The sequence below is a fragment of the Danio aesculapii genome, chromosome 1, assembly GCF_903798145.1.
Source record: "Danio aesculapii chromosome 1, fDanAes4.1, whole genome shotgun sequence".
Classification (NCBI taxonomy): Eukaryota; Metazoa; Chordata; class Actinopteri; order Cypriniformes; family Danionidae; genus Danio; species Danio aesculapii.
The window spans coordinates 11,637,642-11,709,730 of record NC_079435.1 but is presented as its reverse complement, the minus strand read 5'-3'; the positions used below and the strand labels follow the sequence as shown (position 1 = coordinate 11,709,730).

The following is a 72,089-nucleotide window of genomic DNA, read 5'->3' as shown; positions in this document are numbered from 1 at the left end:
TACAGATCTCAAGCCCCGCCCATTTGTTGCACCCAGGAAAATTGAAACCTCCGGCTCCGCCCACAAACACTGTAGCTAGAAAAAGAGGAAGACTAACACTGTAGCAGATCCCGGCTAAAGTGTGAGGGAAAGTTAGTGTTATTTTTCCTGATGAGGCTGTGAAGAGTCAGTGGTTGAGGTTTATTTTTGCGAAAATACCACAGCATTATAGCCCCAGCCTTGTACTGTGTTCCCTTCATTTTTCTGATGAGTGCTTCAGCAATCTACAGGCTTACAACGGGGGATTTGTCGGTCGTTTGTTAAAGGAAGGATCAGAAAAGACTATTGATGTATGCGACTTTGTCAGAGCTCGACAAGAACTTTATCAGTAAATGGATCAGTGGATCATGGATCAGTTTCTTCTTCCATTTCACAATTGTGAGTAAGTGCGATTAAAATCGTTGCCTCCTTGTTTTCTCTAGCTTGCAAATTATGTATTTAATTGTGTTTTGTTACTTGTAACCGCTTGTACTGTATCTGGTTAACTCTTTATATTCTCATCATGTCTAAAGCCACGTTTAAAATGCGACGCGTGCCACTTTGTTTACGGACTTAAATGCGTTTGTGAGCTTGTGATCCACTGCCGTTTGTCATTTGCTATGGCCACCGTCAGCTGTTCCTACACACGTGCGGTGGTCAAATTTCTAAATAGTTCAGTTTTGCCACTGTGTGGATTAATACTGAATGTGTGTCACTGTTTTTACTTATGGTTAGGAATAGAGCAATATGCTGGTGTTAAACTCCATTGCTTTAATGCACTCCTGCATTGGGCTTAAACATATACTCTGTACACTGACTACATCAAAATTGTTTATAAGCCATGGTGGGCATTTCTTTCTGTCTCATGCTGAACGCAGTCGATCAATCACAATAGACTGGGTCATTGGACCAAGCAGCGCAGATTAGCATCGCGTTAAGGAGGGGTTTGGGAACAAATGAATTGCTGAACAAATCATATGTGAGTTGTTGGGATAATTAGGTAAAAATAAATGCATAAAGACAATAAAAGTGTTTTTTGACCTTGCATGCATATCATCCTTTTGTTGGAGACCCCAAAACCAAAAAATACTTAATACTTAATTAATGCATTATAGGTGCTCTTTAAGTAAAAAAAAAAATGTTGTAACTGAAAATATTAAGTTACAAAAACATGAAATATTAAATTAAAATAACTAGAAAAAATTAAGTTAGAAGAACTTGAAAAAAAATAAGTTGCATTAACTATTAACTTGAAAAATTATGCCAACTAAAAAAATTAAGTTATAGTAACTAGATAAAATAAGTAACTTAAAAAATGGGGAAAAATAAGTAACTTAAGTTAGGAGACCTTGAAAAATGTATTTGTGTTAACTATAAATATTAACTTGTAGTAACTAGAAAAATTAAGTTAGGAGAACTAGAAAAATAAGTTGCATTAAATAGAAAAAAACGAGTTGCAGTAACTGGAAAAAAAGAATATATATTATGAACAAAAGATTACAGCTTATATATTTGTACATATTTGTAAGTCCAATGGATGAAAAAATATGTAAATAGCCATTTTTGCATTTTTTAAATATATGATGCATACATGACATACAGTTAAAGTTCGAATTATTAGCCCCCTTGTTTATTTTTTCCCCAATTTCTGTTTAACAGAGAGACGATTTTTTCAACACATTTCTAAACCTAATAGTTTTAATAACTCATTTCTTTTAACTGATTTATTTTATCTTTGCCATGATGACAGTAAATAATATTTCACTAGATGTTTTTCAAGACACTTCTATACAGCTTAAAGTGACAGCTTAAGGCTTAACTACATTAATTAGGTTAACTAGGCAGGTTAGGGTAATTAGTCTATTTATTAAGTTATTGTATAATGACAGTTTGTTCTGTAGACTATCGAAAAAAATATAGCTTAAAGGGGCTAATAATTTTGACCTTAAAATGGTTCATAAAAAATTAAAAACTGTTTTTATTCTATCCGAAATAAAAAAAAATAAGACTTTCTTCAGAAGAATAAAAAAAATATTATCAAACATACTGTAAAAATTTTCTTGCTTTGTTAAACATAATTTGGGAAATTTTGGGAAATATTTAAAAAAGAAAAAAATTCAGAGGAGGGCTAATAATTCTGACTTCAACTCTACAGTATATTATATTTGTGACTTATTTGAGAATATAATGCAACATGATTACGTAGTGGTGCAAAACAATAGCTGTAATTGAAATATCATTTATCCACGTGTACAATATAATAATATTACCATATTTGTCTGCTACATAATAGTGAAATTTAAATATGATCTTATGTTATGAAATTTGCACGTATTGGCATATATCACACTTTTACTGTATATCAGACTGCATAAAAAACATATTAAATAAAATTTGCTGATTCATTTACAGTTCTTCCATCAATACCAATTATACACCAGACATAAAATCGTAATCATAAAGAAATTGTGAGGATGCATAAAAAGGCACACAGATGTGCCGCCCCACTGACTCCGTCTGAAGCCGCTCAGGACCGACAGCTGCAAACCTCACACACGGAGTCAGAGAGCAGGGCATGCTGGGAATCAGGAGTGAACACAGAATTGATGAGTGTCAGGTGGAGACGACTTCAGCCTGCTCTTGATAAATTGGACTGTTGTTTTTGTCTTGAGAGGGAGGCAACTGACATTCATCTACACATTACTGTATAGTACAGCCAGAGCCAGAATCGTTCATGATGCTTTAGAGTGTGTAAGCCTTTTGTGTTGTTTTAAAGAATCACCTGTGAATAACATGGAGTAATCTTATTTGAGAGTACAACATGATTACATAGTGGTGCAAAACAATGGCTGTAATTGATATATCGTTCATCTACATGTACAATATAGTAATATTGCCATATTTGTCTGCTACATAATAGTTTATGTACTTCATGTAAATTAATGTCAAGTCAGTCTACAAAGACTGTTATTACAGCTAAATCACAACTGGGATGAGCTGTAGAAGTAATGGAAAACACACACATATATATATATATGTACAGTTCTGTCTGGTTCTCAAATCTGATTAGCTGATAGCCTTGTGCCATTCTGCAATATCAGAACTCGTACAGCCTTCTCACCCTTGTGTATTACTCCACCCACATGGAGTGACCGCAGATCAATAAACTCACTACAGTTTAACCAATTTTGCAGCTGTTGGACAACATAATGTACTTTTGGGGCTTTTTTAGGCAGGAATGTAATTGTTTAGATTGCATCTTTGCAATTTATTTATAAGAACAGTCCTATTTTAAATTTTTGTCATTTCTGAGATACAGCGCGTCGGCCTCCATCAACCTGTTATTGAGCAAAGCAAAAACGGTTGCTGTTGTCCATCCACAAGATGGCTACAGAGACCACATTTGGACCATAGACTAAAAGATATGGATGTAGTATCCGTGACGCCACCCATAGGTTTTTGAAGACCCCAAAAGAAGCTATTTTGTCTGCGCGTCATCACACCGACTGACAATTAAGTGCACACAGCATGCCATATCATCTGATAACTCATTCATTCATTTTCTTTTCGGCTTAGTCCCTTTATTAATCTAGGTTGCCAAAGCAAAATGATCAGTCAACTTATTCAGCATATGTTTTATGCAGCGGATGCCCTTCCAGCCACAACCAATCACTGGGAAACATCCATACACACTCATTCACACACACACACTCTTACACTACGGTCACTTTTAGCATACCCAATTTACCTGTACCATATGTCTTTGGACTTGTGGGGGAAACTGGAGTACCCAGAGGAAACCTACGCCAACATGGAGAGAACATGCAAACTCCACACAGAAACGCCAACTGACCCAGGCAAGGCTTGAACCAGCGACCTTCTTGCTGTGAAGCGAACGTGCTACCCACTGCGCCACCGCGTCGCCCACATCATCTGATAGTTGTAAGAAATATTTCCAAAAGGTAACTGACTGTGTAAAGCCACATAAAACAAAACAAAAATACGATGTTTATGCCGAGTTCAGCGGCTAATCAGCCGGAATCAGCTGAGGTGAAGTGACGGCGACCAGCGAGACCTAGCTGTCACTCAAGTGGCCATGCCTTTAATTATGCAGACTTAATAAAAACTAATATATAGGAAACGGATACGTTATAAAAAAATTCACCCCCTTACAGTTGTCATGAAGGGTAATATTAGCTATAGAAACCAAAAATGTTTTTTTGTAGCTGGCTGGAAACACCTTTTTTCTGCTGTAAAGTTGGTCATTTTAACAGTTGGGTCAATAGAAATTTGCTCTATATGGAGCCCGGACTAGCGGATTATCAATGAATTGTGGTTTCAGTTACTTCCGTATTGGCTTCCTGAGGAAGAGCAGGAGGTTGCCGCTTGATTTGGACCGCATCCACACTTAGTTTATTAAACATTAGTCAGACATGCAATGGTCAAAACAGGGGCAAACAGAAGCATACAGGAAATCCAGGGCTGCAGTCAAATACAGGCAAATGGTCTGTACGGGAAAAGAATCAGTATAAACGGTAAAATAAGGCAAGAATCAAAACACGGAAAGTTTCTAGACAAAGAAACACTTCGTAATGTTGCAGCAAAGCAAGACTCAAGACTGTTGCTGACTGATTCCAGCCCAAAACCCGCCGAAACGCAAAAACAACCGCCCGTAAATCTGAAGGCTATCATAACTGGTCCTAAAGTTGAGGACCGGGGGAGAGGGGGTTGGGGTGTTGGTGGTGTTGGGGGGGATGGCATCTCTAGGGGGGGGGGGGGGGGGGGTGTTTCTGTAGATGTGAACAAAAGGCAGGTAATAAGTGAAGACCAGGGGTGGGGGGGTTTGGTCGGGGGGGTGCGATCTTGCAAAACCGGCCAAATTTTTTCTACCCGCCAATGTCATTTTTTTACCCGCACAATCAAATTCAAAACCGCCCAATTGGTCAATCTGCCAACACTGTGATTAATCATGAGTTTCAGCTGTGTGTCAGTGAGTGTCCAGATTATTGTCACCTGTAGTGGGTTCTGATTGGCACAAAGCATTTAGAGTAGTTGTAGTTCATGTGGTGGCAGATGTGTAGTTTTTTCAGCGATCTGCATAGGCTAGATTGCTGGTGATTGTGACAATAACCCAGCAATTTGGGTCAAAAATGACAGTAAAGTTAAAGTCTGTATGAAATCAAAACTTCTAATGTTTATTTTACTAGTTAGTTATTTTTTCGATTAAATGCAACATAATAAGCCCTTAGAGGAAAAAAGATCAGTGTATTACATTGTTACCTACTTTGTTGCCATGTAAATGTAGCCTGAAAGGAAACTGCCAATGAACAGACATTTCTTTAAAGTATAAATGCAAGGCAACTCAGCACATCCAGTGCAGTATGAAACCTGTAGAACTAAAACAAAATTGGATTTTAGTTTTGTTTTTCTTTGTTTTTTAATATGAGGTACTCTTCATTCTAATCGCATTAGCTCTACAAGCAGCGTGTACAACAAAAGCACAGTGGACTTCAGGAGAGCTTTCTTCATCTCATTTGCAACACCTGCAGAAGCTCATTTGCTCTTCAAGACGCCCACAAGTAATTCTGCGAGCACTGTAGTAACCTTTTTGTTTTCACTATATTTTTTTTTCCTAAAGTACACTTACAGCTAATTTCACAGTTGCATGGAGACAGGGGAATTTAATTTAAACAGGTAAATCAATTTTGAATCCATGATCCACTGTATTTAAAAGTAGGACACTGAAGGGAGAGAAAAAAAGGGGGTTTGATTTGACTCGTGTATTGGATAGTCTGTTGTGTTATTATAATTTTTTTTGGAGTTTGTTAGAAAGTGCTGCCTTAGGCTAAACAACACTTTTGCTCCAATTATTGCAAACATTTAAACTCACTGACTGATTAAAGAAAACTCATTTTATTTTATTTTGTCTGCTTATTAGGAGCCCTCGGTTTCGGCGTTAAATCTTTCAGTGGACGCACAGCAGGAGTGAGCACATTTCGCACGCGTGGAGAATTGAAAGCAGTCCAGCAGGTTGGAAACGATGAAGAAAAACTCAAACCAAAGCGGCTGTCACAATGTATTATAGACCCACCACACAACCAAAAAACAAAGGGCCAAATTAATAATCAAATCGCAAAACTACAGAGAAGACGTGAGGGATCAGAAGATGCTGCAATTATATTACTGTATACCGCAGGGTTTTTTAGAGACTTCTGCACTCCTGCTTTGCCAAGCGCTGCTGTGTTTTGAGTTTTCACACTGACTTTCACACTACAGCCAGAGATATTAAATTATCTTCTGCTGCAGTACACTTACTGTACTTATGTTCAACAGCAGAGGTTTGCAATCTTTTGATGGACCCCTAAATTTGAGGATCACCCTGAGGGACCCCATATTAAGTTATAAGAGCAGCAACAATGTTTTAAAAATGTTTTCACTCTTTAAATGCTGGATTTAAAAGTGTAGACTCTGAACCTTTTTCAAATTTCCATGTTTCTCGGTAGTGGAAGTCGTCATAATTGGATAAACTTTAAGCACAGGGAATGGGAGAGTACAACAAATGATTTCTTTTTTTCAATCTGATTTGCTGAAATAATAAAAGAAAAACTCCACAATGGTGTTATCAAGACTTTCAGAAAAGGAAAAAAATTGTGTGAGACTGATAACGGCAGCCGGAAGAGAAAACAACGTCAAATTTACTGTCCAGTCCCCATAGACCAGTGGTCACCAAACTTGTTCCTGGAGGGCCGGTGTCCTGTAGATTTTAGCTCCAACTCTAATCAAACACACCTAAACAAGCTAATCAAGGTCTTACTAGGTGTACTTGAAACATCCAGGCAGGTGTGTTGAGGCAAGTTGGAGCTAAACCCTGCAGGGACACCGGCCCTCCAGGACCGAGATTGGTGACCCCTGCCATAGACGCTGAATTACGAACGCAAGCTGTAATTCGTTTTTTGTCATTCGATGCAAAGATGATATAATACATACATTAAAAAATATAAATATACATATGTTTTTTAAAAAATCTAAATATTAAAAACTTTTAAGGATTTAGGATGCTCATGACTATTGAACGTCTTGTAAAAAGGGTCCATAACCTAGCAATGTGGGTTGAAAAATGACTAAAACTGTGAACTTGCAAAATGTTTTTAATGATTTTTAATGGGGATCTAAATAAACACATATTTTGCTCACATTCTTAGTTAAAGGGAATTTTTTAAAAAATATGTCTGTGTGATGATGTCATTTTGAAGGAAATATTTTTAGCCACGCCCCTCTAACTATTAGTTTGCTGCAAGTGAAAGACAAGAGGACAAAAACTAAACCTCGATCACCACCAATTAAAGCACTCAATATTCAGTTTCAGTTGGAAATACAGCATCATGGTGAAATAATATAAGCTCACAGCAACTTGATTATTATATATGATTATTTATAATTATTTTTATTTTTTTCCCTATAGTACACTCAGAGCTAATTTTAGTTGAATTGATACAGGGGAATTTAATTTAAACAGGTAAATCAATTTTGAATCCATGATCCACTTTATTTACAAGTAGGACACTGAAGGGAAAAAAGGCGGTTTTGATGGTCCTGCTTTGGATGGTCAAAAATTAAACCCCGCCCTCAGCTCAATATTCAGTTTCAGTTGGAAATACGGTGTCATTAGGAAATAATTTAAGCTCACAGCAATTTCTGGTTGGCAGAGACTTTAAAATATATGATTATTTACAATTATTTAGTTTTTAAAATGTAATATTTTAGGTTTCATTTTAGTTTTTAGCATTTTTTTTTATTTGCTAGTTCAATGAAACAGGAGCTAAGCATGCCAGGAAGAATCGCTGAAGATTAACAAGAAAAAACAGCAAGTAATTAAAGAGGTTTAAGAAGATCTTAGAGAAAAATGACTGAAAAATCATAAATATTATCTGTAATTAAATGATCTAATGGTTTACCACGTTCGGCCTATTGGTGGTGCTGTTACCAATTGATGTGGTGTGCTCATTGTGAGGTACTGTAAGGCCCAATACCAATTCTATTTTTGGTGGTAGGGTTTTTGGAACATTTTCTTACTGCTCACTAAAGATATTTGATGTAAAATACAGTAAAATATTGTAAAATATTATTAGAATTGGGAAAAAAAGTGCTTTTTATGTAATTTCACTGAATTTTCACCTCTTACTTCAAAGGATTAAATGGTTTTAATATGACGGTTTTAAGATTTTTTGATTGTTCATATAAACACTTTATGTTTGTGACAATATAATATATAAACATTTATATAACTATAATTCCACATTCATTTTCTTTTTGGCTTAGTACCTTTATTAATCTAGGCATATGTTTTACGCAGCCGATGCCCTTCCAGCTGCAACCCATCACTGGGAAACACCCATACACTCTCATTCACACACATACACTATGTACAATTTAGCTTACCCAATTCATCTATAGCGCATGCCTTTGGACTTGTGGGGGAAACCGAAGCACCTGGAGGTAACCCACACGAATTCGAGGAGAACATGCAAACTCCAAACAGAAATGCCAACTGACCCAGCCCAGGCTCAAACCAGTGACCTTCTTGCTGTGAGGTGACAGCACTACCCACTGCGCCACCACGCCACCCTAGTTCCACATTATATAACTTTCCACAGACCCCTTAAACTCTCATGTTCTACATTATGATCTGAAAAATAATGTTTGTTTTTGGCACCATGCTTCCTTGACAAAACTAACGTTTTTAATCCAACGTTTTTATTGCAAAGAAGATTCCTTATGGATGAATTTGTGGATGATTTCTTAAAGAACATTTCTCGCTAAAACCTAGAATGATTCTTCTGGGGCATAACTGCAAAAACAAACCCTCTTGAACTTTTATTTTTAAGAGTGTAGGAGACTTTATAATCAAAAAATGAGAGAGTGATGAGCTCATATTGCAAAATGTAAAAAAAAAGAAGAATCTCCATTTGAGTGATTGATCATTGTCACACTGCAGAATAATTTAAAGCAGCACAGGCCAGTATTTAAAACTAGGCCGCTTTCAGACAATCATCTCACAGATCCAGACAAGTCTGCGTGAAGTCTAATATCCTGTGTGAAGCAACAGCTGATCGCTACTCTCCTGGAGCTCCTCTGTCTCTGAACAATACTGCTGGAAAACTCTATTCAAACGCTAGACGTCTTACAAAGTCTCAGCATCAACAGTACTGAACAATACAGTGCTGAAGGAAACTAGACAGTGTGCATTTAAAGTGCTCTATTATGCTCTATTTTCAGATAATACCTTTCACGTCATGGGTAATATAAGCTGTTTGTGATTGTAAAAGGTCTGCAAAGTTTCAAATAACAAATGGAGTTATTGTCTGCTGAAAGTACACAGTGACTCTGAGTCTGAGCTGCCTGAAACGAATCATCGGTAATCTTCCTGCACAAACCTATGTAGGTGTATAGTAATTCTGCATTCAGTTTGTTGACATGTCTAGAAGACATTTTCTGCGCTGTGAAAGCAAATCCATTTTGCATGCACTTCCAAAGAATGAAGACTTCAACTCAAATGTATAAAATAAAAACCAACACCATTGTTACCGTTTGTACCAAAGCATTCTCCTGGAGTGTATTTTAGAAACCAAGGTTGAATTACGTCCCCAATAAGCCTGAACTCTTTGTTGATTAACTCTAAACTTGAGGTATGTCAGTTCCAGAATCACATATGAGTTCTATCAACCCAGAGTATGTTTACTGTTACGATCCCCTCGTTTGACAACAAAATAATCAAAATAATCTAATAAATAATACAAATTATTTATTATAAATAGAACTAATTGAACAACAAATCAAGCAAAACAAACAGATGTCTAGGGTTAAATAAAGAAGATAAAAAACTTTAACTACGTGAAGTTTATTTATAAACTAACTTCGAGAGGATCATGTGCTTATGATTGCTAGCGGCTGGATCCACATTATCCATTTCTCAATGCACAAATCAGACAACTCCTCAGCTACTATAAATACCCTGGGTTACGTGCCACCGCTATCTTCGATTTGAAGAATCCCCCCTTCCACCCCTACTCCTCCTCCTTCCTAGATGGGTGACACGGTGGCCCAGTGCTTAACAGTGTTGCCTCACAGCAAGAGCGTCTCTGGTTCCAAGCTTTACCAAACTTGCAGACGTTTCTGTGCTGAGTTTGCAGTTTCTCCCCGTGCTCATGTGTGTTTCCCCCAGGTTTACCGGTTTCCTCCCACCATCCAAAAACATGCAACTTAAGTTAATTTACTAATCCAAATCGGTACCATAAACATGCTCCTAGTAAGTAGTTATCTCTTGAGAGCAGTCACTATCTGTTCATTAGTTACTATAGCAGGGGAGTTCTCGAGATCTACCTAAGCTCAAACTCCCCTCTCGCCTTGCAACAGGAGGGAGCCCCGGACTCGAGGATCTTATGAGCTCAGGGCTCTCTCCCGGGTCAGCATGCCATACAAGCTTATAATTAATCATTAGCTAAGTGTGAACTCTTGAAATGATATAAATAATGCAAAACGAAACCTTAAGGTTACCGAGTGAAAGAGATGGTCTTGACACGAAGACGTCCAAGTAGCCACACTGCCTTCTAGAAGCTAGCACAACAGCTCTAATTTATATGCATTGAATCATTTGGTGAGCAAATAGGCATCCAATCAGGATCTGCCACATAATCCAAACTGGAACCTTGGAGTTGTCATATTACCTTGAACACAAAAGACATTTTCTACAAAAATAACACCACAAACCATGAAAACAGATGCCAAAATCCAGCATGCCACACCTCTTCTTACTTCTTTTTCTTCTGTTTAATGATGTTACGTACTTGAGCATATCTCCTCCTATTGGTAATTGAACTCAACTATTGGTTTGTTTCAGTGAAGGTGGTATTTTGGTCAGTCAATTTCAAGCTGATTTTTTTTATCACAATGACAAGATAATCAGTTTCTCTCATGGATGCGCAGGAGAAGGATGTTGAGATTGTCAGAAATGTACATTGTAACCTCTTGTGGATGTGTGATAACAAAAACTACTAGAAGATGTAATTCAGGGTACATATTATTTGGTTCTCAGAAATGTAGCCCTGGGCACATTTTTCCAGTATCTTGGGTTGGCATATTTGTATAATCTTGATCAAGTATGGACAACTTTTCTCCTGTGGTAAGTTTGCTTGGTGGGTCACCTTGTACAGTGCTGTACTTGTAACATGTTTCAAGTCAGGTTTCTAGAACCTGTCTCCAGAGAACAGGGTAAAATTGCAATGTAAAACCTTGGTAAAACTATTCAGCTGCGATCTGGTTTTCTCTTCTAGTTTGCTTTTATCAGTTGGGTTTAGGGAAGGTTGTGATTGGGTCAGTCAATATCAAGCTGATAATTAATCACAATGACAAGCCGACCAGCTTCTTTCATGGACGCATGCGAGAAGGAAGCTGAGATTGTCAGAAATGTAGTGATGACGAGACATGGCATGTATGAGAGAACTTGCCCCAGTAACGTATTTAAATTGTCAAAAATGTACACAGTGGAGAAACTGCAAGAAGACGTAGTCCATGGTACATATTTCTCAGTTCTCAAACATGTAGCCCTGGACACATTTTTTCAATTATCCTGAGTTGTCATATTTGTATTATCTTGATCTAGTATGGACCACTTTTCTCTTGTGGTCAGTTTGCTTGGTAGCTCACCTTGTACGGTGCTGTACTTGTAACCAGGTTTGAGCCCTGTGAGGTATGGTTGCAGAAAACTGGTTAAAATAGCAATGTAAACCTTGATAAAAATATGCAGCTGTGATTCGGTTTTCTCTTCTAGTCTTCTTTTATATACAATATCAGTTGGGATTAGGGAAGGTGGTGTTGGAGTCAGTCAATATTAGGCTGATAATTATTCACAATGACAAGCCTTCCAGTTTCTTTCATGGACGCATGCGAGAAGGACGTTGAGATTGTTATAAATGTACACGGTGGTGATGAGACATGGCACGTATGAGAAAACCTGCCCCAGTAACACATCTGAGACAGTCAAATATGTACACAGTGGAGAAACTGCAAGAAGACGTAGCCCAGGTCTTCTCAGGTTTCTCAGGTCTCAAAAATTTAGCCCTGGGCACATTTTTCCAATGAGCCTGGGTTGTCATATTTTTATCATCTTGATCTAGTATGGACAACTTTACTGCTGTGGTCAGTTTGCTTGATAACTCACCTTGTATGGCATTGTACTTGTAACACGGAGCAAACCAGGTTCAAGTCCCGTGAAGTATGCTTCCAGAAAACAGGTTAAAATATCCATGTAAAACCATGGTAAAAGTATACAGCTGGATTTGCTTTTAAAAACACTATCGGTTGGGTTTAGTGAAGGGTGTTGGTCAGTTGACGTCTGTGAGATGCCGGGGCTTGTCATGCATATATTACCCATATATGCATGACAAGCCCCGGCATCTCACAGACGTATACATTATTCGAAGAACGTTAACATTAACGTCTCACAGAACATCTTACATTAACGTATGTGAGATTCACAAAAATATAGACAGCACCCTCCATTGGACTTGCCATTCCAAGCTACAAGGAAATGTCACCAGAGTAACGTTTTTAATACACTGAAGGTGGAAATATGCTGAAGCTGCAGTAGAAATTATGAGAAAATGAAAGTCATATTTGATCTGGGAGGCATGTAAACGTATTGTAGGAGATGTTCAAAACTAAATCAACAATCATAAAAACACTTTGTTAAAACATAAAACCCTAAACACCCTGTTATCCTCAAGCAAAAGCATTCCCCATAAATGATATAATACATTCCTTGACTCAGTAGTTATGGTAAACAGCTAGAAAGTTTGATAATTCATTTTGTAATTAAAACTTGTTTTCTTTTATTTATAAAGACTGATCAGAACAGTCAACTAATTGATCTGCAAAGCTAATTGCCGCACTTGTAAAAGCAATTTCAGAGCACAAAAGAGACACATAAGAGGTCGAGCAGAACAACCTACTCACATGCAGTCACAACATGGGCACTTCATCCCTGCCTCTTTCCTCTTTTATTCGCCCCTACATGTATTTCGTCTCCTAATTCCCACCTCTCTGGTTTGAAATTTACATTTCCCCCTGCCCACAGGGCGACTGATGGATGCAAAATGGCATGTGAAGACACAGGCAGCTCAGCAACAAAGGCTGCAGAGAGAGCAGACAGCAAAGAGACCCTTGATGAAGAGAAACAGCTGAATGAGAACTTAATATTCATAATAACATTATCTATTCTTTATGCAATTGCCTTGAGTGGGGAACAAATTGAGTTTTTAATTATTATTTAGTATTTTATTGCATTTTTTTCAATTTGCTAGTTCAATAAAAAACATGAGCTAAGCATGCCAGGAAGAATCAGTGAGGATTAACAAAAACAACAGCAAGTAATTAAAGAGGTTTAAGAAGATTTTAGACAAAAAAATGACTGAAACATCATAACTATAGGGCTCTTTTTTAACAATCTATGTGCACTTTTGGTTTTTTTAAGGATGGAAAAATACACCCTGGCACATGGTCTTAGGGGTCTATCACACTAAACACTCACTTCCTTTTTTGTTGACAAAAAAATAAAGTTGCGTTAATAAAGCATTTATTAACATACATAGTGACCATTACTATATACCTGAATAATAAGCTATATAAATGTTAATTTCAATAGTTTATTAATCATTTACTAACTCATTCTTAATTATCTTAAAAACCTCCAACTACTCTTAAATATAAATCGTTTGCAATTAATGCAATACTTAAGTAATGAAAAATCAACCAGTCACAATTTATGAAAGTACAATTAAGCACAATATAAATGTGCTTTCAAGTCAAGAATAAAGCATTTGTTGTTGTATTTATAAACTGCTTATTAATGTCTATAAACATAGAGTTTATGCTTAACAAATAATGAAGTCACTAGATGCTAATGCTTAATTAATGGTTCATAGTGTATAGTTATTATAAAGTGTAACCGAAAAGAATAATTTTCGTAACATTTTAATCCTTTATTTTGTCATATGTGAAGATATTTGTGCATTACTTTACATCCTATGTGTATTAAGCAATGTGTCGCAATTTGTACCAGCATAGGGACATAACTAACGCAATCTGCACTGGACTTTAGTCTTGCTTTTATCTGGTCAATGCCAACAGTGCGCGTCAACGCACCTCCTTTCTAGACCGGAACACCCAACAGTTCACAAAATGGAGCAAATGGATTTGCTATTTCAACAATGGGGTGAAAAACATGAAAATTAGGGTTGCGCTGGTCTGAAAATAGCAACAAATCGCGCCAAACATGTCTTGCACTTTATTGCGCCGGGTGTATGATAGGGCCCATTACCTCTAATAATAATATTTTTATGATTTATCACATTCAACCTATTGGTGGTGGTGTTGCCAAATAATGTGGTGTGGTTATTGTGAGGTGGCTCGTTTATTGTAACAAAATCAATGGCAGCAAAATTTTCACAACAGTCACATTACACAATCTTTTTGGCATCACTCTGTGAGGACAGAATGAGGACGAGTGAGCCATTTTATTGGGGTATTATCACTCCGAGGGCTTTCGAACTGGGCACTTCAGAAGTTTATATGCGACGTTTTACATGCAGCAGTTTGAAAGTCCCTTGAGACATTTTTAAATGTCTTTAAAGCAAGGGATTGAGTGATGTCTGCAGTTTTCTTCTACCCCTTTCACTTTCTCCCCTCACTTAGCCAAAGTTTTCTCTGTTGTGTAGCATCTTTAGCAGAGCCTTTCATGCTGTCGTCAGTGGAGCGTTACGAGTCGACAGCAGCGTTCAGCCGAAGCGCTTTAAGGCCATTATACCATGATATCCATGAGAAAATAAGCAGAGCCTGCCCCACACTGCAGCAAAATGAACTCAATAGGGCCAGGCAATAAGCTACATCCCCCTTATTTTATGAAGATGGCGTTCTGTCAGTAGTGTTTTGTTGTAAAATGGAGATAAAAACCAAGCTGTGCTTACCAGCTGTATGCAGTTCTTGTTTTATGGCAGTTCGTACTGTCAGGAGGCATTTCACGATTCACCGCAAAGTCATCGGATATCTTTTTTCAGAAATAAACAGCAAATTTGTTTTATTTTGCTAATTTTTTATTTATTTGACATGCAAATAATGTGATAATATTTAGGTGACGCATAAAAGCCTACTCTGTAAAACATATCTGTTAATTATTTTGTGTTTTCCGTTTATTTACAGTTGTGAATTGCTTTATGGAATGTTGATCTCTGCTCTGTCGACTTTTGATGTTGAAACTTTATCTCTAGAGTTTAATAAAAGTGACTTTTACTGACATTTTAGTAGTTTTAAATAATAAATTGTATAAGAAATAAATCTGCAAAATAACTAACTATTAATAAACTGTACTGGTAGCTTATTAAACTATCAAATTAAACTAAACTAAACTAAACGATAGAGCAAGTCATGTTTTAGGTTAAAAGTTGTCAGAAGAAAGATCAAGATGCCAAAATGTAATTCAAAAACATGAATAAGTGGGAAAAAATAAGAACATGAGTCAGAAAACGGAAAACTACTAATTTACGTATATATTTTAGTGTACCTAAAGGATCCAGACAATCATAACTTTTTATTATATTTAAATTGAAATCACTAAATCTAATCAACATTTATTTTATGTTTATATTTATATATATATATATATTTATGAGTTGACAAATTTGCTCACATTTACTGATTTTTCTTTTTTCAAATTTAGTATAAATGTACATTTTCTTCGAATTTGTAACTCACAATTGTTCAAAACAGCTTAAATTTCTGAAAACTAAATGTATTTTCTAATAAATATCTAATATCAAATTCAATATCAAATCTACATTAATATATTCAGAAAAGCTTTCATACTAAATCAACTCATTTTAATTCATAGTATCATTTCAATTCATTTGACCCTAATAAATTCATACTACATTTGAATATATTTCACTTTTGATGTTGGTTAAAAAGTTGGTTATTCTACAGCCGGTCATATTCTTGTTCATCAACAAAATGTAGGATAAGAAGCATGTTAATTTAATTAATAACTTCAAGGATCAATTAAAAACGTTTATTATACTTGTACTTCATAAACATATCCATGCATCTCCTAAAATGACCCCTGTTTAAAAGTATCATCTCTTTGTAAATTATAAGGTAATAAACATTTTATTTATTTATTTATTACAATTTGTCCTACAGAAACGTCTGTAGGACAAATGTCTGAAATCGCAGGCAAATCGCTGCTCGTTTACGCGAGTAACACTCACACAGTATGAACTATCAAGGACGCAATATAAGAGAATCGCTGATGAGTCGCCGACGCCCGTGAGATATTTGGCATGCTATCTGGAGTTGTCAGCGATTCAAATCATGCCATGTGTTCTGATTGGAAATTAACATTGCTGACCACCTACAGCCTATGAGAGAGCAGCATCCACTAGTGTGTGTACCTGCAGGCCAGCGGGAGGTTGGAAGAGAAGTCAAAAGCGCTCATTTTAAGTTTATTTGGACTTAATAAATGGAGGCAAAAATAGTGTAAATTTGGCAGGAGCACCAGTGACTGTTTGACGTGTCACCTGAGCAATATCACAACCGGGTCAAAAAGTAAAAAAAAGTTGAGGAGAAATTGCTAAATTCTCTTCGAAAGTTATGTTGAGCAAAATAAGTACATTTTCTAAAGCTAAAGCCTTCTTTTTCTATTATGTAGTTAATAACAAAAGATATATTTTTTCGCGTTTGTTTGGTCGTAGTTTGGACAAAGTTGTCGGCGAGTGTGAAACCTCCTGTCGCCGATCCATCCTACAGTGTAAACACGGCACCAACGGAATGCTAACCCAGAGAGTCATGGAGTGTGAAAACATCCGTGACACGACTACTTTGAAAATTATGCAGTCTGAACTCATAATTCGTATGAATTCGTATGATCTCATTCGTTCAATTTAGAACGATTTGCTTATCCCTCAATGATAGTTGGGTTCAGGGCCGGAGCGGGACTCCTTTTCAGCCCTGGAGTTTTAAGCCTTAGACCGGCCCACCTCAGTTCACAACTGACTATATTACAATAATGTAATTTCCAATTCAGTTTCTAATGACACAATCACGTCTTTTTCAAGGAAACAGCTGCTTTAGAACTTCAAATGTTTTTCATAAATATAAGAACAAAATAATGAATAAAAAGAATGAGGCTATGGTCAAATAAATAAATAAATGAAAAAAGTGTGACTGCTGAGAGTGCAAGCAGCTAGGGACACCGGCCCTCGTGGCCAAAAAATGGACAGGCCTACCGGAATTCTCCTGGTCCTCCCGATTAGCCAATCCAGGCCTGGTTGGGTTTAGGTGTGTGGTTGGGTGCCACACCTCTTTTTAAAAATCATACATTTTCGTGCAATTGAATTCGACTGAATTAGCCACTAAATTGGCAAAACGTAAAATAGTTACCTTTCTTTGTGAGATCAGGCTGGTATTATTGGCAATTTTGGTTGCCAGTAATACTGTAAAACCTACAGCGTTTGTAAATTTTACAGTATTACTGGCAATTTTCACTGTATTACTTGCAAAATTTACAAGCCCACTGTAAATTTACTGTGCTGTGTAACTGTGCTGTAGTTTTGCACTAAATTTTACAGTATTACTGGCAACCAAAATTACCGTTAAATGTCAGTCTGGATTGAATTTGCCACTTCACTGAGATAAGAAAACACGTTGAGGCTAGTTATTTACTTGTGTGTGAAGTAGCAGTGTAATAAGTAGCATAATGTACATCAAACTGGTTGTTATTACAAAATTAACCCCTTTAGAGTAATCCAAAACCCTAATAGATCTTTCAGATAAAACAAAAAATGCAAAACACTGCTTTGCTGCTGTACTTTTGCATCTGCACTTTTGTTTCAGCTGTTAGAGCGTTACTATCTTTTATCCCAGCATAAGAGTCTTGTAAAAAGAAGTTGCCAGATACTGTAATCAAGTACTTCACAGTCTCTTTGACCGGGTCATTCACCAGATGCTGACAGTTTTCCACTCCAGAGCTTCCAGTGTTCGGGCCTTTCAGTCTTGCCTCATTGGACAGCAGATCAATATTGAGATTGTGGTCATTCAGTGGTGATCATCCTGAGAGTCAGGACAATCTGGACACGAGCCACTTGAGAAAACTTACCATTACAGGACTTCTATAAAATAACCTGCATATATGTAAAAAAATATTGGTCTTTCATTAACAACTACTCTCAAATACATAGATTAGCACTGGAGCTTTTAGTGCAAAAACATTGGGGAAGATATTACTGAGAAAAGTGCTATACAATTGAGCTTGACTTGAATTGAATTGAATTGAATTGAATTGAATTGAATTGAATTGAATAAACATTTTAAATCCTATGATAAGCAATATCAAAAACACTAAAATAGTGGTTCATTACATTTGTTGGTAGTCGTTACATACAGTATGTTGTTAAAATTGAATATTTTATACATTATATTGGCACAAAAAAACTATTTAAAAGTTGCTTTCATTTAATGTTTTTTTACTTTTTCTTTTTTTTATACAGTTGAAGTCAGAATTATTAGCCCCCCGAATTATTAGCCCCCCTGTTAATTTTTTTTCCCTAATTTCTGTTTAACGGAGAGAAGATTTCTTCAACACATTTCTAAACATAATAGTTTTAATAACTCATCTTATTAACTGATTTATTTGATCTTTGCCATGATGACAGTAAATAATATTTGACTAGATTTATCAAGACACTTCTATACAGCTTAAAGTGACATTTAAAGGCTTAACTAGGTTAATTAGGTTAACTAGGCAGGTTAGGGTAATTAAGCAAGTTATTGTATAACAGTGGTTTGTTCTGTAGACTATCAAAAAATATAGCTTAAAGGCTAATCATTTTGACCTTAAAATGGATTTTAAAAAATTAAAAACTGCTTTTATTCTAGCCGAAATAAAACAAATAAGACTTTCTCCAGAAAACAATAATATTATCAGACATTCTGTGAAAATTTCCTATCTAATAAATTGGCTAATAATTCTGACTTCAACTGTATATGCTGCAAAACTTGTTGCACAAGCTTTCATTTCCAGTCTGACGCATTCGGGTGCGTATGAATAGAAGTCTATGGGATGAAAAGTGCAGTGTGACCACAGCTTTAGTCCCATATTTATCAGGGGTCAGCAGAATGAACCACCCATTTTTAATACAAATTTTATTTTCATTCATTCATTCATTCATTCATTCATTCATTTTCTTTTTGGCTTAGTCCCTTTTTTATTCTGGGGTCACCACAGCGGAATGTACCGCCAACTTATCCAGCATATGTTTTATGCAGCAGATGCCCTTCCAGCTGCAACCCATCACTGGGAAACATCCACACACACTTATTTACACACTTACACTACGGCCAGTTTAGCTTACCCTATTCATCTATACCAAGTTTTTGAACTCTGGGTGAAACCGGAGCACCTGGAGAAAACCCATGCCAACACGGGAGAACATGCAAACTCCACACAGAAATGCCAACCGACCCAACCGGGGCTCGAAGCAGCGACCTTCTTGCTGTGAGGCGATTGTGCTACCCACTGTGCCACCGTGCTGCCATACTAATTTCATTCATTCATTTTTTTTTCGGCTCAGTCTCTTTAGTAATCTGGGGTCGCCACAGCGGAATGAACCGCCAACTTATCCAGCACATGTTTTACGCAGCAGATGCTCTTCCAGCTGCAACTCATCACTGAGAAAATACTAATTTCAGTCATTTCAAATGATAGATAGATAGATAGATAGATAGATAGATAGATAGATAGATAGATAGATAGATAGATAGATAGATAGATAGATAGATAGATAGATAGATAGATAGATAGATAGATAGATAGATAGATAGATAGATAGATAGATAGATACTGTAGATAGATAGATACTATAGATAGATAGATAGATAGATAGATAGATAGATAGATAGATAGATAGATAGATAGATAGATAGATAGATAGATAGATAGATAGATAGATAGATAGATAGATAGATAGATACTGTAGATAGGTAGATAGATAGATAGATAGATAGATAGATAGATAGATAGATAGATAGATAGATAGATAGATAGATAGATAGATAGATAGATAGATAGATAGATAGATAGATACTGTAGATAGATAGATAGATAGATAGATAGATAGATAGATAGATAGATAGATAGATAGATAGATAGATAGATAGATAGATAGATAGATAGATAGATAGATAGATAGATAGATAGATAGATAGATAGATAGATAGATAGATAGATACTGTAGATAGATAGATAGATAGATAGATAGATAGATAGATAGATAGATAGATAGATAGATAGATAGATAGATAGATAGATAGATAGATAGATAGATAGATAGATAGATAGATAGATAGATAGATAGATACTGTAGATAGATAGATAGATAGATAGATAGATAGATAGATAGATAGATAGATAGATAGATAGATAGATAGATAGATAGATAGATAGATAGATAGATAGATAGATAGATAGATAGATAGATAGATAGATACTGTAGATAGATAGATAGATAGATAGATAGATAGATAGATAGATAGATAGATAGATAGATAGATAGATAGATAGATAGATAGATAGATAGATAGATAGATAGATAGATACTGTAGATAGATAGATAGATAGATAGATAGATAGATAGATAGATAGATAGATAGATAGATAGATAGATAGATAGATAGATAGATAGATAGATAGATAGATAGATAGATAGATAGATAGATAGATAGATAGATAGATAGATAGATAGATAGATAGATAGATAGATAGATAGATAGATAGATAGATAGATAGATAGATAGATAGATTGTTTACATTTTAATTGGAAACAAGTTTGTGTACATAAGGAAACCTCAGATAAAAATACACTACTGTCATTGCCCTTTTAATACACTACTGTCATCGCCCATTTAAATGTTTTCAGCCATGTTGTTCTATTCATGGTGGGCAGAGAAGCGCCAACATTATTATTCAGACAAGAACCTCTAAAGGGTATTTTTCAGTCTCGGCATGACAAAAATCAGCACTGACGTCAAAGGCTGGTTGAACGTAGTGTTGAGCACCAGCAGGACATCAAAACACACCTGGAGCCACTCCAGCATTCCCTATTGACCCTGAACATCGCTGCTAACGTAGCTTTACCTTTAGGCTCCTCCAGAGAAGAAAAGATGAAAGCCGAACTGACGGTAAGCTGGTTAGTCCGGCGTTAAATGCATGGACTGACGTTTTTTCAGCAGCGTTCTGTAAATCCCCGAATGATGCACATTGAGCTTTTGGCCTGATGGCAGAACATTGGAGAGGTCCGTCCACTGACCTGAGCTCTGACAGACGGTGCACTGAGGTGGCTTTCGGTGTGGATTTACCCCAGGGTAGCAGAGGTGAGGACTAGGTCAGACTGAGGTCAATGTTGAATGAGGCATGAGACGACCACAAAAAAATCCACTGTCTGTAGAAGAGAGAAACGGCCGAACATCTGGATTGCTAGCTTAGCTGTCTGTTTAAATGCTGTGCTTTTCCACCAAAGTTTTTGTTATTGTTATTTGCATTTTACTAGTACCCGGTTGGACTCCCTTTTGCCTTCAGAACTGCCTTAATTCGTGGCATAGATTCAACAAGGTACTGTAAATATTCCTCAGAGATTTTGCTTCATATTGACATGACAGCATCACGCACTTGCTGCTAATTCGTGGGCTGCATATCCATGATGTGAATCTCACATTCCACCACATCCCAAAGGTACGTGCTCTATTGGATTGAGATCTGGTGACTGTGGAGATCATTTGAGTACAATGAACTCAATGTCATGTTCAAGAAACCAGTCTGAGATGATTTGCACTTTATGACATGGTGCATTATAGATCTGTTTTCCCGTTCAACAAAAGGAAAACAGAACTTTTGACACACGCATTCAAAGAGTAAATAAAGCAGCGTTCAGTACCATTATCACAGTTGGCTTAAGAAAGCCAACATACTGTTTTACTACTCTGTCCTCGAAAACAAGCGCATCTCCTCCTAGGCCGTTCATGCTACAAGGCCGAAATTTGGTCAAAATGTGCTTTCTGCATTTAAGATTGTTGATATATCTCCTCATGCCAATCAGACTTATCGTTTTTGAATAAAAAAATGTTTTAAATATTACATTTTAATAATCGGGGCATCTAAAAAATATATACAAGCCCCAAATTTGGCCAAAAGCTGTGTTCTGCATCAGATTTTGTTGCCATATCTTTTCAGCTTTATCAGACTTATGGTTTCCAATAAATAATTTTTAGCATTATTTTTCTCAAAATATGGCAAGCCATTTTTGCCATATTTTTTACTGATATGGCAAGCCACATGTATCACTTTCCCACTTATTAAGCATTGTGTTTTCAATAAAATATGGCAAGCCATTTTACATAAAGCCCAAGTCCATTTTTTGACTGTAATAGAGCCATTGGGGTTGATTTATATCACTCATATTGGCAATGCTAAATGCTAATAACGATTAGCTACATGCTGTAAATAATTATCTTAGTGCATTAACATAAGGATGGATTTGATCAAACATTAACATGAGGATTGCCATTTAGCAACCCAGTCATGTTAGCAACTGTTGAGCAACCACCTAGCAATGCCATAAACATTTTAGCAACTGCTGTGCTTCATGCCAACATCAAAGTTTGTCTACAAACTTTAGTTTCTAGTCTACATCTAACATTTATATTTATTGTTCCATCTTTTTTCTGCCATCTGCAACATTACATCTAGTATTCTATCACACCTTTTAGCATCCTATGTAGTGTTTGACTGTTTATTAATTATATATTTTCCCATGGTCTGTTGTTCCATCTATCGTTCTTTTGTTTGCTTTTTGTATTCATTTCTGTCTCTCCAATTCAGCTTGTAATCATTACAAATATCCTATGGTGTATCTGTAGAATATGCAGAGCGAGTTATATTACTCTTATCATTAGCGCTAATGGATGTACTGATAACTGTCCTGCAGGCCACATTTATGAAAGCTAAGTAGGTGTTGTTGATTTGTAAACGTTGATGATCATTTGCTCAGATGTGTTCACTATTTTACGTACTATCTATACATGCTCCCTTTGGGGAAGTTTGAGTTCCCAAAGTTACAGACTGTGTCCTTAGCACCCTTTTATTTGAAAAGATCAAGTCAAATTTGATTCCTCACTACGTGACCCCTTTAAGACACTAAAACCCAGAAGGTTAAGATCTACTATATAACTTTACACGAAGTTCCTCTCAGGTTGTTCCCTGACATTTCTCCACCGACGCTATTTAGCGCTCTCCAAGCACCCACCCTATATCTCAGCTCTCCTTATAAAAGTCGATTTCATTCTGTCTCTCTGTGACCATAAATCTCTGATCCAGCGCCTTGGGTCATGTAGGTACATTCTCATTTTCCCTGACCCCTTCTTTCGCTCTTCATCTGCCGTCCGCTGCTTCCTTCCTCATTAGGAGCTTTCCATCTGCTGAAACAGGGCTTTGAGATCTCCGCTCTCCTGCCTCCTAAACTTCTCTCTCTTCTCTATTCCCTGTCGTTATGTTCAATCTCTCCACATCTAGAGAGGGACTTTCTCTTTCTCCATTTCTGCCCTTTTAATTCTCCTTGATATACTTCCTTGTTAAATCTGTTTGATTTTTTTACACTTAAAATACATTTTAGTAGTCAAAAGGCATGCCTACGTAATTGAAACCAGGCCACATATTGAATTGAACCCCAATTTAGGTGCAATTTAAGTTTTTTGATAATTATTTAAGGAAATGTTAGACATTTTTCACAAATAAAAGGGAAAACTAAAATAAATTCACATTTTCATGTCCTCATACAGTAGCGTACTATATGCACGTCAAATTCTAGTAAATCAAACTGCACCGTTCATTCACAAAGATACTTGCAGACCTCATATATTTTGCTAATATAAATGTTATTGTGTGTGTTTTCTTGTCTCTAGTCCATCTTTCTAAAATGCAGCAGTTTTAACAATCCCATGATTCCAAAAAGCCTGCAGTGATCCGATTGGCCAGTTTTCTTGTGTGTTTTGATTGGCTGAATACTTCAAGTATTAGATTAGATTAGATTAGATTAGATTAGATTAGATTAGATTAGATTAGATTAGATTAGATTAGATTCAACTTTATTGTCATTCCACATGTACAAGTACAAGGCAACGAAATCCAGTTTCGGTCTAACCAGCAGTGCAAAAGCAGCAAGTGCAGGATACAGGTATAAGTTATAAAGTGCAGTTATAGAAAAACTATGGTAATATTTACAGATGGATGTACTATCAACATTATATACAGGTTGTATTAGCTATGAACAGATTTACAATAAATGAATATGTGTACAGGATGCTATTAATAATTAGGAGTGGCAGATAGATAAACAATTACAAATGTTCATGTGCAGTGGGTATGTACAGTTCAGATAAGTGAATCAGTGCAATGTAGTGCAATGAATATGTTGTAGTGCAATGAATATTTGAGGGACACTCAAAAAAGGATGTTTGCTGTTTGTTCAAACTGCTTATCCAATTTAATTTAAAATCCAATAAATTAACTTAATTACTTAAGGTTGTACCAATACAAATCGATTGTGTTGAACTCAGAATTAGTATATGATCCAGAAAATGCAGATGACCAAGTTTAATTTCACAAAGTATTTTTTCTTTTGAAACAATAATAATAATTTGCAATGTAGCAATGAATAACAATAATGATAATAATAAAAAGCAATGTAGTTTAATCAAAAAGCAAACTGATGTATCTCCGCATGTGTGCAGAAAACCACCTGCGCTGTGGGTCCCGGTTGTTTACATGACCGACGAAAAACGTACTTGCTGCTCTCGCACCGCTCATACGTTGTGAAACCGGCATAACAGCCTTTTATGCGGAGGTGACAGCACGCAGTAAGTTTTACAAGTGGACAAAACTAAAGTTTAAATAATTTGACAGTGATCCTACTAAGCATGCCAACTGATAGATTTTTTTGTATGAAGTAAAAAGGAGGGATGATTAGTCAGGTAGGTAAGAATTAATAGACTTTAAATAGTCTTTTTTGGTTCGATCTTCAAAAGCAACAGCCCATATTGTGATCTGTTTAGCTACACAGCACAACATTTGATTTATCCATCCATAATTTGTGAAATTCCCTTACATTATTCAGACAATTCTGTGTTTATGACTGGATTTTTGTGATTAGTTTGCATTTTCATCATAGCAGAAACCATTGGGCGCTATTAATCAGTCTCTTTCATGCAAACTTTGGAGTCATTTAGGAGTTATTCCACACTGGAGGGATAATGTCACGGTTTTAGCTTGTCATGTCGCCGTTTTTGTTTATGTCGCTTTTGTTGTGGTGGTTTTCTCGCGTCTTGTTTTCTCTATCTTCAGAGTGCTCTGGAATACTTTACGTTTGAAAAACTGGGGGATGTTTTCTGAAGGACGCATGTTGCAAACACTCACACGAACCCACAGCAAACTTAGTCTTCTTTGGTGTATTTTTGTGCCTGACAAAAAAGAAAAAAAAGGGGCGTCAAAAGTCTGTGCCCGACAAAAGATGTCAAACATCGCCGGCAACAAAGACGTCGCTTTTGAAATCTGAAACTCATTTGGGAATCAAAGCTTAACGCTCCAGGTTGAGATGGACTGGATGTTGTTTACAGTCTTGTGTTATGTCACAAATGTATTTTCAGTTCTGCCTGATTATGCAAGTTCCCTCTGCAGTTTTTTTTTTATTATTATTTAAATGCAAGTAATTCAAATACCAATAAGCAAATCAGCTGAACGTGATTTGTAGTTATCACAATGTAACAAGCAACAAGTATGAAACAATTATATCAAAAATTCTGGTAACACTTTAGGTCGCAATTCACGGTATAACTACTGGCGTATTACCTGCATATTATTAAGATATTAACTGTTAATTTATAAAGTATGATTTTATTCTGCATCCCTAATCCTACTTCTACGTTACTAACTATTAATAAACAGCTAATTAGTAGTTTATTAAGCTAGTAGTGTTCATTTATGATTTGTTAATACCATGAGTTGTGACCTGAACTATAGTGCTACCTAAATTCTTTATTATTAATTCCTTCATTCACTCATTTTCCTTTGGCGACAGCGGAATGAACCGCCAACTATGCTGGGATATGTTTTTCATAGCGGATTTCCTTACAGCTGCAACCTAGTACTGAGAAACACCCATACACGCTGTCATTCACACTTGTACACTATGGTCAATTTAGCTTACCCAATTCACCTATAACGCATTTCTTTGGACTGTGGGGGATACCGGAGCACCCGGAGGAAACCCATGCCAACACTGTGAGGCAACAGTGCTAACCACTTTAAAATGTGCTTCAATATTTAGTTATTAAAAATGCTAATAATGGCATACTTTACAATAAGGTTTCATTTGTTAGTTAATGTTTTTACTAACATAAAAAAGTATTAATACTTGTAAAGTATCATTGATCATTGTTCAACATCTACTAATGCATTATTAAAATCCAAATTTATACTTGTTAACATTAGGTTGTTCGTTTAACATGAACTCACAATTAACTCATTTATTTTTCACAACTACATTAACAAATTTTAGCTAATTCAACCCTATTGTAAAGTGTTACCAATAATAATACTAATTCAAAAATATGCCTAAGTACTAAGTATAGAAAGAAAGTAATTCCAATTATTATTATTATTAGTCATTTTTTTTAAGTTGAAAAGATAGTATTTTAAAATATACTTTATTATTTAAGGATCAATAAATCACAATACTAATATATGTTTTTAAATAAAATAATAAAATTAAATTATTATTATAGGGCTACTCGGTATTGCAGTGGATAGCGCTGGCACCTCACAACAAGAAGGTCTCTGGTTCGAGCCTCAGCTGGGTCAGTTGGCATTTCTGTGTGGAGTTAGCATGTTCTCCCCGTGTTGGCATGGGTTTTCTCCGGGTGCTCCGGTTTCCCCCACGAGTCCAATGACATGCGCTATAGATGAATTGGGTAAGCAAAATTGTCCATAGTGTATGTGTGCGTATGAGAGTGTATGGGTGTTTCCCAGTGATGAGTTGTAGCTGGAAGGGCATCTGCTGCATAAAACATATGCTGGATAAGTTGGGGGTTCATTCCGTTATGGTGGCCCCGGATTAATAAAGGGACTAAGCCGAAAAGAAAATGAATGAATGAATAATAATAATAATAAAAATAATAATGATATGCTTTAAAAATCTTTGCAAAAAACTACAATTTATATAAAATCCCTCAAAATATTTCCTTTAACCAAAACAGTTAAACCAAACAACATTTTTTATTTTTTTTTTGTTTTATGATTATTATTATTATTATTATTATTATTATAGTATTATTATTATTATTATTATAGTATTGTTATTATTATTGTTATTATTATTATAGTATTATTATTAATATTATTATTATTATTATAGTATTGTTATTATTATTATATTATTATTATTATTATTATTATTATTATTATTATTATTATTATTATTATTTTTATTATGCATCAGTCATAATGTATGTTGTCATTTTAAGAGTTAATAAATATTAATTAAATATTTTTTAATCTATTTTATTATTTAATGATCAACAAACCACAATACTAATATATAATTTTAAATAACAATAATAATAATATTCATAATATAATAATATGCCTAAAAAATGTTTGCAAAATGTATAATTTATATAAAATCCCTCGAAATGTTTTCATAAATCAAAACCGTTTTGGATCAAATAAAACATTTTTCTTTATTATTTACTCTATTATTTTTATTATTTTATTATTATGAATGCAAATGATTTCAAACTGATATGTATTATTATTATTATTTTATTATAATTGTTATTATTATTATTATATTATTATTATTATATTATTTTAGTATTATTATTATTATTATTATTATTATTATTATTATTATTAATATTATTATTATATTATTATTATAGTATTGTTATTATTATTATTTTATATTATTATTATTATTATATTATTATTATTATTATTATAGTATTATTATTATTATTAGTATTATTATTATTATTATTATTATATTACTATTTTTATGCATCAGTCAGAATATGTAGTCTGTAGTCATTTTAAAAAGTTAAAAATTATGAAATAATACATTATATTATAAATATTCTGTTAAATATGAATTTTGAAATATATTTCATTATTCAATGATTCAAGTCAATTCAATTCAATTCACCTTTATTTGTATAGCGCTTATGCAATGTAGATTGTGTCAAAGCAGCTTCACATAAAAGGTCACAGTAAATAGGAACAGTGTAGTTTATTGATTAATTAATGCCAATAAATGAATAAATATCCCTAAACAATGTTTTGAAAATCTATAATTTATAAATAAAATCACTGAAATAACACTGTTCTCCAAACCTCTTTTTCCCAATTGCATCACTTGAATGCTCCTCATGTTACTTCCACCATACACCAATGTTCCAGATCACACCTAAAGCTTCATCTTCTTCCCCATAAGATCTCATTATGACACTGAACTACAGCTGCAACCTGCAACTTTGACGCAAATCTCCTCTGAAAACTTACTCGCGGGTGCAGGAAAGCTATCAGAGCCCCCGTGCAGCACATTATTGTCGCCATGCTCCGAAACTTTCATACAATTTGTCGCCTGTCCGGAGCCGGGAGATCAGTTTCAGGGTTACTCTGGGGGTGAAGCGTTTATGGGCTCTGAGTGGGTCTGTGAATAACTAAGAGTCTGATTCGGGATGACATCTCTTAGATGGGGACAAATGGGGGCCCGGGACCCTCCGCTCGCTTCTCGTGACCCCCGACACCACTTCTTTTTGCGGTGCTGGAGAGAGGTGGGTCACCTGTGTTTTTTCAGAGAGATCCAGATTAAAAGGTTAATGGATTCAGTTCAGAAGAGCTGCCAATCCTTTACAGTGGGCGCAGCGGGGCGAGGGCGGATCTGTGCCGCATTTTGATGATAGAAGAGCAGGGGGGTTTTGAAGATGTATCTGCTGCCCCCTTTAGGTGAAAGAGCGGCATTACAGGCTAAATACAGTTGAAGTCTGTTATTAGCCATGCTGTATATTTTTTTCCCCAGTTTCTGTTTAACGGAGATGCATTGACTTTCATATGTTTTCCTACTATTTTCCTAGTCTTATGTGTCCAACCCATTAACTCATAACATTTTAGAACCTCTTGAGTAAAGTAAACAGTGAGTAAAGACTCTACCCCTTTAATTTGGTTTCAGCACTTACTGTGAAAATATCAACATATATACATATTCACACAAACCTATATGCATTTCTGGAGATCGTGAATTATGTAGGCAGAAGTAAGTTTGGCTGCATTTCATCTTTAAAATGAACACTATGCGTGTGACGAAGTACCTTTTCGAGCTTACCAGCTGACTACTTACATTCCTTTGGAAAGCTTTCCCGCTGTTACCAGTTTGTCCAGTTAGCTCACCATGCACGACGACGGGGTTCGAGTGTGTAGCAGGTAAGACAAAAACAGAGGTAAGACAAAAACAGAGGCTAAAAAATAAAATAAACAAGTAAATGGTAAAGGGGTGAGAATGTGGTAAAATGGTAAATGGGTGAGAATGTGGTAAAATGGTAAATGGGTGAGAATGTGGTAAAATGGTAAATGGGTGAGAATGTGGTAAAATGGTAAATGGGTGAGAATGTGGTAAAATGGTAAATGGGTGAGAATGTGGTAAAATAGTAAATGGGTGAGAATGTGGTAAAATAGTAAATGGGTGAGAATGTGGTAAAATAGTAAATGGGTGAGAATGTGGTAAAATGGTAAATGGGTGAGGATGTGGTAAAATAGTAAATGGGTGAGAATGTGGTAAAATAGTAAATGGGTGAGAATGTGGTAAAATGGTAAATGGGTGAGGATGTGGTAAAATGGTAAATGGGTGAGAATGTGGTAAAATAGTAAATGGGTGAGAATGTGGTAAAATAGTAAATGGGTGAGAATGTGGTAAAATAGTAAATGGGTGAGAATGTGGTAAAATAGTAAATGGGTGAGAATGTGGTAAATTGGTAAATCGGTGAGAATGTGGTAAAATGGGTGAGAATGTGGTAAAATGGTAAATGGGTGAGAATGTGGTAAAATGGTAAATGGGTGAGAATGTGGTAAAATAGTAAATGGGTGAGAATGTGGTAAAATAGTAAATGGGTGAGAATGTGGTAAATTGGTAAATCGGTGAGAATGTGGTAAAATGGTAAATGGGTGAGGATGTGGTAAAATAGTAAATGGGTGAGAATGTGGTAAAATAGTAAATGGGTGAGAATTTGGTAAAATAGTAAATGGGTGAGAATGTGGTAAAATAGTAAATGGGTGAGAATGTGGTAAAATGGTAAATGAGTGAGGATGTGGTAAAATAGTAAATGGGTGAGAATGTGGTAAAATAGTAAATGGGTGAGAATGTGGTAAAATGGTAAATGGGTGAGGATGTGGTAAAATAGTAAATGGGTGAGAATGTGGTAAAATGGTAAATGGGTGAGAATGTGGTAAAATAGTAAATGGGTGAGAATGTGGTAAATTGGTAAATCGGTGAGAATGTGGTAAAATGGGTGAGAATGTGGTAAAATCTGAAAACGTGGTTAAAATCTGCAGAGGGCTTTTCTTTTTCTAGATTGTTTTTTTAAACTGTCGGTTGGGTTTAGAGAAGTGGCTGGGTGCTGGTCAGTTAGTGCTTTTAAAACACTATCGGCTGGTTTAGGGAAGGAGGAGGGTGGGTCAGTCGATTGGTCACTCAGTCGACAGCGGCCTCTGGTGGATTTACGCGAGATGAGAAGGCACGAATGGCCCTCATCTGAAAACGTGTACACAGCAACCTCTGGTGGATTCGCGAAAACAAAAGCTGCAAAAAACTCACCTCCTGGGATATATTTGCCACTCTCCAGAAATGTATATAGGGGTACGTCTTCAGAATGAGCCTGGGTTGGAAAATATATATTCGTAAATTAGAAGTTTTCTGTATTGATTCGCTCTTTTATTTTTTTATCTATTTATTTATGCTTTTGAATTGCATTATGGGACTTTGATCTTTCTTCTAACAACTTTTAACCTTGCAAAGTTCAAAAAAGTGACTTTTATCAACTTTTTATATTAGTTAGTCGCTATTTCATCAAGAGCACAGTAATAAAAATAAACAATGATTAATACATGACTTACTGTCATGACTTACTGCACATTTTGGTGGTAGTAGTAGTAGTAGTAGTAGTAGTAGTAGTAGTAGTAGTAGTAGTCGTATATAAATATAGTAACACTTGTTACTGTTATATCATAGCATTTCAATAAATAAACAATTCAATAAAAAATTTTATAATAATGATGATGATAAAGGCAGCATGGTGGTTCAGTGGTGAGCAATGTTGCCTCACAGCAAGAAGGTCGCTGGTTCAAGTTCCAGCTTCACCAGTTGGCATTTTTTGTATGGATTTTGCATGTTCTCCCCGTGTTGGCGTGGGTTTCCTCCAGGTGCTCCGGTTTCCCCCACAGTCCAAAGACATGCACTATAGGTGAATTGAATAAGCTGAATTGGCCGTAGTGTATCTGTGTGCATGAGAGAGTGTATGGGTGTCCTCCAGTAATGGGTTGCAGCTGGAAGAGCATCCACTGTGTAAAACACATGCCAGATAAGTTGGCGGTTCATTCCGCTGTGGTGACCCCTGATGAAGTCGAAGGAAAATGAATGAATAAATGATGATAAAGTAATAATATTTAGTTTGAAATGTAATAATAAAATAATCACAATGTCCTTATGATATGTGGAAAATACAATGCATTTAAAAATGGATCTCTGAAATAAAAGGATGCTTTTAACAGTTTAAAATAATGGTCCATTACTTAATGTTGGTTAATGTATTTATTAACATGAATTCGTAATACATTTTAATAATGCATTTTAGTAAATGTTGCACTTTGATTAATAAATGCTTTACTAGATCATTCATACTTGGTTGATGTTAGTAAATACATTTCCATATTGACTGTTATTCTAAAGTGTTACCGGATATTTCAAAATCAAGTAGCTACTGTATAACTCAGTTTACTGTGCTTTGCTGGTATCCTGCAGTGTGGCTAAAGACCTTTTCAAAGCTGTAGTTTGACTGCGCTTGAACTGCTTTCTTTCATGAGAATCCTGAAGCTTGACAGACCCGAGTCTCAAAGCCTCTCCCTGACGTTAGTTCTGTGAGTCTGTGACCGCCACATCAGAGCTCACTTTAACCATTAAAACCACAGTCGTTTGCTCAGAGATGAGTCAGACTGAGGTGTCCAGCGTTCACTCAGATCCAGTCAGCTGATGGATGGAGTGTGTTTTAGTTGAAGTCCAGCATTATTTACAGCTGTCCCGCCGCTCAGCAATGTGTGCAGCAAATGAACAAAAGCCTTTTTGAACCTCGCCACGTGAATATTGCATACATGTGTATGCAATGTTTACAGGTTCCTTTGTTCTGACAGTAACATCAGCAACAACTGGGCTTGTTTTTTCAGACATTTGCAGATCTAACAAACAGCTTGTTGGACCGCACAGATGCATATGACAGTCTGAGCAGGAGAGACATTTAGCAGAACTTGTAGAAGATATACGTCAAGCATCATAGGGGGGAAGAGACTGAACACATGGTTTAGCTGCATATGATTAACTATACAAAAAAAAAAAATATATATATATATATATATATATATATATATATATATATATATATATATATTATTGGCCCCTCCTGTTTATTTTTTTCCCCAATTTCTGTTTAACAGAAAGAAGATTTTTACAACACATTTCTAAACATAATAGTTTTAATAACTCAATTACAATAACTGATTTATTTTGATCTTTCAATCCTTTATTTGACAGTAAATAATATTTTACTATAGATTTTTCAAGACACTTCTATACAGCTTAAAGTGATTAACTATGTTAATTAGGTTAGCTAGGCAGGTTAGGGTAATTAGGCAAGTTATTGTCTAACGATGGTTTGTTCTGTAGACTATCGAAAAAATATATAGCTTAAAGCAAAAAAAAAGACTTTCTCCAGAAGAAAAAACATTATCAGACATTATTATATTATTATTATTATTATTACTATTATTATTATTATTATTATTTTAATACCACTAGAGAACCCTTATATAACATACTCATTACTAAAATAGGAAAATATAGTCTGTGTATTTATTTAATTCTGTAATCATAAAGATAATTTGACTGATTAAATAATTAGTTTATGTAATTTTCTGCATACCATCAGAGTAGTCTTTTTATTTAGCTTGTAAATATCTATATGTTGCAACATAGGCTCATTCTGAAAACATAGACCTATATACATTTATGGAGATTGCGAATTATGTAGCGATGGGCTGTATAATAGCTATATAATAATAATATTTTCTTAACAATTTCTAACAATACAATTCATTTCTTAACTGATCATTTAATTATTTATTTGTCTGTTTATTGATTTGTGGCTTTATTCTTGACAATTAAGCACCACTTCAGTTAATTGTGAAGTGTGCTAAAACTCTTTGTTGTTATAATTAGAGTTTTGTATATCGTGCTCAGAGTTTTTGTAACTCTTTAAATATGCTTCACAAAAACTGAACTACAGATGGGACTATGTTTGACATGCTAAAATTGTTTCACTATCTAAAATATGGCTCTTTAGGCTTTTAATATCTATGTAAAACACAATGTAGATTGTAAAAGTGTTAGAAAAATAAAGACGAAAGTGAGCACCAAATTTAGGATCAAAATATAGTCAGAATTTGTCATATCTCCATATATCTCATTTTTATTTAGTTTAACTTAATCTTTTAATAACTGAAAGTAAAACAAAATTGTATAAACAAAAATGTTATTTAAATAATAATAATAATAATAATAATAATAATAATAATAATAATAATAATACATTTTAATATTACTAATAATAATGAATAATAATAATAATAATAATAATAATAATAATAATAATAATTATAATAATAACAAAATCACAAAATAAAAAATACCAAGATTTCAAATGACTGTAACAATACATTTTATTATTATTAATAATAATTATAATAATAATAATAATAATAGTTATTATTATTATTAATTATAACAAAATCAAAATACTACGATTTTAAATGAACTAAATCTAAAATATAAAAATACAAACAAGCTTTTAATGCAGGCCTCAGTATTATCTCATTGATACTACAGTAATGCTTATATAACTATACTTGTGCTCTCAGTGTTTTGAGTTCAGGCCCAAAACTTAATTTTGCCGTATCTCTAATAAGGTTGTCTCTAGATAAGATTGTCAAGAAACAGAGAGAAAAAATCAAAGCATTAACTGACCGACAGTGTGGAAATTTGAGGAGCTGTTCTTCTCCTCTTCACTCGCTCTTAGTTAAAGCCCAAGAAGAGCTCTGATTTCCCTTGAGAAGAGTGAAAGAACACACACAGACACACACACACACACACACTTTCACTCACATGCAGGCACACACTCTGAAACTCTCTCTCACACAACACACATACACATTCACTTGTAAAGCTATCTTTATTGGCACTTCCTATAAATGTAGTGATGTATATACTGTGCAAGCTGCATATTCTATCTCCCAACCCATAAACCCAACCCTCATTAGAAATTATTTGCATTTTTGCATACTATACTCAAATATTATACTACTTTGTGTGATTTATTAGCCATTTTCTTCATCTGGACCAAAAAAATCTCCATAGAAGATCAAAATGTACTGGTTTTGCTGTACATGTGGGGACATTTGGTCCCCACAATGTGAGAAATACAAGGTAAACACAGACATGATTACTTCCACACACACCTTCAGCCTAGTTTATGTCCTCCATGCATGGTGGTGTATATAGTGACAATAAATGAAGTGAATTATCAATTTATTAGCTGTTTTCCTCAAGGGGACCAAAAAATGTCCATAGAAGATCAAAACGTACTGGTTTTGCTATACTTGTGGGGACATTTGGTCTGCACAGTGTGTGAAATACAAGGTAAACGCATATTTACTGTCACACACACTCTTCAGTCATGTTTATGTCCTCCATGCACGCATGGTAGTGTTTACCACAGTATATAGTGACAATAAATTAAGTGAATTTATACTCAAAATGCTTTATTTGTGTAATTTATTAGCAGTTTTTCTCATGGGGAGCAAAAAATGTCCAAACAAGATCAAAATGTACTGGTTTTGCTATACTTGTGGGGACATTTTGTCTGCACAGTGTGTGAAATACAAGGTAAACACATATTTACTGTCGCACACACTCTTCAGTCATGTTTATGTCCTCCATGCACGCATGATGGTGTTTACCACAGTATATAGTGACAATAAATGAAGTGAATTTATACTCAAAATACTTTATTTGTGTAATTTATTAGCAGTTTTTCTCATGGAGACCAAAAAATGTCCATACAAGATCAAAATGTCCTGGTTTTGCTATACTTGTGGGGATACTTGGTCTGCACATTGTGAGAATTACAAGGGAAACATACACATATTTACTGCCACACACACACCCCTCAGTCAAGTTTATGTCTTCAATGCATGATGGTGTTTACCACAGTATATAGTGACAATATTATGACATAACCAAGTTTTATTGTCAGTCTGTAAACACTTCATCTTTCTGCACATATTATAAAAAATAAACAATGCTGGCACTAATGAATGAATTCATTGTTTGTTTGTTTTTATTCCCTCATTAAAAAAATCTCCATGCAGAAGATTAACTGTAAAAAAGACTTCTCATAAAGGATTGGCGTAGTGGTTAAAGTTTTCTACTGGAGGCCAGAAATGTCTTGCTTGAACAAAACCTTTAAATAAATGTCTCTAAAGGATATTTTTTCATTCTTTAGCCCAGGGGTCACCAATCTCGGTCCTGGAGGGCCGGTGTCCCTGCAGGGTTTAGCTCCAACTTGCCTCAACACACCTGCCTGAGTGTTTTAAGTATACCTAGTAAGACCTTGATTAGCTTGTTCATGTGTGTTTGATTAGGGTTGGAGCTAAAATCTGCAGGACACCGGACCTTCAGGAACAAGTTTGGTGACCCCTGCTTTAGACTTTCAAGCATGAGTTCATAAGCATTGAAGCACACTTTTATTTACATACATGGCCAGTAGATGGAGCTCAAAATCTACAGAAATAAAATCCACCAATGTTTTAAACCTGTTCATTGCTGCCAAGTTCCTATGCAACTGCGAGTGAAGAACAATTTAATGAAGTGCAACAGTGATAACAAGTCTTAAAGTGCTCAAAAAGGATAGAGAGACTAAAGAGAAAACTTGGACATTACTCAGACAGGAACATAGAAACAACAGTGGACTCATAGCTAACAGTGAAACTGTTTATGCCGGTGTCCTGCATAGTTTAGCTCCAACTTTCTTCAACACACCTGCCTGGAAGTTTCTATACTTAGAAAGAGCTTGGTTGGTTGGTTCTGGTGTTTAATTGGGTTTGGAACCAAAATATACAGGACACCAGCACTCCAGAACCGAGTTTTGGCACCCCTGGTTTATATAGCCCGCAAAACAGGCATCAGCGGAAGCACGCTGATTAGGTCAGCTGATCAGAACGCAATACCATGAAAAGGTAAACAGACACACCCAGCCTCGCACGTCACAACAAACGCAGCATTTCTTTGTTTGTTTTGTCTTGTAGTCATTATTTATTTTTATTTTATTTATTTTTGATGAGTGATGTCAAGAAATACAATGTAAGTCAAGTACAACAAATGTAAAGAAAATTTCAAAGGCTAGATGGAGAGTTGAGCAATATCGAGAAATACGTGAAATGATATACAGGCTTGTAGAATTTGCATAGCTTTTTGATTTTTTTGAGGGTTAATATGGACTCATTATAATGTTCACTTCATTTTTAAATGCAACAAAACTAAGCATTTTTAGCTGAGGATTTACATTTATGAATATGAATTAGGTCTTTTTGTCTCTAGAGTTTTCAAAAATTCCTAAAAGAACATCTTTCCAATGTAAATCAATATTTAATCAATATTGACAGCAATAAAGTCAATTACATTTTGCCAAAAAAAAAAAAAAGACACATAAGGGCAATACCAAAATAAACTTCTGGCCTCTGTTTGCAAAAGCTACACATTTCGTCTATATCTTTTTTTAAATTTAGTTAAATAATGTTTGGAGAGATATATTCTGTGAAGGAGTTTAAATGAAATCTCTTTAACCTTGTTTGTTAAGAGATAGCGATTAGGCAGAAGCCAAACTTTTTTCCAATCAACATCACTCATAAACTGATTCCAATATTGTATTTGGTTTTGATGCAACATCCTTCTGGAAAGGGGCTTTTATTGATCTGTTATTATTCTCACAACTTTAGGAAAATCATATTGTACCTATTGAAGAGTCCCAAATGGTGACAAAATCTGTTTTGTTGTTTATACAACATATTTTAGGAGAGATTGCACCAAAAACCATTGCAAATTCAAAAAATTATATTTTGCTAAGAATTCCGTATGTGTAAAGAGAAGACAAATAAAATTCTGAATTAAATAAAACACACACAGCATAACCAATTGTCATTACGGATAAGCAAATCGTACTAAATTATACGAATGAGATCGTACGAATTCATACGAATTAGCCACTGAATCAAAATAAATCAACATTAAACAATAAAGTTTCCATATATGCAAATATATAAATATAAATAAATAAGTAGTTTGACCAAGGAGCAAAAGTCTTGTTTTGAGTGGAGGAAAATAATGTCATTATTTAATTATTATAATGTAAAAATAAATATGCAGAATACCTTGAAATGTAGTTTTATGCAATTTATTACAAAACAATACAAAATTACATTGTTAAAAAAATTAAGTCGTAAAAAATGTCATAAAAAATGCTATAACATGATCAGATGGGTTAATGAATCCCCCCAATATAACATCGAAATAGTTCTTTCATGTAACAAACGGTGAACAATAAATAAGCTTATTTAAATACAGTTCTTTAAATACTGTGTGGCGTAATGATATACATTCAGTGTTTCACTATTTACTACAGTTTTTTAGCTTAAGTGGTTGCACATCAATATATTTGGGCTGAATTTAAACAAACAAATGAAGTTGATCATATTTGTTTGTTTAAATTCAGCCCGTATAAACTCTTTGCAACCACTTACCCTAAAAAAACGGAGTAAATTTAATGAATCATTTTTGTTTTTCAGTGTACAGCGAGCGAATCCTAATCCAGATCTCTGTGAACATCTGTTTGTTGCAGATCCTGGCAGTGAACCGAGTGTTTTCAGGTCTTCAGCTGCATGAAGCCCTCGCTCAGAATCCCTGGACTCTGATTGGCCGGTGCTGGGTCTTGTGACATGGCAGAATTCCCCCCAGAATTCCCACTCTTGACCTCCTGTGCTCTCTTTTCATTGCCAACAGACAGACATCTTCAGTGAGTCAGTGTTATTTATGTTTAACCTGACGTAAGTGGAAGAGAATACACTCAGATTAATATAACGACACATGTTATAAACATTATTAACAGAATTGAGCAGATTTCACTCTAAAAATACAGCTTTTTACCCAAATTTGGGCAATCGCTGGGTTAGCGTTGGGTTAATAATAATAAAAATTCAATTATATTAGCTGCAAATCCAATTGACACATCTATAGTAACAAAAAAGTGGATTTACACTATAAAAATTGCCTTAATTTTTTAGTTTAAACTAATTAAGTTGTCTCAACTTACATCAATCAAACTGACTAAACATATAGAGTTGAGCATTGTATAACTTAAAAATGCAGTTGAAACCTGATCAACTTCTAGCAATAAGTGAAAGTAACATAAAAGCATTTGTTTTGTTTAGTTTTTTACAGTGTTCCAAGGTTTACCATCAAAACATTGCTGTTTTTATACCCAAATGTGGCTAAATTAGGGTTAAAAGTGTCATAAAATATTAACCCAGCATTTTAATAATATTTTTTTGATGCTTAATGTTAATTACCATCTTGTGATCTCAAGTATAGATGTGCCAGTTGGATTTGTGTCTAATATAACCAAGAATAGTTGATTAATACTGAGTAAAAAAACAAGAGACTTCATGAAAATGTATGTACCTTGTCCAGCAGTTCTGCAGTAACAGGCCCTGCTGTTTTTGTGGATTCAAGCAGAGCTGGCCGGATGCTGTTGTTTTGTTCTCTGGTTTTTGAGTCAGTCTGAAAAATAAAAAAATTAAAAATTAACTTCCATGATATCAACAAAATATCCGCTGTGTAAAACATATGCTGGATAAGTTGGCGGTTCATTCTGCTGTGGTGACCCTAGATTAATAAAGGGACTGAGCCGAAAAGAAAATGAATGAATGTATGATTGATATCAACAAAATGTATAGCATTCTGAGTGCTTACTTTGCAAGAGAGTGAAAAGCAAGGTCATTTATAGGCAAAAACCTTGCTTAAGTGTATTAATCAGCCTAATTATACTTATATTTGCAATTAAAACACCTTAAAACATCTTAAAATAAAATAAATTTACTATTTAGAGGCAACTTTGATTAAGTAAAGATTGTTTAGAGTAAAACTGTGAAAATAAATAGCTATAAAATAACTTTCAGTCAGAAAGCCAATGATTGCAGATAGTCAAGAAGTTGCAGATTACTAATGGAAAATAATGACAATTTATAGTACACTCTAAGAAATCCTGGTTTATTTAAACCCAAATTGAGTAAAACATGGACAAACCCAAACACTATCCTACAAATTTAACCCAGAAGTTGATTTAGGATGTATTGCACCCAGAATTATACAGTATATACTAAGTGATAATGAACTACTAAGTTTTATAAATTGAGTCAACAAAATATCTTAGACAGGCTTGATTTTCTTTCTATTGGATATTAAAATAACCCAGCATGTTTTAGAGTGTAGCAAACTAAAGTTGTATATTCTTGAAAAGACAAACACCCTTAAATATTGTTTCTCAATTGTCCTTCTGCGCCGAAGTTTGTTTGCAAGTTGCTACATAGCTAAGCACATTTAATTTTAAGGCTATTTTAGCTGTAGAACAAGACCTGTGCATTGCATATAATCTAAAAAGTTAAATTAAGTTACTTTATATTCTCTTACATTTAATAAAATAGAAATTATGTTCATTTATTGTATATTAGTCACACTTGAAATAACAGATAACACTAGTATAGCACCTGATGCTCAGTTCTCAGTTTCTCGGTTTTTGTACTATTGTATTTTACATGACCAACCAAGACATTTCAAATAAAAGACTGAGATCAAGACCTCACAATGCAATTCGGAAGCATGAATAAACTGAAAGCACCCAGAAATCACAAACTATTGTTACAGCAAAACAATTTTTTGGCAATTAAGTAATGCTGCATAAACTGTAAAAATATTTCTAAATTAGCAGTTTTCCATATTTTGTAATGAATGTTTTTATTTTATTTTATTTTTTATTTATTCCCCTCTTTATTTATGCTTTTTAATTAAATAATGAGATCTTAATCTTTCTTCCAACAACCTTGAACCTTAAGAAAAAGTGGAAAAAGTGACTTTTTTAATAGTTTAAAATGATAGATTGTCTGGGTTGCTGTTGCATATTATGCTACAAAATCTTGCAAGAAACTGTCAAGACATTTTCTTTTATTTTACAGACTTATTTCTCTATATATATTATTTCTTATACATTATATTATTCCAAACTACCAAAATGCCAATAAAAGTCACTTTGTTAAAGTGCAGTGTTAAATATTTAACACAAGTCGACAGCAGAGATCAACGTCCTATAATGCAATTCACAACCATAAATAAACAGAAAACACTATAAATAAACAAAAAAACGTAATGAACAGATGTTTTTATGCGTAAATAAATAGAAACCTATATATCCTGTCCTTTGTATAATCTGACAGATTGACACTTACATGATTTCAATTTTGTCGCAGTTTGGTCTTTTAGGGGTAATATAAAACTCTTTAATGGTGTCCCTGCGAGCACGATTGACGAGAGATGATTCTTCACACTGGCACCGGTCAGGTATTTTAGCCAGAACTGTAAAGGAATAACAGAGAATGGTTAAAATGCATGTCTGTAATACAAAAAAAGCTCCCCGGCTAATGTTAATAACTTCACACACTTTTAGAAGAAGATATATTAAGTGTCTTACCTTGTCCCAGCTGGACGTAAACTACCGCGAGCAGCAGCAGAAGAAGCGCTTTGGGTATAAATGCCATAATTACTGCAAACGATAGGTAGGAAATACTGCGGTGGTGAATGAAGTGCTGCTGGAGTGAAAGTGTGAGAAGTGAAGCTTCTGCTCTGGGTTTTATAGGACACTAGAGGGATTCCCAGGCCAGCAGAATTTCCCAGCAGTCACGTGGTGTCACTACACTGGAATTTCCAAAAAGTCTGCCTGTCGGAGCAGGGAGCGAGCGAGTGAGTGAGTAAGAGAAGGGTGGAGGGGGGGATGGGGAAAGTAATCGAAAAAAGAGAAAGTGCTGAATGAAAAGTTCCAAGGAAATGCAGGATAGATATATGCTGACGCACAGGAGCACATATTGACTTTCAAAGTGAGGTTTGACTAAATGATTGATTATATGTTTGTAGAATGTCTCTCTGTTTAGCAAATAATATAAAATGTGTGTGTGTAATCCTTCTAGGAGTTTATTTTACTGTCCAGTTTTGCATGCAGGCTATTTATTTATCATAGTAATATGTAAACTGGGTAATAACTAGGTTTAGTCATTAACCTAGGTACTAGTTGTTACTTGTGGTAACCTTTAACCCACCCTTGAACCTAACCTTAACCTATGTTAATTATAATTATGTGAGCCAGTACTTTCTTAGGTAGGTAAGAGTGTTGACACATAGTGTCAAATAAAATGCAAGCATAGTTCTTCATGCTATATATATTATTTATTTATTTATTTATTTTGAATTTATTATGCATGTATGTGTGCATGTATGTATTTAAGCCAGTTTAAACTCTTTAAACATATTAAAGTTTAAAGGGTTATAGCAGGTGTAGCTCACTTTATTTATTAAAGCCATCTTCTTGAAGTTCAATAGTAAAACATTCAATGGACATTACAAAAATGTGATTTTATTTCTCAACATAGCATTTATTACTGACCAATATCACAAATTAAATTATTATTATTATTATTATTATTATTATTATTATTATTTTATTTTATAATTTTTTTTCTGAGATTTAAAAAAATTTACAGAATATTTATTGCAGATCAAAAAAAAGTTTGGTATCCAAAATTCTACACAGTATCTTTAATGGTTTCCAAAAGAGAGAAATTCCCCTTACAGAAAACCCCCATGTCACATGATCTTCACATGTAACATACATGAAACATCTGTGGATCTGAAACATAATGTAATCATGTAATAAATTAATTAATTCATTTTCCTTAGGCCTGTCTCTTTATTAATCAGGGGTTGCCACAGCGGAATGAACCACCAACTATTCCAGTATATGTTTTACACGGCGGATTCTTTTCCAGTTGCAGCCCAGTATTGGGAAACAACCATACATACTTATTCACACACATACACTACGGCCAATTTAATTTATTAAGTCACCCGCAAGTCTTTGTACTGTGGGGAAAACCGGAGCACACGGAGGAAACCCACGTGAACACAGGGAGAACATGCAAACTCCACACAGAAATGCCGACTGGCCCAGCCGGGACACAAACCAGTGACCTTCTTGCTGTGAGGTGACAGTGCTAACCACTGAGCCACCATGTCGCCCTGTGGTAAATTAATATTATGTCATACTTTAGATGGGTTTTGTCAGCAACAATATGTAGCAACAGCAGGACTGCTTCTATGATCCATAAACAGTGGTGATCAATTTGAATTGTTTGGAGCAAAGCTCATGTAACATCACATGCATACAGATTTTCTTTAAGGGAAACAACATAAAGGTGACTAAATGAAAGCATAATTTTCAGAATAGTTTTGATATGGAAATAGGGAAAGAATAATGAAATTATGCTCCAATTAAGAAGTCAAAACTGAAGTCATTTTAACCAATTCATTTACTCACTTGATTCATTCAAACAGCTGATTCATTCGGAAATGAAATAAATGGCTCTCCTTATGCATAAAAATTTCACTCAATTGGAAAGCAATGAAAGAAATGTATTTATTTTATACATGAATTTATACGAGTGCATCGTAATTCACAGGGTCATAACATCAACCCAGGCTCATTCTGAAAATGTACCACTTAATACAATTCTGGAGAGCGGCAAATGCATCCCGTTTTTTTTTTTTTTTGTGCAGTTTTTTGATTTCATAAATCCACCAGAGACCGCTGTGTACGCTTTTTCAGATCTCAAATTTCTCTTGCGAGTGCCATTCGCGCCTGCTCTTCTTGTGTAAATCCACCAGAGGATGCTGTTGACTGACTGATTGACCAATCGACTGACCCACCCTCCTCCTTCCCTAAACCCGACCAATCATGTTTTCAAAAGCACAGGTTGATCCGCCCACCCACTTCTCTAAACCTAACTGACAGTTTTAAAAAGCAATTCAGAAAATGAAAAGCCCTCGCCTGATTTTACCATGTTTTCAGATCTTACCACATTCTCACCCTGTTATGTACTTGTTTATTTTATTGTTTGGCTTCTATTTTTGTCTTATCCACTTTCTGGAACCGTTCTTCGCCAGACTTGAACCTCGTTGTCATGGTCAACTCCTGTTGTATGTCTCAAGTCCTCCAATGTAAGTTGCGAGCCACTGGACAAACTGGTAACAGGGGAAAAGCCATCCATACGAAGGTAAGCGGTCAGCTGGTAAGTGAGAAAAGGAACGGCGTCATACCACCCCGTAGCGTTCGTTTTAAAGATGAAATGCAACCGTACGTACTTCTGGATACATAATTCGCGATCTCCAGAAATGTATATAGGGCTACGTTTTCAGAATGAGACAATTTTGTGTTTAAGTGTTTTCTTGAAAAGTCTCTGCTCACCAAGATTACATAAAACAAGATTACATTATTATAAAAGCAGAAATATTATAAATATTAATACAGTAATAATACATGATGATGAATAATTTTGACATAAGCTTACTCGTGACATGTGCATGGACATACAATTCCTCCGATTATCAAAATTCAGCCTGCTTTTAAGCACTGAAACTTGCAAGTTCAAACTAATGGGCATCCCATCCACCATATAGAGAAAAGCCCTGGTATGTTTACCTCAAAATCCTTAATATCTTTTCAAATAAAGAAAGACAGAAATAAACATCATGGATGCCAAGGAAGAGAGTAAATTGTCAGGAAATGATCATTCTGGAAGTCATTTAATTCTTTAAACACTGAGTATTTCCACTCACCGTGTCCATTCCTACTGTACTGTATATGAGCACAGTGGCTACTATGTAGATATATCACAAGTATATTTCTAGAGAAAGTAAATCCCCTCCTTAACCAGGTGCATTATAAACATCTGACGAAATTCAGTGATTCAGAATCCAAGCAGATCCCAGTTAGCGGTGTAATGACGCACGGCTCATGAATCTTCTGCTGTCTGACATGTAGTGGCCCAAACCTCATAATTATCCTGTCTGCCAGAAGATGCACTTGAGTTTTAAGGGTGATTTGCTGTCATTTCCTTTTTGGTTTTGTTTAATGCAAAATGCCTATGGGGATATATTTAGTTCTGAATTAGATTTTCATTCATTACTCCTTTTGTCATACTGTTATTATTATCATCATTTGCTTGATAGCCTAGCAAGGGGCGATTATAGGATTTTCATTTTAGGGGGCTAAGTTAGAGATAAATAGTGGGGAAGGAGGGGTTAGAGCTGAGAGAAATAAAAGTTAGTTGGGGGGTGAGATAAAGAATGGGGTGATAAGGGGATGAGAGATAGTGGGAGGGTAATGTCAAACTTTGTTTCTTTTGTTGGCTTAATTTATAAAACATGAATTATTTTGACTTACACTTACTTATTTAGAAACTGACTCCAATAATTTTAGCTAATTATAGTGAAGTTTTAAAATGTAATCCAATAAGTTCAGCTAACTAAAGTGACGTTTTAAAACTGAAACCAACAAGTTCAGCTAACTAAAGTGAAGTTTTAAAACTGAATCCAATAAGTTCAGCTAACTAAAGAAGTTTTAAAACTGAAGCCAATAATTTTAGCTAACTAAAGTGAAGTTTTAAAACTGAATCCAATAAGTTCAGCTAACTAAAGAAGTTTTAAAACTGAAGCCAATAATTTTAGCTAACTAAAGTGAAGTTTTAAAACTGAATCCAACAAGTTCAGCTAACTAAAGTGAAGTTTTAAAACTGAAGCCAATAAGTTTAGCTAACTAAAGTGAAGTTTTAAAACTGAATCCAACAAGTTCAGCTAACTAAAGTGAAGTTTTAAAACTGAATCCAACAAGTTCAGCTAACTAAAGTGAAGTTTTAAAACTGAAGCCAATAAGTTCAGCTAACTAAAGTGAAGTTTTAAAACTGAATCCAATAAGTTCAGCTAACTAAAGTGAAGTTTTAAAACTGAATCCAACAAGTTCAGCTAACTAAAGTGAAGTTTTAAAACGGAATCCAATAAGTTCAGCTAACTAAAGTGAAGTTGTAAAACGCAATCCAATAAGTTCAGCTAACTAAAGTGAAGTTTTCAAAATGAATCCAATAAGTTCAGCTAACTAAAGTGAAGTTTTAAAACTGAATCCAACAAGTTCAGCTAACTAAAGTGAAGTTTTAAAACGGAATCCAATAAGTTCAGCTAACTAAAGTGAAGTTTTCAAAATGAATCCAATAAGTTCAGCTAACTAAAGTGAAGTTTTAAAACTGAATCCAATAAGTTCAGCTAACTAAAGTGAAGTTGTAAAACGCAATCCAATAAGTTCAGCTAACTAAAGTGAAGTTTTCAAAATGAATCCAATAAGTTCAGCTAACTAAAGTGAAGTTTTAAAACTGAATCCAACAAGTTCAGCTAACTAAAGTGAAGTTTTAAAACTGAATCCAACAAGTTCAGCTAACTAAAGTGAAGTTTTAAAACTGAATCCAACAAGTTCAGCTAACTAAAGTGAAGTTTTAAAACTGAATCCAACAAGTTCAGCTACTAAAGTGAAGTTTTAAAACTGAATCCAATAGTTTTAGGCCATGTCCACACATACAGTGGTATTTTTATAAACAGAATTTTCCCTGCTTCGTTTTTAAAAAAAACTGTCCACATGAAAACACAAAAACACACTATGATGCATGTTATGGGCATGCCAAACCAATAGGTGGCGATAATGACACTTTATACTGAGTTTACATCAAACTGGGAATTAAGTATATATCGCAAGTTATTGCATTCTAGTCAATGCAAACGTCCACAGAGGCAGATTACCATCCCATGGTTGATCAATATGGAATACGCAATTCATTTGCCACAAATGCGCAGAATATGCCTCAATCACGTCTTCAGTGTTTTATAGTATACCCAGCAGTGTTGGCCAACCCAGCTGTGTTTAGCATCCACACGACCACACTGTACCCGGAGTTTTGGAAAATATTCACCCTGGCGGGATTTTTCAGAAGGTTGTGGTTTCAGTCACCTGATGCTGCATTTTCGTGTGGACAAACAGCCAAACCGCTAGAAAAGAGTGTGGTTTTGAAAATACCCCTGTTCACGTGTACAGCTAAATAAAGTGAAGTTTTTAAAACTAAATACAATAAGTTCAGCAGACTAAAGTGACGGTTTCAAAACTTTAATTTGCTGAACTTACTGGTTTAGTTAGGTGAACTTTTCTAAATAAATTTGCACAACTCAAAAATGTCCACAGAAATCTTAGACAGGCTTGATTTTTTTAGTTTGTTTGTTTTAGTTTAATTAGCAAGCTATGTTTTTTCCTCTCAAAATAAAAATGTCTGTCATCATTATTAAAATCTTAGTCCGTTTCAAACCTGTACATTGCAAAACATGTAAATTTGTATGTCTTTATATTTATATATTATTTATATATTTGCTATTTATGGAAATAATGCTATTAGAAATGATATTCACTTTAAATTAAGTTTTGAATTGTTCTTGGTTTAAAGTATAAACTTGCTTAATTTTGATTGCTTTTTTCTGAAAACAAAGTCCAGTATGTTCATTTTTCATTTCAAGTAAAGCATGTTGATTTAAAGGGGGCTGTATGTAACACCTTTCATTTACAAACCACTTTTCATTTCCGAAAGATTTCATCATTTAAGGGAAACCGCATGGAATGTTTGTGGCAATGTCCACCAGTGATAGTTAGTGCAAGATTCAAAGGATGCTATGAGAAAGCATGATGAGTAAGTTGTTGTTTTGACATTCTTGTCTTCTACATAATGGATGAAGCAAAAGACAGAATGCGGAGAGAGCACATGTACTAAATTGCTGTAATCATCGCTTCCATTGTATACCCCTTTTTTTACATGGAAAAAAAAGTTTATTGTGTTTCTCGAAGAAATGGGATGCTGAAGACCAGAGTGATGATGTTGAAAATTCAAGTTTGCATCGCAGTAATAAATTAAATTTTAAGATATGTTTAAATAGAAAACTGTCATTTTTAATTGTAAAAATATTTAGCAAAATGGGGCAGCATGGTGGCTCAGTGGTTAGCAGTCACCTCACAGCAAGAAGGTCGCTGGTTCGAGTCCCGGCTGGGCCAGTTGGCATTTCTGTTTGGAGTTTGCATGTTGTCTCCATGTTCATGTGAGTTTCCTCCTGAAACTGCTCTTCCCTGGATTTGAACCCGGTTTTCGTCAATGTGGTCAACTCCTCTCTGCGTCCACTGGTTGCGGCTGGAAAGCCCTCCACATGAAGGTAAGGGGTCAGCCGGTAAGCGCTAAAAGTAGCAGACTCCGAAATGAGACGCAGATTCACATGAGGTTATCAGTTAGCAAATAATATAAGTATTACAAAAGTAAACATTAGGTGAGCAGGTTACATTGTAACCCCGTGTCCTAACAACAGCTACGTGATGAGATTTGCAGTGATAAGCAATTGGGCTTTTTGCACCAGACGAAACACAACAGAAAATTAAATACAGCCATTTAGAAGCACAGAATAGTGCACTTACTTATGAAATGGTAAGGTTTATAAACTGATTAATACATATTAAACCTCTTTAAAATTATTAAATGTCGATGCTGAATCACTGATATGTGTTGGTTTGCATTGAGTCACAGTTGTAAAGTTCAATTTCAGAAGGTTTATTTTATTTTCAAGATCTGAGGTGAACTATCTGCTGCTGCTTTCAGTAGTATGGCAATAAATGTCATGTAAAATGGCATTCAAACTCATATTATTAACATTTAACACTGAATAAAGCACATGAGGTGTACTTGAGGTGATCATTGTCAGTTTTATGTTGTTCAGGTGCAAGAAATATAAGCCATTTCTAATATATCAATTCGAGGTGTTGGCTAGGACAAAAATGACTCCTTTTAATATGTAAATATTCCTTTTATCGTGTTATGTTACTTTTATTTAGAACACTTTTATTTAGAACAATATTTAAAGTCTTTAAGCTCAATCCTCAGACTCACTCCTTGGTCCTCAATCTGGCAACCTGCGCTTGTGTTTATTTTGATCTAGGAATGCAATACCTAGTTCAACCACTGGGTGTCAAACTTACATACAGCACCTTTAAATGATTGATTAGGAGAAAAATACATTGCTCAGTTAAAGGCATAGTTTACAAAAAAAAATTAAATGTGCTGTTAATATATTCACCCTATGGCTAACCAAAATGTTAGACACCTTTTTCTTCAGCAGAACAATAAACCATGCTAAAACTGTAGTCTTTGGTGGTTCATATACAAGCAAAAACAAAAGAAATATCTAATTAGGAAGGAATAGCTAATTGATGTGCAAGAAACCGTACCATTATTTAGTAAATGTTCGTTTTTGGGTGAGCTATCCCTTTAAGTGTCATGTTAGGTTGGATAGTTTGAGATAATAAGTAGTTATAAGACTTGTTTATTAACATAGCTGGCCTAATTGCTTAGGTAGAGACATCTGTTGCGTTCCTACATTTCTGCAGAGTCACTCTGAAACCAGTGTAAAACAACAGTGAAAAGAAAATCAAGATTCCCAGAATGTGAATGGAGAATGAAAGTAAGTCATAGCCACATTAAAATCAGGATCTGGGAAGACTGACATCCAGACATACTCAGAAAGTCATGATCAACTCATTTGCCCAGTATGCAGAATGGTTTTCTCTGTGAGGCCCAAAAATCCCCCTACAGAAGAGTAGAAATCCACCAGAACATGTGTAGATTGGCTGATAATATTGAAACTGTCAAGATATAAGGATAACTTTTAAAAAATAACATTTAGCACTGCAAGCAAATTGTGACACAACATGGCTAACTATTCTATCTGCTTTTGGAGCTGGGTGCTCTTAACATTAATTAGCATTGCTTCCTAACATCTTTCTGTCGTGTTTTAATATTTTGCTAATATGAATTATAGTGATTGACTACAACGTTTGTATGTTTTATTAATATGAATTAACGTGACTTGCTAACATCTTTCTAGCATGTTTTAATATTGTGATAATTTGAATCAACATTGCTTGCTAGCTTGTTTTAATATTTCCCTAAAATTAATTAACATGACTTACTAACATCTTTCTAGCATGTTTTAATATTTTTTTCATTTGAATCAAGCTTTGAATCAAGCATTATAACAATGATATGTTGCTAGCATGCACAAATTAGCATGTTTTCTAGCATTTTCTAACATTTTTGAAGTTAGCATAAAGCAATAAGTCTTCATTTTGGAATGCAGAGGGCCATAGAGGACCTTATTGTGAAACAACTTGGCTGTCTAACTGTTCTCTTGGCTCTTAGAACTTTCTGTTCTGAGTGACTTTAAGTTAATCAACATGACTTGCTAACATGTTTCTAAATTTGTTTTAATATTTTACTAATGAATTAACAAAAGGTTACTAACATGTTTGTAACATGTTTTAGTATTTTGATAACATGAATTAACATGACTTGCTAACATATTTCTAGCATGTATTAATATTCTGATCAGTTGAACTAACATTGCTTGCTAACATGTTTCTGGCATGTTTAATATTTTGCTAATATAAATTAACATGACTAGCTAACATCTTTCGAGCATGTTTTAATATTTCTTTATAATTTTAACCAATATTGTTTGCCAACATCATTCTAGCATGTTTTAATAATTCTTTATAATTTTAACTAATATTGTTTGTTAACATCTTTCTAGCATGTTTTAATATTCCTTTATAATTTTTACTTATATTGTTTGCTAACATCTAGCATGTTTTAACATTTTGATCAGTTAAACCCACATTGCTTGCTAACATGTTTCTGACATGTTTAATATTTTGCTAATATAAATAACATGACTAGGTAACATCTTTCAAGCATGTTTTAATATTCTGATCAGTTGAACTAACATTGCTTGCTAACATGTTTCTGGAATGTTTAATATTTTGCTTATATAAATTAACATGACTAGATAACATCTTTCTAGCATGTTTTAACATTTCTTTATAATTTTAACCAATATTGTTTGATAACATCTTTATACCATGTTTTAATAATTTTTCATAAGTTTAACTAGTATTGTTTGCTAACATCTTTCTAGCACGTTTTAATAGTTTGATCAGTTGAACTAGTGTTTCTGGCATGTTTAACATTTTGCTAATATAAATTAGCATGACTAGCTAACATCTTTATAGCATGTTTTAATAAGTCTTTATAATTTTAACTAATATTGTTTGCTAACATCTTTCTAGCATGTTTTAATAAGTCTTTATAATTTTAACTAATATTGTTTGCTAACATCTTTTTAGCGTGTTTTAATGTTTCTTTATAATTTTAACTAATATTGTTTGCTAACATCTTTTTAGCGTGTTTTAATGTTTCTTTATAATTTTAACTAATATTGTTTCCTAATATCTTTATAGCATGTTTTAATATTCCTTTATAATTTTACTTATATTGTTTGCTAACAACTTCTAGCATGTTTTAATATTTTGATTAATTGAACTAGCATTGCTTGCTAACATGTTTCTGGAATGTTTAATATTTTGCTAATATAAATTAACATAACTTGCTAACATGTTTGTAGCATGCTTTACTATTTTGTTAATATAAATGAGCATGTTGCAAGCATGTTTCTAATGTGGTCATATTGTTAGCATGTTAGCATAAACTAACATTCTGGCTCGTTATGATTTTGCATCAAGTATGATGCAGTCCTGAATTAACATCTTTGTTGATCCTGCAACGAAATTTTTGTTAGAAAATGTAATCCACCTATTCTTTACCCCTAAACCCATCCATAACCTTAAATTATTCCCAAATTCAGAGGGGAATAATAGTTGGATAACAATCATGTAGAAGTGCATAAACATAAGCCTAAACTTAGCATAAACTGTAAACGTATCCATTAATACTGATTAGCTGATTTGAATGTTTGTTCCAGGACCAACATAGATGTTAATCCAGGAACATGTCCCACTTGGTGAAATCACAAAAAGCTTGTTACCACATGGCCAACATGTTTTATCATTTTGCTAATATCTTGTTAGCATCAATTAACATGTTTCTAGCATACTTACCAAACTGTTAATACAAATGAACATGTTACGGACATGTTTCTGACATGGTTAACATATTGGATTGTTAGCATGGATTAGAATGTTGCTAACATGTTTCTATAATGCTGTCATACCCCATAGCTAACATATTTTAACAATTTGCTAACATGAATTGACATGTTTTAGGTATGTGTGCCATATTATTAGCATAAATTAGCATGCTGCTAATATGTTTCTAGCATGAGCATGATTCTAAAGTGCATCTAGTATCCTTGGCCTATTGTAACATTAATGTTGTTTGCATGTTTTAACACAAATTAGCATGTTGCTATTACATGTCCAACCAGGTACAGCAATCATAACCTAGTATAGCCATATAGCAGGTAGCCTTAAAGTCAGTTAATCTTTCTTTTTTCTCTCTCTTTGGAGTACAGAAGACCAGAGCAGCCTATTGTGAAATAACTTGGCCGTCTAACTGTTCTAACTGGTCTTTGGACTCAGTGAGAGCAAGCTGCATTCATTTGTTTACATTATGGGTAACTTCGTGCAAACACAGAGCCCTCAGTTTTTCACACTGTTTTTGCAGAGTCTGTTTCAGTCAAGCAGTGTTGAGCAAGCTTTCTAAAGCTTTCTGGCATCGGGACAACATTCTTTTTGGGTTAAATAAATCCTGACCAGCGTCTCTGAGAACCACTGTGGTTTAGGGGAAATCGAAACCTAACTAGATTGTGTTTATTAGAGCATGCTGACTGTAATTGCTTTCTTCTGTGCTTCTTTTTAGTGCATTTGGAGAAAAGTCATTTAATGCAAAGCCTAAATTACTTTTTATTATTATTTTAAATTCTGTCATGAACATTGACATTTGTAATGATAATGATGGCCTGCAATTAAAGAGTAAATTTGCAAATATGTAGGCTACGGCATATTGTGACACACTGAAAGAAAAACATATAAAATATACACAGTTATAATTAATATATTTTATTACGATAGATATTAGCATGCTGTTACCATTAACATGGACAAGCATGCTTTATTATAAGGTTCTTTACATGGTTAGCATTATGTAAGCATGAATTACCATGTTACTAGCATTCTTAGTAGGCTATATCGTAGCATAAAATTGCATGTTTGGTTGGTACAAGCACCATTACCATTATTAAAATGAGTTAGCAGGCTGCTAACATGTTGCTAACATGCATAGGTTATTTACAAGGCTTTGCTAATGATACACACTGTGTTTGTGTCAAGCTAACAATAATAAAATCACCACGTTTCTAGCATGGCTAGCATATTATTAACTTAAATTAGCAAAATGTTGGCATAAATGAGCATGTTTATAACAAGGTTAACATTGTTACCTTTAGTTAGCATGTGGCTAACATGGTGCCGGCATGCATGGGCTATTTACAAGGCTTTGTTAATGATACACAGTGTTTGTGTCAATTAATAAAATCACCATGTTTCTAGCATGGTTAGCATACTATTAGCTTAAATTAGTAAGCTGTTAGCACAAATGAGCATGTTTATAACAAATTTAACATTGTTACCATCAATTAGCATGTGGCTAACATGATGCCAGCATGCATGGGCTATTTACAAGGATTTGCTAATGATAAACACTGTGTTTGTGTCAAGCCAACATTAATAAAATTACCATGTTTCTAGTTTGGTTTGCATACTATTAGCTTAAATTAGCAAGGTGTTATCATAAATGAGCATGTTTATAACAAAGCTAACATTGTTACCATCAATTAGCATGTGGCTAACATGATGCCAGCATGCATGGGCTATTTACAAGGCTTTGCTAATGATACACACTGTGTTTGTGTCAAGCCAAAATTAATAAAATCACCATGTTTCTAGCATGGTTAGCATACTATTAGCTTAAATTAGCAAGGTGTTATCATAAATGAGCATGTTTATAACAAGTTTAACGTTGTTATCATCAATTACCATGTGGTGCTAACATGGTGCCAGCATCTCGTAGGCTTGTTACATGACGTTGCTAATAGAAAGACAGTTTGCTTATGTCTTGAAAGCAGAAAGTATAAAAATAAATATCAGTCCTACTCAGTGACACCAAATCATTGTGTTTTATGCTCATATCATGGCGAGGTCGTCAGGACTGCTCCGCACGAGGGTCACTCCGATGTGTTGTGTTTGTGCAAACAGCCAGTCCAGCGGGTCCTGATGTGAAGTGTTTGGGCTCTTGCAGTGGTTCAGGGTCAGTGATGTGCTGTCAGGTCTGCTGAGGGCCCAGGGTCTGTGTGCCAAGCTCATGCTGGGGAATCTTGCGGTACGCGGTGGACACAGACGGGAGCGCTGCAGGGGCCCGCTAAGGGGGTAGCTGGGCTGGGACAGCTCCCGAATCGACTCCATGTACTCCTCCAGACTGTGGGCCTGAAGCTCGCTCTCCTGGAGCTCTGCGATGGTGGGCAGCAGATCCACCGAGGGCCGCCGCCTCCTGGGCTTCATGCTGGAACCCACAGAGTTATGTAAGCACTGCATTCACACTTCAGTTATTACAAATTATTTATCGCAAACATTTGATAATGAACCTTGAGAATGTGTTAAGTATGATTCACAGAGTGTCTGTGGCATTGGGTGGTATAGCTGACATGATTCCAGTCTGTTCCTAGGAACTGCATGCTTGTTATTTTTTCATTTCAGCTGTTTCTGTATGACTTTTGCCAAGTTATTTATATGCTATCATTTTTCCCAAATGGTTTACATGCGTTAACATTTTGTTAGCGTGGTTTCCTTGTTGTTAGCATGAATTATATGTTGCAATTGTCTGCATACCTTGATTAGATAGCATACAGTATGAAAAGATATGTGGCTAGCATGTTTCTAACATGGATTAGCATGTTTTGCTATTAATCTTTAAGCTTATTATCATGTTGAAAGCATACAAGCATGATTATAATATTGCTGCTAAAACAGCATAATATTGCTAGCACGTTTCTAGCACAAGTACACATGTTGGTTAGATAAAACATGAATATGTTGTTAGCATGCTAGCATAAATTAGCATGTTGAGCTAGGATTAGGAACTGACAGAGTTATGTAAGCACTCAGTTACACCTTTATTGCTAATTAATTATTGCAAACATTTGATAATGAAAGCTTTAGAATGTGTTAAGTCTGTGTTATCAGGAGGTTTAGCTGGCACGATTCCAGTCTGTTTCTAGGAACTGTATGCTTGTTATTCTTTCATTTCAGCTGTTTTTGTAGAGTTTTGCCAAGATATTTCAATGCTACCAGTAGCAATTTTTTTCCAAAAATGTATGAACATTTTGTTAGCATGGCTTCCTTGTTGTTATCATGAATTAGATGTTGCGATTGTCACTTTAGTTCGCATACAGCATGAAAGAGTATGTGGCTAGCATGTTTCTTGCTTGTATTAGCATGTTTTGCTATTATGCAAGCATAGTTATGTTGAAAGAATGTAAGCATTGTTACTAAATTAGCATAATATTGCTAACATGTTTCTAACACCAATAAGCATGTTGGTTAGATAAAACATGAATATGTTGTTAGCATGCTAGCATCATTTAACAAACCCAACTGATTTATGTAAGCACTGCATTTACATCTTAGTTATTGCAAATGAATTATTGTAAACATTTGATAATGAACCTTGAGAATGTGTTATGATTCACAGAGTGTCTGTATCATCGTAGGATTTAGGTGACATGATTCCAGTCTGTTCCTAGGAACTGCATGCTTTTTATTCTTTTATTTCAGCTGTTTTTGTATACATTTTGCCAAGATATTTCTATGCTATGATTATTTTTCCAAATGGTTAGCATGTATTATCATTTTGTTAGCATGATTGCCCTGTTGTTAGCATTAATTAGATGTTGCAATTGTCAGAATAGCATACAGCATGAAAGAGTAAGTGGCTAGCATGTATTAGCATGTTTTGATACTATGCTTCAAAAATCCTACTGAAATCATGTAAACATGGTTATAATATTGATACTAAATTAGCAAACTATCGCAAACATATTTACTCAAATAAACATGTTGGTCAGATAAAACATTAATATGTTATTAGCGTGCTAGCCTAATTTAGCATGTTGAGCTACGAATTAGGATTATTTGAGCAATCATTTACACCTAAGTTATTACAAATAATTATTGCAATCATGTGATAATGAAAGAGTATGTGCTAAGTATGATTCACAGAGTGTCTGTATCATCGGGAGGTTTAGCTGATATGATTCCAGTCTGTTTCTAGGAACTGCGAGCTTGTTATCTTTTCAATTGAGCAGTTTTAATTGTACAATTTTGCCAAGTTATTTCTATGCTATCAGCAGGTTACATTAGAGCAATCCAGAAACATTTACTGAAGTTCTGCAATCACAAACCAGATTAATAACATTCATTCAGCATTCCTGTAAAATGTCAACTTACCCCATGTTTTTAATTCGGTTGAAAATAAAACAATAAATGTAAATAAATGATCAGCCTGATTGTTTGTGATTATTTCAGCAAATGTTTGTATACTTGCATACAGTAAACAGGTTCTGGCCCTTGTATGACATTTAACCCATATTCTTTGGCCATTTTAGACCCATATATTTTGTTTTTTTTGGAATTTTTAAAAATGACAGATTCATCTGAATGGTCTAAAACTGCTTGACTTTGTTGGGATTTGGTATGTGTACACACACAAAAATTGAGGCAATGGTTCAAGCATGCTAATAGGTTGTAAAAATAGTTGGTGCTAATCTGCCTTTTTGTTTTTGAATGGCAAAGCCTTTATTTTAGCTAGCCAGCAGCTAGCTCTCTGCAACTCTTACATGGTCACCCACTAAAGCTAAGCAAGGCTGCTTCCAGTCTGGATGGGAGACCACATGGGAAAGCTAGGTTGCTGCCGGAAGTGGTATTAGTAAGGCCAGCTGGCGGTGCTCAACCTGTGGTCTGTGTGGGTCCTAACACCCCAGTATACTGATGGGGACTCTATACTTCTCAGTGAGCGGCCTCTTTCAAATGAGATGTTCGTGAGGTTCTGACTCTCTTTGGTCATTAAAAATACCAGGATGTCCTTTGAAAAAGAGTAGGGGTTTGACCCAGGCATGCTGGCCAAATTTGCCTACTGGCCTCTGTCCAACTATCCCCATATCATAATTGGCTTCATCACTCTTTCTTCTCTCCACCAATCAGCTGGTGTATGGTGTGCAGTCTGGCGCAATATGGCTGCCATCGCGTCATCCAGGTGGATGCTGCACACTGGTGGTGGATGAGAAGATTCCTCCCAGAATGTATGTTCCCCCAGAAAATGTGTAAAGTATTTTGATTGTCCTAAAATGCACTATATAAACGTAAGAAATGATTATTATAATATAAAGAATTACTGCAATAATTAAAAAACAATTAAACATAAAAATTACCAAAAATTCATTGCTTTCAATGAGGGAAAATTGGATGTTAATTTCTGCATAAATATTATTTATTACAATAAAACTCTTTCAAAATTAAAAAGAAAAAATATTATCAAACAAAAATAAATTTGATTGATTTTATTGAAGACTTAAATAAAAACTTTACAGGCATTCATCCCATTTTTGATCGTGAAGTCCACAAGTGTGATTCACAAATAAGGATCACCAGAGAGTTTTACATAACAGTGGTTTGTTCTGTAGCCAATCAAAAAACAGATCGTAAAGGGGCTAATAATATTAACCTTAAAAATATATAATCTTAGAATTAAAAACTACTTTTTACAGGCAGCCAAAAAGAAATAAGACTTTCTCCAAAAGAAATATATATACAGGTTATAGGAATTACTGTGAAAATAGCATTGCTCTGTTAAACATGACTTGAAATATATTTATAAAAAGAATAAAATATTCACAGGAGGACTAATCATCTTTCCTTCAACTGTACATATATTTTACATGCACTATATACTAACTGCAAAGACTCACCTAAGTGTGCTCTCTCTTGCTTTCTCAAGTCCAGATCTCTGTTCTTCAGTCAGTCAGAAGCGTCTGCTGAGGATTTACTACTATTACTGACTTTAAATCCTCTAGCATCAAGAGCAAAGCTGCTAAAAATAAGTAAAGGGCATCCCGAGTATTTAGAGTGTGTCTGTTTGTTTGTGTGTGTGTGTGTGCGTGTGTGTGTGTGTGTTTATTTTTTAGGTCAGTGCATGTGTTTTCAACAGGTAACAATCTTATACAACACTATAAAAAAGTATCCATTAATTAACAGGTTCTCTATTTAGCGTTTATATTTTCATTTAATTATGGCTATTAATTGCATTATGGGACTATTTATCTCTGCTTGGGCGACTTTTGATGTTGAAAACTCCACTGCGTAGTTTGACAAAGCATGTGTTTAATGTGTTCCTCGTGCGTTTTGTTGTTTTCTTTTTCTAAATAAACACATTCCAATTTTGGTTCTTGCAACACATTTGGAACAATGTTGGAACAATAAAGCGTTTACCACTTTGTAATGTTGTCATTCCTTTTCACAACACTTAAAATGTGTTTAGGAACTGAAGACACCAAGTGATAAAGTGTTTCAGGTGTAATTTTGTCCCATTCTTTCTGCACACAAGGTGGGCAACAGTGGTCTTCATTTGCACTCCTAACACATTCTCACATTCTCTATTGGAGACAGGTCAGGACTGCAGGCAGGCCAGTCAAGTTCGTGTATCCTCTTTCTCCGCAGCCAGGACTTTGTAATGTGTGCAGAATATGTCACTGTCTGTTAAAATATGCATGGGTGTCCCTGTAAAAGACGCCAGCATATTGTGCTCCAAAATTTCTGTGTACTTTTCAGCAATAATGGTGCCATCACAAACGTAAAAGTTACCTTTGTTAAGGGAACTGACACAACCCCATACCATAACAGACCCTGGCTTTTGGACTTGTTGATGTAACAGTCTGGATGATCCTTTTCTTCTTTAGTCCGGAGCACATGGTATTAATTTCTCCCAAAAAATACCTGAAATAGTGTATTCCCAGCACACATTTCCACAGAGAAGTTGACGGTGCTTGTGGACACTGTTAACATAGGGCTTCCCTTTGGCACAGTTCAGTTTTAACTGGCATTTGTGGATGTAACTATGTGTTGTGGTACTTGACAAAGGTTTGTCAAAGTAGTTCTGAGTGAAATCGCTTATAGATGAATGACGATTCTTGATGCAGTGCCACCTGAGGGATCGGAGATCACAGTTGTTCAGCTTAGGTTTGTGCCTTTGTCCTTTACGTGCTGAAATTCCTCCAAATTTCCTTCAAAAGGCACTTTTTTACACTTTTCAACACCAAAAGTTGTTGGAGGAAAAATGAAGGTCTTATAATGCAAATCAAATGTGTAAATAATAATAATAATAATAATAATAATAATAATAATAAACTGTTAATTTACTGATTTTTTTACAGTAAACCTTTCTAATGTACTGTATTTTATATTATCATATTTGTTTCTGTATTATATATCTGCACAGCTGATTTGCATTTCTCACTTTAATTCTATTCATCTCATTATGTTGTGCAATATTTGCTGAATCTTTCATCTTCATTTTTGGAAACAGTATTTTAGATGTTTGTTTTCCTCTTGTTCTTTTTTTTTTACTTGACTTAAAGTTGACTGAATTTCTCAGGACGAACGGATTAATTCCAGTTTGAACAAGTCAGATGTAATTGTGATGGAAGATTATTGCGAAAGCGTCTTCTGAATGTGTGCCATCTCTCTTTTATCATCCAGACATATTCCCACAGTGTGGACCGCAGATCCTTGTCAAGGCTGATTAAAGGACTCATGACTGCTGTATCAACACCGCTGTTTTCCTTCAGGCTTTCAGAACAGGTATTGCAGATCAGATCAGTAATTACAAGATTTCTCATGGCTCTGATTCACAGAAAACATTTAGTAACCTTGATTGCTGTGTGTGTTACAAGGCTTTAGCAATTAATGATATAATAAAATAGCAACATATATGTTAATTGCTTGTGGTATTTAAGAAATGTTGATATATGTGGTCTTTGATGGAAATGCACAGTCCAAAACTCAGATCACAGTACACATGTCCACTGTGTGATGGTCCATCCCAGATGCCTCCGAGCCCAGAGAAGTTGACGGTGCTTGTGGACACTGTTAACATAGGGCTTCCTTTTGGCACAGTACAGTTTTAGCAATTAGTGATCTAATAAAATAGCAACATATATAAATTGCTTGTAGTATTTAAGAAATGTTGATATATGTGGTCTTTAATGGAAATGCACAGTCCAAAACTTCACAAAAAAAAAAAGATTTCACTTTATTTCTATTTCTATTTTGCTAATACACTGTAAAAATGCTTGGTTTAACATAATTCCTTCATGTTGTCCCAACACGAGCTGAATAAGCTAACTTGTTTTAACATATTTAAGTGGATTGAACGTAAAACAATTAAGTTGTCCCCAAAAAAACTTAAGAATTGTGTTGATTCAGCTCATTTTAACAACATAGGCTCATTCTGAAAACGTAGCCCTATATACATTTCTGAAGATCACGAATTATGTAGCCAGAAGTACGTATGCCTGCATTTCGTCTTTAAATGAACACTATGTGGTGGTATGACGCCGTTCCTTTTCACTCTTACCAGCTGACCAGCTTACCTCCGTATGGATGGCTTTCTCGCTGTTACCAGTTTGTCCAGTAGCTCGCCATGTACACCTAAGAATGGTTCCAGAAAGCAGGTAAACAAAAACAGAAGCCAAAAAATTTAATAGACAAGTAAATACCAGGGTGAGAATGTGGTAAAATCTGAAAACATGGTAAAAATCAGGCAAGGGCTTTTTTTTCGGAATTGTTTTTGAAAACACTATCGGTTGGGTTTAGGGAAGGAGGAGGGTGGGTCAGTCGATCATTCAGTTAGTCGACAGTGGCCTCTGGTGGATTTACACAAGAACAGAAGATGCAAATGGCACTGGCAAGACAAATTTGAGATCACAGCGGCCTCTGGTGAATTCGTGAAAACAAAAATGTATATATAAGATATATAATAAATTAAGTTATCCGGTTTCATTTTTAAATGCTAGAATCCATATGTTAGGAATTTATTGTGTAATTTGAAAGTTTATGGCTAGAATTCAGCCAGATCTCATGAGAAAACATAAGTATTTTACGTTTTGTCATGTTAGTGGCTAATTCGTACGGATTCGTACGAATTCAGTCGTACGAAATTGTACGATTTTAAAAAGGAGGTGTGGCACCTAACCCCACCCCTAAACCCAACTGCCATTGGGGGATGAGCAAATCATACTAAAATGTACGAATTAGATCGTACGAATTCATACGAATTAGCCACTAAATCAAAAAGTTACGAGATGCCGTGAGATTGTGTTGCTAGAATTATATTCATACAGTATATTTTATATTGATAATTTTATATATAACTATTTGGATTAATATGTTTTTGTCTGAGTAGAATAGAGTACTTGTGTGCTTTATAAGTGTTTTCTCTTCAGTGTTGTTTTAGGTTTATTTTTATTAGTTTTGTGTTATTTAACCATGAACTGCACACATTTTGAGTACATGATAGTTTTTTATTATTCTTATTTTTTTAAGTCTAATATTAAGATACAGAAACCAACACAGGCTCATTGTGGATACATATCCCAGTCTACATTTCTGGAGAGTACAAATTATGTAGCCAGAGGTATGTCTGGCTGCATTTTCTCTTTAAAGTGAATGCTATGGGGTGGTATGACACCATCGATGGCTTCTGTTCCTTTTTTACACTACCAGCTGACTGCTTACCTCCATACGGGCGGCTTTTCCGGTGTCATCAGTTTGCTCAGTTGCTCACCGCATATGTCGGTGGACTTAGAACATGGAGCGGTGTTAACTGCGACGATGGGGTTTGAGTCTGGCAAAGAACGGTTCCAGAAAATAGGTTAAACCTAAGCAATAATAAAATAAATAAACAGTCGGAAAACGTGGTGAAATAATTTTCAAAGATTGATTTTGAAAACACTATTGGTTGGGTTTAGGGAAGGGAATGGGTGGGTGGGTCAGTCAGTCAGTCAAGAGCAAGCTGACCTGGTTGGCTGAAATGTATATTCTGCCCTCTGGTGGATTTATGTGAGAAGAGGACACGCGAGAGAATCTTGAGATCTTAAAAAGAGCATACACAGCGGCCTCTGGTGGATTTGCAAAAACAAAAACTGCGAGCAGACGTACCTCCCATCGCAAATTTTGATGACCCCAGAAATGTAGACCTAGGTATGTATACATAATGAGCCTGGGATGGCAAAAACACACAAAATAACAATTCATTTTATAAATTATTTGCTGGGAAAAATGCTGGGAACTACAAATCTACTTCTACTTAATAAGTTTGATATTTATCTAATTCAATAAAATTTTGAGTTTGTGTAACTTGTTTTAATTATTTCAATGAACTTTTTAACTATTTCATTAAAACTCATTCCATTTAAGTAAAGTTTAATATCTTAAACTAATTTCGAGAGGAGTACGTGCTCATGATTAACCCAGCTGGCTCATATTAGCTAATCACAACCCTCCAATCAAAGCATCATAAGTTCCTATATATATATCCTCTTTTCTCTTTGCAACTATCTTCGTCTTGAACAATCTCCCCTCGCCCCGCAAAGGGAGGGAGCCCTGGACTCGAGGATCCCTTGAGCTCAGGGCTCTCTCTCCCGGGACAGCATGCCAAACAAGCTTCGTAAGTCATGAGCTAAGCATGAACTCTTGAAATAAATGCCTTTAAATGCCTGTGTGCATGTCTGGATTTGCTTTCAAGTTCTAACATGCACAAAAATCTGTTTTCTTTTGCTCAGTCATAACAACCAAAAAATACTGATAAAACCAAATTTAACTCTTATCTCACAATTTGAATACAATTAAGGAATTCAGGAAGTTACTCAAACTTCTTGATAAGGCCATGGCATGTATGACGAAAAACCCAAAACAGGAAGACGCATCAGACAAAATGATTAATGCAAGATGATGCTGACATCACTCACGATGATGACGCAGCTCCACACGATAAGACTTAAAGAGCGCCACTCTTTCTGGAACTGTAAAGAGGATTTTGAGTGTGAATTTCTGTGGAAAGTCACAAGCCTGGAGTCTCTGAACAATAATACTTCCCGCTAATATATCTATATAAAATAAAGATGCGGTCAGTGAGGTGAGCAGACACAAATATTTGGTCTCTGGTGAACATCTGGTAGAGCTTATAGCTTGACAGTCTAACTTTATTGCATATAGATATCATATTTATATGGATCGTTCACCCAAAACTGAAAATATTTATATACAAATTTTACTTATCCTTCACTTGTTTAAAACCTATTTATATTTATTTTTTTCTGTTGAAATCAAAAGAAGATATTTTGGAAAATGCTGGTGTCTGGCTCCCATTAACTTCCATTGTAATGGAAGATTTATATACTATGTAATTTGATATACTATGTAAGTCAATGGGTGCCAGCAACAAGCATTTTTCAAAATATCTTATTTTTTGAGCAACGAAAGCAACTCATTAAGGTTTAAAACCACATGAGGGTGAGTAAATGATAAGGTAATGTTCATTTTTGACTGAACTATTCCTTTAAGGTAAGACAATACAAGCAAAAACTCTTTTTTTCATGCACCTGTCGATTTTTTTTTCAGTATAATGGGAAGAAAATATACAAAATTCACTTTTAAATGTTACTTTTGTCTTGCTTTTTTCTATTTAGCTCTGTAGATTTAAATAACAATATATTTATAAAGGCCTTACCTCAAAATGTCTTTACCGAGGGTTTTTTCTCATACAAAATGTAATGATTTACATTATTTACAAAAATAATGGGACCTCAGTAAATAATGGGATGCAGTGGGCGCTGTTGCCTCACAGCAAGAAGGTCGCTGGTTCGAGCCTCGGCTGGGTCAGTTGGCATTTCTGTGTGGAGTCTGCATGTTCTCCCCGTGTTTGCGTGGATTTCTTCCGGGTGCTCCAGTTTCTCCCCCAAGTCCAAAGACATGCGGTAAAGGTGAATTGGGTAGGCTAAATTGTCTGTAATGTGTGTGAATGAGAGTGTGTGGGTGTTACCCAGTGATGGGTTGAGGCTGGAAGGGCATCCGCTGCATGAAACATATGCTGGATAAGTTGGCGGTTCATTCCACTGTGGTGATACCTGATTAATAAAGGGAGTAAGCCGAAAAGAAAATGAATGAATGAATTTACCTGATTATATATATATATATATATATATATATATATATATATATATATATATAATATATATATATATATATATATATATATATATATATATATCTTTTTTAAATAGTTCCCAAATGATGTTTAACAGAGCAAGGAAATTTTCACAGTATGTCTGATAATATTTTTTCTTCTGGAGAAAGTCTTATTTGTTTTATTTCAGCTAGAATAAAAGCAGTTTAAAATTTTTTTAAAACCATTTAAGGACAATATTATTAGCCCCTTTAAGCTATTTTTTTCGATAGTCTACAGAACAAACCATCGTTATACAATAGCTAGCCTAATTACCCTAACCTGCCTAGTTAACCTAATTAACCTAGTTAAGCCTTTAAATGTCACTTTAAGCTGTAGAGAAGTGTCTTGAAAAATATCTACTAAAATATTATTTACCTTAATATTTTTTTATTATTATTATTTGTATTATTTATTATTTTTTATTATTATTATTATTTTTTTTTTATTATTTTGTGATAAACCATCATATCCAAAATGCCCTCTGTAAAAACTATTGCTTCATATGACAAATAATGATAATGGAATAAGAATTTTCTTTTTCTTTTTGAATCTTGCCGTGTTCAGGTTTTAGTGTTAGAATGAAATAATTTGTCATCCCCATAACATCTCCAAACATAACATTTTAGAAAATGTGTATAAACATTTCTAATTTTATCAATCAGCTGTGGAAGTACGGTAATTACTTTTAGTTATTTTAGTTTCCCTTTAGAAAAAGTGTGACACATTATCACATGGAAATGTCATTACTGTAAGCCCTCTCTGGGGCTCCTGTTCAACTATTCAATGCACAGGAGACCCGATTCCTACAGTGTCTGTGAGAGCCTGTGGGCTGATTTTTTTATGAATGAAAAGGATGTGACGTTTATATGTGAGCCTGAATTACTATGCACAGCTGTGGACATGCTTCTTACACATCTCACAATTCCATTCCTCAAGATGATTTTAAAGCTACAAATGCTTGATTCATTGACGACAGTTATGTAAGATAGAAATGTGTGTAATTTCTTCTAGATGAGTGTTTTCCTCTTTTGAGGAAGTCTTTTCTCTCTTTTCTCTCTTTCCAAATTGACAGGAACTGATTATTCATTCATTCATTTTCCTTCGTCTTACTCCCTTATTTATAAGGGGTCGCCACAGTGGAATGAACCGCCAACTATTCCATTCATGCCGCAACCCAGTACTGGGAAACACCCATACACACTCACATTCAAAGTGTAAAAATCTTGATGGTTTTGTGGGTCTTATCTATCAAATCTGATCTTTATTTTGTATTTTCTATTGGATTCAGGTCAGGTGACTGGCTGGGCCATTCTATAGCTTGAGTTTCTTTCTCTGAAAGCATTTAAGAGTTTCCTTGGCTGTTTTTTGGATCATTGTCTTGCTGAAATGTCCACTCTGGTTTCATCTTCATCCTCTTGGTAATGTAGATATTTTATTGAAGCAGTGAATATTAATTTACACTGACGAAGGGCAGAGGGTTGCTGAAGAACTATTGAGAGATTTCAGCTGCTGTCTGGGCTTTCACTGCCTTTCTACACCTCCTTTTCTTCATGTGTTCAATACTTTTTCCTTGCATCGTTTCATTTTATTACACATAACTTAATTTGTAAACTAATTAGATTTGTTTTTTTAGCATATATGGATTTCTTTTGTTGTTACCAACATCCAGGAAAAATTTCAAGTTGTACGCAAAACGAAAATATGGATGTAGTATCCGTGACGTCATCCATAGGTTTCTGAAGAGCTGGGGTAACCAAATAAGAGCATAGAGGCGGAGCGTGAGCGGAGCTACAGACGCCTGCTAGCATTTTGCTTAGACAGGCTTTTCTTGGGAGAAACTCTTAATACGTCATTACCTGCGACTGGTTTGTGTTCTGACCACGTGTTTGGCTGTACACTAAAGCAATAAAGTATTTAGTCTTTTAAAAAATACTGTTGTATTACATTGAGCCACTAAGCATTGTTCTTATGACATACTTCTACAGGAGGAAAACGCGAATTACTTCCAAATACTTCAATATAGTCTGTGTTAGTAAATACAAGGCTATTTATGAAATCCAGGCATAACACTGTATGACAATGTTTTAGACGACTGCTCTAGCCTACAGCTAATCACTCTGTCAGATTCTGGAGTGTCAGATTCATTTTTTTTTTTAAATAAAGCAAAGACATTTATTGATATGGTATATAAGTATATAATTTCTAGCACCTGGGAAATGGAGGCAACTTCAATGGTTTGTGAGCACAATTAAGTGCACAGCATGCTGTATTATCTGATAATTGTAGAAATTAATTCCAAAGGGCAATTGACTATGTAAAGCTACATTAAATAAAACAAAAATATGATGTATATGCCGAGTTCAACAGCTTGGTTAAGTGACGGCGACCAGCAAGACGTAGCTGTCACTCAAGTGGCCGCGCCCTTATTATGCAGACTTAATATAACTTAATATAAACAAAATGGACGAGTTATATAAAAAAAAAATCCCAACCTCCCAACAACTTGTAAACAGTTGTGATGAAGAGTAATATTAGCTATAGGAACCAAAATCGTAGGCTGTAGGCTGCAGGCTGTAAAGACCTTTTTTTTCTGCTGTAAAGTTGGCCGTTTTAACAGTGGGGTCAATAGAAATGTGCTCTACTATGGAGCCCGGACGAGCGGAATTTAGATGAATTGCAGTTTCAGTTACTTCTGTATTTGCTTCAAGAAGGAGAGCGGGAGGTTCCCGCTTGGCCAAAACTGACAGCTGAAGGGGCGTGGTTAAGTATGTTAGCCATGCCCAATACCTTAAATCATGTAATCTGAGAATTTATCTGACAGAGAATTTAACAAACAGGAAGTGCATTTTCAGATTTTAATTTTAGATTTAAAGGGCAAACACTTTTTTTCTTAAAGACATGCACAGATGAAATGTTCATCACAAAACTGGCAATGTGTGGCAACAAAATCTTATGGTTAGTTCTGATTTCATTTGTGCTTTAAGATTTTTTGCATGTAAAACATGATTGTTGATTTTAAGAAGGCTAGAAAGAACTAAAGCACTATCCTGCTGGGCAGGAGAAAAGGATGGAGGGGTTGTAAGCAGAGCCCACTCTTTCATCTCCAGCATGTGGAATTGTATAAATCTGAAACATTCAAATGGACAAATCAGTAGAGCGGCGAATGTGTCGACAATGTCGAATATAAATATTCCATGAAGCAGCCAGCAAACATACCAATGCATCAGTCCACAGGCTTTGATCTCCATCTGCTGCTTTGTAGAAACAGAGATAGCAAACGGTTTTGCTCAGGCTGTAACCAAAGGAGGGATACTTCTGATTTCACTCCTATCGCCACTGTGCAGACTCCAACTGCGTAGAAAGAGATTTTGTTTCTGAGACATCATTAGACATAAAGCAGCCGCTGCTATAATTGCATGTTTGTGAGAGTCGTGCGCAGGCTTTTGATAGGCAGATGAGATGAAATTGGTCTTTGTGTCTCTGAACAACATTAATCACAGATGAACTACATGGCTGCTGTTGCAACTGATACGTTCACATCTATAGCTAGGTGTTTTGTTTTGTTTTCAGCCGGTTTATTTACTGAACATGAGTGAAAGGTTCATGCTAACATAAACAATGGCACTTTAAAATAAAACTTTTTGTTTTACAAAAACAACATTTCTGAAAATCAACAACATTTCTGAGATGTAGTCTGGACACACAACAGCTATACTGTTCAAAGGGTCTAGGGCTGGTAAGATTCAATGTTCATTAAAAATAAAAAGTGAATACGTTTATTTCATTAAAACTATTTGATTAAAAAGATGTCATGAAAAATGTAATGTTTTGACATTTTTCTTCTGTTTGAACATATTTAAAAATGTAATTTATTCCTTTTGGCAGTAGGAAAACAGCAAAGACAGTCCCCCACAGTCCAAAGACATGCACTGTAGGTGAATTGAATTAAATAAATTGCATACTTCCATACTGTGTGCTAAACACAGTATGTGAGTCTGAATTCATAGATTCTGTTGTTAAAACTAGCTTAGAGCGCCGCCTGCTCTTTAAAAACTAACCTAGAACACCATCTGCTGTTTAAAGACTAGCCTAGAGTGACACCTGCTCTTTAAAAAAATAGCCTAGAGAGACACCTTTTCTTTAAAAAACTAGCCTAGAGCTCTGCCCAGCTGTTAAAAACTAGCCTAGAGTAACATCTGCTGATTAGAAACTAGCCTAGAGCGCCACCTGCTGTTAAAAAATAGCCTAGAGTGCCATATGTTGTTAAAACCTAGCCTAGAGTGCCATATGTTGTTAAAACCTAGCCCAGAGTGCCATATGTTGTTAAAAACTAGCCTAGAGCGCCATATGTTGTTAAAAACTAGCATAGAGCATCATCTTATGTTTAAAAACTAGCTTAGAGCTCCATCGGCTGTTTAAAAACTAGTCTAGAGTGCCATCTGTTGTTAAAAACTAGCCTAGAGCTCCATCTGTTGTTAAAAACTGGCCTAGAGCTACATCTGTTTTTAAAAACTAGCCTAGAGCTCCATCTGTTGTTAAAAACTAGCCTAGAGCATCATCTGTAGTTAAAAACTAGCCTAGAGCGCCATCTGTTGTTAAAAACGAGCCTAGATTCGGCGCCAATAGCCTAGTGGTTAGTGTGTCAACACATAGCGCAGAGATGCTCACGGCGACCCGAGTTAGATTCCCGGCTTGAGGTCCTTTGCTGACCCTTCCCCTAACTCTGCCCCCCATACTTTCCTGTCTGTAAATCTCCACTGTCCTATCACAATAATGGATAAAAACCCCTTAAAAATAATTATATAAAAAACTAGCCTAGAGCGCCACCTGCTGTTTAAAAACTAGCCAAGAGTGACACCTGCTCTTTAAAAAAAATAGCCTAGAGAGACACCTTTTCTTTAAAAAAACTAGCCTAGAGCTCTGCCCAGCTATTAAAAACTAGCCTAGCGTAACATCTGCTGATTAGAAACTAGCCTAGAGCGCCACCTGCTGTTAAAAAATAGCCTAGAGTGCCATATGTTGTTAAAACCTAGCCCAGAGTGCCATATGTTGTTAAAAACTAGCCTAGAGCGCCATCTGTTGTTAAAAACTAGCATAGAGCATCATCTAGCTAGAGCTCCATCTGCTGTTTAAAACTAGTCTAGAGTGCCATCTGTTGTTAAAAACTAGCCTAGAGCTCCATCTTTTGTTAAAAACTAGCCTAGAGCTCCATCTGTTGTTAAAAACTAGCCTAGAGCTCCATCTGTTGTTAAAAACTAGCCTAGTGCTCCATTTGTTTTAAAAACGAGCCTAGACTCGGCGCCAATTGCCTAGTGGTTAGTGCGTCAACACATAGCGCAGAGATGCTCACGGCGACCCGAGTTAGATTCCTGGCTTGAGGTCCTTTGCTGATGGCTAAAAAACCCCTTAAAAATAATTATATAAAAAACTAGCCTAGAGCGCTACCTGCTGTTTAAAAACTAGCCTAGAGCACCACCTGCTGTTTAAAAACTAGCCTAGAGTGCCATCTTCTGTTTAAGTACTAGCCTAGAGCATCATCTGTTGTTAAAAACTAGCTTAGAGCGCCATCTGTCATTTAAAAATAATCTAGAGTGCTGCCTGCTGTTAAAAACAGTGTCTGAAATCACATACTATATGTGATTTCGGTAAACTAGGTGAAGGATAAACTAGGTGGTAAACTAGGTGAAGGATACTCAGTCTGTGTCATGTGGTTAAAAGGGTGATAGATAGATGATATTACATACTCAATTATGAAATATTTTCTTTAGGGAAAATGTCTCCGGCATTCTTCACATTTCTGGAATGTCAATAGCCTAAAATCAGTTGATGAGAAAGACAGTTCATCTCTCCACAAGCCATCATTACTCAGTGCTTTCAGCATCTGACCTTTACATTGAGAGCAAATGAGGGCAGATACGAGCTCCGTCAGATGACTATTAGATTTTTCAGTAATTGGGAGTCACGAATGATCGGAAACAACTGTGAGCAACCTACACACTTCACTTCACATCATTGCTTTCGGCCTCCCTGGCTTACCATCAGCAGAGATAAGACAGAGTAATGCCTCCAGATTATATGCTTTGCTGGAGTTCAGACAGGAATGAGGGTATATTCAGCCACTATTAACAGTAATTAAACATTTATATTAAGAGATAATGCATAAATAAAACTGCTGTTAAGTAATTCATCTACTATAGAGACATTATAAACACTCTTTTGGCTTGAAGAAGAGTCGATATCCAGCAGATGGTCATCCCTTCCATGGAAATGAGCTAAAGTATGAACTGGACATTGTTTGATGAAACAGCTCCTAAGAGAAATGAAAATTTTCCAGCTGTCGATGGTGTTGAAAACAACTCCAGGATGTTACATGATTTTTTTGGATCATGTTCTGGTGCATCTGATTTGCACTTTTTCATATCTGTACACTTATTTTTCAGCCCTATACAGTAAATATGCTAAATTTAGCTTAGCTTAAAATAAACGATTAGTCCTCTGGCATTTAAATCCAGCATTTCCCGGTGTAGATTTTTCTTTTGTGGAATTAAACAAGAAGATTAGGACATGACTAAATTTAAAAGCCCCAGTTACTGTAAATAAGACTGTTATTCAGGGCGGGTCCTGGGATTATCCTTACCGGTGGTAAATCGGGAATGAGCAGTTTGATAGTTCAGCAGGTGAACTTGTTCACTTTGTGTACCATCGGACTATGTTGTAAATTATTATAAAGGGTGTTTTATTACCTTGTACTTGTTTATTATTGCTCACATTCAAAGTAAAAGCTCTAAAAAATCATTTTATTTTGAAATAAAAACCACACTGCCCTCTAGTGACCGATTGTAGAGTTTACACCTAATTTATCAAATTGATTTTAGTACAGACCTTGGTTTGCTTAAAATTAAAACCAATTTGTTTAAAGGCGACTATGGTTAGCTGACCTTTGATGACTGTCTAAAATTACAGTACAAATTCTGTTATTCTACACCTAAAATCAAGTACATCTGAACCAGGGGTGCTCAAACTTTTTCATATGAAGGGCCAAAAGCTAAATATCATGGGACCCGATGGTAACTATAACAAACTATATTACTTAAAAGCTTTAAAAACTTAAAAGAAGGTCGCTGGTTTCGAGCCTAGGCTGGGTCAGTTGGCATTTCTGTGTGGAGTTTGCATGTTCCTCCCTGCGTTCGCGTTGGGTTTCCTCCAGGTGCTCCGGTTTCCCCCCACAGTACAAAGACATGCGGTACAGGTGAAGTGGGTAGGTTAAAATTGTCCGTAGTGTATGAGTGTCAATGAGTGTGTATAGATGTTTTCCCAGAGATGGGTTGCGGCTGGAAGGGGATCCGCTTGTGTAAAACATGGTGGATAAGTTGGCTGTTCATTCTGCTGTGGTGACCCAGGATTAATAAAGGGACTAAGCCTACAAGAAAGGAGTTTATACTACATTTGTTGTTTGTTTATTTTTTTAAATTGTAATCAAGGTTTGTTTAACAATTAAATTTTAGAATCTACTTTAAATAACTTAAATTAGTTTGTTAGAAAATTAAGAAAATCTGGAAAGATTGTTTCATTTAAGTTTCTTCTGAGAAAAACAGTAATGATTATAATACATTTTCCATGATTTACAGGCTAAATAAAATGTCCCTTTAATTAAACTATACAAACTTATATAAATTTAAATGTTTTTAAAAAACATTTAATTTTAAATTAAAAATATGTATTTATTGTCATTTAAAAAATATATAAATCTTCATTTATTCCTCAAACAAATAGGTTTCATCTATTTGTTAGCAAATAACTTTGAATAATATAATATAATATAATATAATATAATATAATAAATCATAACATAACAATAAAATTTAGTATGATAACTTTATATTAGGCTATTATTCTTTCATATTCATATCAGTGCATATAAGTACAGGTAAGAACAATTATGACTTTTTACGTAAATATAATTTATGTATATGCTTAATATTTAATAATATTTAATATGCTTTATTCATGATTTAATCTTGCTACATTGCAGTATGTTTTGTTTGCTTCTTTTTAAAATTGTGATCAATGTTTGTTTAACATTAAT

At 35.0% G+C, this 72,089-nt stretch overlaps 2 protein-coding genes and 1 long non-coding RNA gene across 3 annotated transcripts; 1 reads left to right on the top strand and 2 right to left on the bottom strand.

Moving 5' to 3' along the window:
• Positions 1–37,976: 37,976 nt before the first annotated feature.
• cxcl18b (chemokine (C-X-C motif) ligand 18b) lies at positions 37,977–41,485 on the bottom strand. The gene is made up of 4 exons (XM_056467002.1): positions 41,338–41,485; positions 41,096–41,222; positions 39,276–39,374; positions 37,977–38,636 (listed from the first exon to the last, which is right to left on the bottom strand). The coding sequence occupies exons 1-4, from the start codon at positions 41,402–41,404 to the stop codon at positions 38,585–38,587; spliced, it is 345 nt and encodes a 114-aa protein (XP_056322977.1). The 5' UTR covers positions 41,405–41,485; the 3' UTR covers positions 37,977–38,584.
• An 11,321-nt stretch (positions 41,486–52,806) lies between these two features.
• On the bottom strand, positions 52,807–57,793 carry si:ch73-6k14.2 (uncharacterized). The gene is made up of 2 exons (XM_056466812.1): positions 57,690–57,793; positions 52,807–54,229 (listed from the first exon to the last, which is right to left on the bottom strand). The coding sequence occupies exon 2, from the start codon at positions 54,226–54,228 to the stop codon at positions 53,854–53,856; it is 375 nt and encodes a 124-aa protein (XP_056322787.1). The 5' UTR covers position 54,229; positions 57,690–57,793; the 3' UTR covers positions 52,807–53,853.
• LOC130236234 (uncharacterized) lies at positions 54,070–60,431 on the top strand. The gene is made up of 3 exons (XR_008838454.1): positions 54,070–54,248; positions 59,476–59,577; positions 60,356–60,431. It is a non-coding gene; the product is annotated as an uncharacterized LOC130236234 (long non-coding RNA).
• The last annotated feature ends 11,658 nt before the right edge of the window (positions 60,432–72,089 follow it).

Excerpts from the sequence above, each read along its gene's own strand:
- cxcl18b (XM_056467002.1), bottom strand. The coding sequence starts at position 41,404 with ATGGCATTTATACCCAAAGCGCTTCTTCTGCTGCTGCTCGCGGTAGTT. Across the intron at positions 41,223-41,337 it reads TTACGTCCAGCTGGGACAAG|TTCTGGCTAAAATACCTGAC; the intron begins GTAAGACACTTA and ends ATTCCTTTACAG. Across the intron at positions 38,637-39,275 it reads CTGCAGAACTGCTGGACAAG|GTTAAACATAAATAACACTG; the intron begins GTACATACATTT and ends CACTTACGTCAG.
- si:ch73-6k14.2 (XM_056466812.1), bottom strand. The coding sequence starts at position 54,228 with ATGAAGCCCAGGAGGCGGCGGCCCTCGGTGGATCTGCTGCCCACCATC.